The sequence below is a fragment of the Oryza brachyantha genome, chromosome 7, assembly GCF_000231095.2.
Source record: "Oryza brachyantha chromosome 7, ObraRS2, whole genome shotgun sequence".
Classification (NCBI taxonomy): domain Eukaryota; kingdom Viridiplantae; phylum Streptophyta; class Magnoliopsida; order Poales; family Poaceae; genus Oryza; species Oryza brachyantha.
Window position 1 is genome coordinate 8,221,628 of NC_023169.2, and position 60,948 is coordinate 8,282,575.

The 60,948-nt window shown below is 41.2% G+C and overlaps 4 protein-coding genes across 11 annotated transcripts; 3 read left to right on the forward strand and 1 right to left on the reverse strand.

Moving 5' to 3' along the window:
• Positions 1-20,448: 20,448 nt before the first annotated feature.
• On the reverse strand, positions 20,449-25,664 carry LOC102711362. Of its 3 annotated transcripts, none has more exons than XM_006657563.3 (2): positions 24,952-25,664; positions 20,449-20,985 (listed from the first exon to the last, which is right to left on the reverse strand). In XM_006657563.3, exons 1-2 carry the CDS (start codon positions 25,539-25,541, stop codon positions 20,889-20,891), a joined length of 687 nt encoding a protein of 228 aa, XP_006657626.1. In that variant the 5' UTR covers positions 25,542-25,664; the 3' UTR covers positions 20,449-20,888. The 3 variants fall into 3 exon arrangements, with proteins under 3 accessions (XP_006657626.1, XP_015694830.1, XP_015694831.1); XM_015839344.2 differs by having other exon boundaries at positions 20,449-20,988; XM_015839345.2 differs by lacking the exon at positions 20,449-20,985 and adding an exon at positions 24,423-24,812.
• Positions 25,665-30,564: 4,900 nt separating this feature from the next.
• LOC102719408 (F-actin-capping protein subunit alpha) lies at positions 30,565-34,554 on the forward strand. Its single transcript, XM_006658438.3, has 10 exons — positions 30,565-30,711; positions 30,818-30,933; positions 31,279-31,368; positions 32,072-32,136; positions 32,238-32,399; positions 32,817-32,895; positions 33,025-33,102; positions 33,907-33,981; positions 34,060-34,095; positions 34,215-34,554. The coding sequence occupies exons 1-10, from the start codon at positions 30,600-30,602 to the stop codon at positions 34,320-34,322; spliced, it is 921 nt and encodes a 306-aa protein (XP_006658501.1). The 5' UTR covers positions 30,565-30,599; the 3' UTR covers positions 34,323-34,554.
• A 3,291-nt stretch (positions 34,555-37,845) lies between these two features.
• On the forward strand, positions 37,846-48,679 carry LOC102719133 (tRNA N(3)-methylcytidine methyltransferase METTL6). 6 transcript variants are annotated; one of them, XR_001550634.2, is made up of 8 exons: positions 37,846-38,243; positions 38,943-39,049; positions 40,432-40,640; positions 40,723-40,811; positions 40,967-41,069; positions 41,144-41,286; positions 42,640-42,917; positions 43,208-43,690. XR_001550634.2 is itself a non-coding variant. In XM_015838997.2 (7 exons), exons 1-7 carry the CDS (start codon positions 38,010-38,012, stop codon positions 48,297-48,299), a joined length of 921 nt encoding a protein of 306 aa, XP_015694483.1. In that variant the 5' UTR covers positions 37,846-38,009; the 3' UTR covers positions 48,300-48,679. The 6 variants fall into 6 exon arrangements, 5 of the variants coding, with proteins under 5 accessions (XP_015694483.1, XP_015694481.1, XP_015694482.1 ...); XM_015838997.2 differs by lacking the exons at positions 42,640-42,917; positions 43,208-43,690 and adding an exon at positions 48,264-48,679; XM_015838995.2 differs by lacking the exon at positions 43,208-43,690 and having other exon boundaries at positions 42,640-43,201.
• Positions 48,680-59,254: 10,575 nt separating this feature from the next.
• LOC107305504 (uncharacterized protein K02A2.6-like) lies at positions 59,255-59,851 on the forward strand. Its single transcript, XM_015843485.2, has 2 exons — positions 59,255-59,407; positions 59,507-59,851. The coding sequence occupies exons 1-2, from the start codon at positions 59,255-59,257 to the stop codon at positions 59,849-59,851; spliced, it is 498 nt and encodes a 165-aa protein (XP_015698971.2).
• The last annotated feature ends 1,097 nt before the right edge of the window (positions 59,852-60,948 follow it).

Sequence of the window (60,948 nt, forward strand, 5' to 3'; positions counted from 1 at the left end):
TGGGAGAGGACCTGGAGCACACGTCACATTTAATGCGGTGTAGGCTCACGTGCGCCCCTGGCCACCTTCCGTAGAAAAAGAGGCAAAGAGTGGGCAGGTGCGTTTGCCGAATCAGCTATGCTCCTGCGATGTCAGGGCACTAACCCTCGCTCTATTGCCGTCACATTTAATACAACTGGCAAACAGTAGAGAGAAAGAGGGCAACTACCCCGTTCCTTAAAAAAGTCAGCCACCCCATGGATGGGACACTGACCGATAGGACCAGATATGGGAGGCGTGGCCGCCCCATCCACTAGCCCACTGACCGATGGGACCAAGTAGGGTCAGCATGGCTAACACGCCCACCTACCCTCTGACGGACTAGGACTGACGTGATGATGGCAGGTCGCCGCGACGGCGACCTGGCGAGGCGGCAAGCCAGCTACTACAACACAATGATGACCTGCCCACTAGTAGGAGGTAGGACTCAAGCGACTGTGGTGACCCCTTACTACTATAAAAGGAGGCCATTTTCCACTTAGAAACAGATCTGATCTCTTGGAGGCTGATCTCTCTCGACCCAAGACAAACCTTCCCAAAGAAGGCTTGTACTCACTTGCCATATAGTGACCAAGCAACAGGTGTAGGATATTATGCCTCCCGACGGTCCAAACTTGTATAAACCCTACTATGTTTGTTTCCTTCCTAGAGACCTTGACTTAGCACCCCTAGACCGAACCGAAAAGGGGGTTCGGTGAACTCCCACTCGAGGAGCTTGCATTTCGACACAACTGTACATCCAGTCAGTCGAATTTGACCCGACGAAATATGAAAACACGTATTCACGGCCTTTAAAGTGAATTAATTAAATAATTTATTTTGGTTGATTATCTCCTGGCTAAACTAACACGATTTATTGTAATTCGATTTAGGAAAGCGATTTATTGGCTACTCAGGGTGTGACATCGTGCCAGGTGCCACTCATGAATAGGACATGGGGCGGGGCTCGGGCGGCCCAACCCCTAGCGCGGGAAGGGAGCTGCCTTTCTGGCTTTAGGCCCGACTACTCTTGGGGCACGCCACGTGGCTCAAGGGCAGATTCCTTCTCTTCATATGGTATACCCTGAGCCCATATCTACGACATTTGCCTAGATTGTTTTTAACCATCTATAACTATCTAGACATGATTAATGTACTATCTGGACATGATTAACATCTAGAGCAGTGACTAAGGCCTTAGCTAGATCTTAGTCGTTATGTCTAGACGGCGTCTAGACATTTTAGACACGCTTCCAGGCTGGTGCATTAGCCTGCAGTATGCCATGTCACTGGTTCGTTTCACGTGGAACCGTGGAGTCAAGACACGTGGTTACGGTCACGGGAATCCTTGTGTCATGCCCTCACGCCACATGCCGAAGATGATTGCTGAAGCCGATTACCATTTGCCGATTCATCTGGATTCTGGAGTCTTGCACTAGTGCGGTCAGGACTGCTGATATGTTTTTCCTTGTGAGCATGCGAGTACAATGGTGCAAATGCGTCCGTGGGCCATGGGAGTGCGAATATGTCAATGGGTCGTGCCGCCGTTGCTTTGTGCAAGTGCAACATGGGAGGGCAGGAGGCTGGGAGCCGGTGCGATGTGCCGCTGCCGCATGTGAATGTGCAATTCGTCTTTTTTGGTCCAAACCGAAGAAAAGAGAACTGAGATGGTGTTCTGGATGCCGATTTTACACCCAGAAATTACACCAAATTTCGTACAATGGCATGTATACAATCTCGGTCTAGGACCTGCCCTAGTACACACTATAACAAGTTAATAATGATCCATTGTCTTAATAAATAAATAAAATAACAAGGTTTTAATCATCACAGAGAAGAAGAAAAACTAATGTAGCTACATATATAGAAGCATCACTAGTGGCAAAGCCAATGAAAGCCAATAGGAAGCACTTCAACATATCAACTCGCGTAATCTACAAGCGGCTTCTCTTCGAACGTAGCTTTGACTTCTGGAGAAAAGTGGAAAAGTGCAGAACTGAGTACGACCACCATACTCAACAAGCCACATTAGACAAATGCAATAAATAGATGCATTAGGGTGTACAAAGGAAATAAAAGACTAAGGTTTTAATTTTGCGTAAAAAATATTTACAAGGAATTTACTTTAGCAAAATGAAATAATTAATAATTAAATAAACAATATTAAACCAACCACTGATCAGTGCTAAATCACGCCAAACCAGGCCCAACCAACACTAATACTGTGCTAAATCACACAATACCTATGCCACTAATACCATGTTAAACACATAGTACCAGCTTAACCCATCTATCTTGGAAAATTTTAATCATATTCAATTAATTATGAATACAATGAAGCTAATCACGATGGATCTCGTTTGTTCGTCCATAAATACAGGCACGGTTGTTTAAACAATTTTACTCGGACAGGAGGTTTAGAACTTTAATCACAAGATATAGCCACACATACGTACCCGTACATCAGTATATCACAAGCGACATCCCACGAAGAGGCTATGATAGGACCATTCACATAACCCACTCCTAACCATTGACACCACAATGAGGTTGCACCACCCACACCCTCACCTAGGTTGGGCAAGCTACCCCTCGTGCCACGCTAGGTCCTTCACGCCTAACCTCGCCTGGACTCCTAGAAAAGAAGAAAGCTATATGTCAAGCCTAGTCGATGCACACACTGGCTTGCGGTAAGTACTGATAAGTCTCTCAAGGGTTTTCTGTGAACCGGTCCTTAAAACCATACACTCATACCCTAGCATTAGTCACATTTTAGTTGTTTTGGTGGAGAATTGGAGGAGACAAACGCTTGAATAGATAAGGACTAGCTGGGTAGGTTGGGCAAAAAAATACTAGAGGACTTGGATTGGCTTTCATAGGTGTTGGTTTACCATGAGAACCGACACCTATGCCTATTGTTGTAGGGCCTACCTTATAGGTGGTGGCTTGTAGAAAATTGGTACCTATAACGTGTTTATGGGTGCCAGTTTGTACTATAAGCCGACACCTATAGTGTAGGTGCTAGTTTTTTGTCGTACAAGGCAAGACTATAATTATACTCTATCGGCAAACATCTTCTCACTTTTACCGCTTACACATGGACTTATCACATAGTTGCTGCTCCTCCTCTTATGTGCTTCCATCACATTTAAGAATTTAACAACATTCATTTTTGTACTCACTGCTCAAGCATATAGCGTTGTACATCCAACTATGATCCATTGTTCATAATAGAAAAGCCATATGACAACATGAGATAAAATACAACAAAAATACCATGTATAACAGATTTCATGTGAATGTTTTTACCCTTGGCCAATTTTAGGGTAACAATTTGCCCCCCTTAGCCTCCCACCCAAGTTGTGTATGGTGCATGGCGTGGGATGATGGTGTTGAGCTGTAGTGATGGTATATATAGATTTCACAACACCTCATTCGGTTGAAAATGTAAAGTTGTCATAGGTGTAGATAGTTTACCTCTAATGTGTTGTCAAGACAAACAACAATCAGAATTTGTAAATTACCTATGATGGGTGTTGCTCAAAACTGGTCAGGAGTGGAAGGCCTCATCTATGATGAGTTTTTATATTTACCCGCCATATGTGATTTGCTTCTACCATTGATGAACATATATCAAGGCCGTCATAGGCGAATTCTTACCTGTGATAGGTCAAGCCATTGGTTCTCATCTACACTGGGGCATTCTACGACCCGTCAAAAGTTAGGCTACATGTAGCGACTCATCATGGCCTGCCACAGGTAGCTTGCACTACTACAGAACCTAGTAAATTTGATAGGTCATCCGTGATAGAACCTAACAGCCCGTCACACTCGCACTCATCCGTGACGGGCCAAAATAAGGCCCGTTGTAGAGTAATCTATTCGGTTTGGCCCGTCGCCGATGACATATCATATGTGTCGGGCCAAAATTTACGTCCGACATGACTTATCCGTGAAAGGCCAAAATCAGTGCCCGTCACCGATGACACTCATCCGTGAAGGGCCAAAATAAAGACCCGTCATGGATGAGTCATCCATGATGGGCCACAACTATGGCCCATCAAAGATGAAATGAGTCATCTATGGCCCGTCAAAGATGCATGTGACATGACATGAAAATTTTTCCTCCTTACTACTTCAAAATTTTAATCTTTCTTCCTCCCCTCTCTCTCCTCGCATGATATTTCGCCTTCTCCTCACTGTTTCTCTTCCTCTCTCGGCGCCGAGCATGAGCGGGCGACGACGACAACGAGTGGGCGACAACGTGGGTGGTGGCGGCGGCGCCGACCCCGATGGCAACGATGAGTGTGCGGCAAACGGGCCTCGTCCCGCCCGGATCCAGCGGCGGCGGGCCTTGCCCCCATCTCCTCCACCCCCGCCGGCTGCCACCCCCCCCCATCTCCTCCAGCTCCGCCCCGGCGCAGTCGACCCATCTCCCTCCCACGAGGCGCGGCCGGCGCCGTCTCTACCATCCGCCGCCCCAACACCATCTCCCCTGAGCGACGCCGGCCAATCTTTTCATGTTGCAACTTATCTATTGTTTTGGTGCTGGAGTGCCTCACTAATTGTGGCTTAATTTGTTTCTGTTACCTAGTTTTTGGTGTTGCAGGTCCTGTTGGTGTTCTTCAACTTTTGCTGCCTTTCCTTCCGAAATCAAACAGCAAGTTGTTTCAGGTGCTTCGATTTTTGGTGCTCTAGGTCTTGCTGGCGTGGAGGGAACCTGGACCTAGATCTTAGGTTTTTTTTTTTTGTTCTGCAAGTGTTTTCAGGTGTTTGTTAAACTAAAACTGGGTATGCTTGAATGTTGGGTGGTTCTTGAACTTGGACAAGTTGGTAGCTTGGTTCTGCTACACAAGTTTGTGTTGCTTGCTGTGTAACTATTGTTAGATTCTGGAAGCGGAGTATCTGAGATTGGCTCTATAATTAGATTGAATCTGAGATTAACCATTTTTTGAATTCTATCGTATTATCAGTTGAATCTAATATGGTATATGTTATTAGGTTTGAATCTGAGATGGTATGAGAAATTGGATTAAAGTATGGATGGATATATATGTGTCGGGGGTTCTAGGTGTGTGTATATATATATATTGCTTCATTCATTTTTTTGAGGACATAGCTAGCAACATCGTGAGGCTAGAAAATAATTCAAATTATTTTTTTGTTGTGTATTTCAGTATCCGTGAAGGGCCGTAATAAGCGCCCGCCACGGATGACTCATCCGTGACGAGCCATAATTTTAGCCCGTCAAAGATAAGTTTTAGTCATATTTTTTTCAATGTATTTAATCATCCGTGAAGGGTCATAATATGTGCCCATCACAAATGAGTCATCCATGACAGGCTATAAGCATCTCAGTGATGAGTTTTACTTTTGTCCCATTAAAGATGATGCTCGTCAGTGACAGACTTTGGCCCATCAATGATGGACCTTTCTCATCATGACCACTCATCACTGACCAAATCATTATCGTCACAAATATGGATTTAGGCCCGTCACAGATGACCGGTTGTACAGTAGTGTTGTTAAGGTTGAGAGGATTTGTGTTAGACAAGCTTATCATCTGATTGGCCACAATAACAGTTGTTGCATATCTATTTTCAAAAACTCGAGCATTTCTTTGTAGTCAAATGACTCAAAATAATAACATCAAACAATCTTTAAGGCTTCCTCACTAGTCTCCTTCGGGCAATGTCCTGCCACCACAAGTAGAGGTGGACAGAAAGCTCGTGGCTCGGCTCGATTCGGCTTGTTTCATTTTTCTAACAAGCCGAGCTATCATTTTAGCTCGTTAGAGATAATGAGCCAGCTCGAGCTGGCTCGTGAGTTGCTCGCGAGCCTAGCGAGCTAGACCAAGATTCACCAGGGTTCATTGATTTCACCCTGGAATGCATGTGTTCAGTTCTTTATAGGTTCACTATATGATTTGTTGGTTCAAACTTTAATATTTAAATACAATTTCATATGATTTACATGTTTAAAATAAAAACTTGCTTGTATAACCTATTGAAAAATTGTTTAGGTTAACATTTTATGCATGGCTCACGAGCCTAACGAGCCAGCTCGAGCTTTATAACGAGCCGAGCTGGGTTTTTAGCTCGTTACGATAACGAGCCGAGTCGAGCCAGCTCGTTATCTTAACGAGCTGGACCGAGCCGAGCCGAGCTGACTCATTATCCAGCCCTAACCACAAGAAGTTCCCCTCGAAGAGGTGGACATTTAGAAGATCTAGTCCCATTATGTCAAAGATAATCCCCAAACCTGCTTTGCAAAAGAGCATTACATAATGAGATGTCGTGCAAACTTCTTGAATTCCACACATTGGGCAAATATGAAAGTTTGGTGATCACCTCAAAGGAAGTTCCCCTGATATGCAAGGGTAAGAGAGCATGCAAGTTGACTAGTGCATCCAACCAAGGATCATCTGAATCGAGTAGAGGGGATGGAGCATTAGCTCCTTCATCGGCAGCACGAATAAATCGAGTAGGTGGAGCGGATGCAGCATTAGTGTCCCTATATGTGTGGTATTAGAGTCGTGGATGTTTGACTCAAGCCATCGAGGTTCAAATCTGTGTCATAATTAATTTCAACACACATGCAATTTAAAATGATGCGAAATTTCCAAACGTGCCATTATAATTTTACAAAGTTAAAGATATGTCATTGGTATGTTAATGACATATAGGGCCCGTATGAGTCAATGACATGTGGGTCAAGATGGCATATCTTCAATTTTCCAAAATTATTTTACAAAATTATAATAGCATCCTTGTAATTTTCCCTTAAATGATTAGCACATGGTTAATTAATATAACCTAAAAAGACTTTAGAATTATTTATTATTGTTATTTAAAGCAACTTCCATATATTTTTCAAAAATGCATTCGTACGAAAAAACAAAAAGAATTTTGGCTAGGAAGTGTGGCAAACCAACTACCCTAAGTGTTGACGCTGAAAATAACAACAAGGTGTCACACACGTAGGTATTGGGAGTTACTCTAAGATCACTCCAGTTTGCCGGGCGTGCCAGTCAGTTTGATACTCTAACTGACAAGATGTAATATGAAAATATAGTTAAACCCAAAATCGCTATCGGCCGCATAGCCGATATAGTTTCAGGACCCTAGCCGATGAACTAGACGATCGGCTTTACAGGAATTTCATGACAATGGATAATAATTTTCTCAATCAGCTGAATTAGAGGTAGGATAATCGCCAGATAGCTCGATCGACCAGTTAATCTCAGGAGATCGGACCTAACCAAGACAGTCTCGAGATTAACCAGCTGATCGGACTGATCTAGTGCTTATCGCACGTGCAGTCAACGGCCGATAGGAAGCTAAACATGGAATTTGAGGCAAATCAGACTAATATAGCAATTACTAGCATAAAACAATATTAACTAGTCGTACACATATTCATGCTAAACCTAGAAGATCGGACCTAACCAAGACAGTTCAAGTTTAAACGTGACCAAGCATGAAACTAATAGAATATTGCAACATACGAGTGATTAAATATTACACCAACATAATCCGCCAATTTACTCACTAATCATAGCCGATCAGACGAGCTAATATAACCAGATCGAACTAAACTTACATAGATCGGGCTTAACCAAGACAGTATACAGTCGAGCACGATATAATTATAGGAAATACGAAGATCAACAAGTTTAATAAATAAACCGACAAATTACTTAGGGTAATGCTGGCTAAAACTCCAGCGATAAGCCCTCACGAGCACTCGATCCAATCTAATGATACAAACTCGACCAACTAGATTGATGGAACTAAACCGAGACAGAATCCAATCGAACAAGCTCATATTAACAGATCTAATAAAGGAACTCGTGAGGACTTGATCGAGATCTACCACTACTTCAAACTACAAATAGATTAAAGCAATAATAGAACTCAAACCGCTGGTCAGCTAGGCAGGAGATTGTACTTAATCGAGATAGCCATGTTCTAGCGATCGACGGGTTTGACGAATTTGAAACTTACATTGCGAAGTCTGACAAACCTTGCACCGAGAGCTCAAGCAGTCGGGAAGTTTTGGCGATGCGCCGAAGGTGTGTGTTTGATCTGATTGATGATTTACAATGACCCTGGACACACATATTTATACCCTTGGGTTTAACTAACTTGACCGGATAAGTACCCATATCAAATAACTAACCTATTGTATTCGGACTCTAATTAAATATAAAATCCTAAACAAACTCTAAGATAGAAGCTAACTAATTTGCACGGACTCATGATTAAAATACCGAATCTATCTCTAACCTTTTGGCCCAATCAGACTCCACTTCCTGTCCGATTCAGACTCTATGAGTTGCATCTGTGTCATCTTCAATCTTCTTTTTCCAGCCGATTCGTCTTCCTCTTGTTCGATTCGGTCTTTTATCGTGCATTAATCCATAACTGCGATTTGACAAAATCTGGCGTTAACACTAAGTGAGGTTGACAGTTCGATTATTGCAGGGGCGTCCTTGGACCTGTGTGGGCTGGGCAACCAAACAGGACCGCTAAAAACCATGGCCCCAATATTTACAAAGTATACTAAGTATATATAATAGTTTTTGGATTTATATTTTAACTAGAAAAATGTCCATGCATTGCACCGGGTCAAACTAATTTTAATTATCCAAATTTAAATAAATTTTTAAAATAAATTATGTGTCTAGCCAGAAATAGTAAATCATGGCTAATATATAATGATTTGAGAAGCGTACACTAAACCCCGTTATGTCATTTTCAACCAATTTTTCTAAGCCCTAGTTCCTTTATTTCTTATCTAATGTAATAAAATTAAATCTAAACACTGTGTGTAGAGAAAAACACAAATAAATTTGAGATTGGCTAGAAAAGCAAAAATAAATAAGTTTCAGAATGTGTACAAAACACAAAAAAAAATGAGAATGTGTAGAAAAAATAAAAAAGTTTCTACACAAATCATTTGAGATTGGGTAGAAAAAAAAAGAAAAGGTAAAGAAATAAAAAGAATGTGAATGGGTAAAGAAATAAAAATTCTGCCTGGACATCTTTTGTTTAGGTCCTAGGATAATTAAGTGTATTATGGTAGGAAAGGTTGATACATGTGAGTGGTTAAGAAAGCATATACTCTGTTTGGCTCCACCCACGTAAGTTCGAACCAGCTGTCAAGCTTTTTTTTCCATTTTATTTATGTATGTATTCGCGTTAAGCAAGTACACGGTGGACTCGGGCACTCGGCCTGGCACGCGCGATGATGGGCCAACGCAAACCTGGCCCGCTCGGGCGAAGCGCGGCCCATTCCTCCGACGGACTCAGCCTGGCGCACGCGTGAGTTTGCTGCTGCTGATGACGTCATCATGATATGTTGATAACGTCAGCATGTACGGACGAAATTTTCTGATAGAATCGTTACCGTTTTTTATAATAGTATAGATATAGATTAGAAATCAGCCTTGTCTTGTTTGGCCCAAACTTGGCCTGTTGGCTGTTGGAGTCCACGATCGTGACTGCTTCAGGAGACGGAGAGTCTACAATGCGCCCGGACGCAGCTATTCCAAATCCAATTTAACGTAACCCTTCCGCCTTCGTCAGTTCGTCTCCTGGAGTGCAACTATTCCACCACGATCGTGACTTTGCTTCAGGAGACGGAGATCGCCGAAGCCAACGTCACGTAAATTCCATGTCCAACCCGAACCCCTTTTTATTAAGTTAATCTTTCGTGCGTCACTGGGTTGTTAAAGTTAAACCGATACCCTATCTTTGTACACAAATTGATCTAGGGTAATTGTTCCAACTTGCAAGTCATGTCTTCCTCAAATCGGATTAGAAAATATGAATCGAGAAATCTAAAGCGTATGAAAAAAACAAAGAATTGAAGAAATAGCTCATCTCAGAAAGGAACTATGGAGAGGTTTATTATTAGAGAATCACAAGTTTCTTCTCCCTATTAATGATGTAGCTGGGCAAGGCACTGCACAAGATAGAGAAAATGCTAATGATCCTAATCCTAATGATTGATATTTGCTATTAGTTTTTGTTTTATACTAATATTATATTAGACTTTTACTTAGTGTTCTGAACTGGTCCTTATTTTTCGGGGGAGGCCGCTGATTATTGGACCCTCGTATGTCTTAATTTGGCTCACAGATTAGCGCGTGAGTGTAGTGTGGACGTATGCTTTGTATTTTGCACACACGTATCCTTCGTGCAATATAGAAATGCTAAATACATACACGTACTAGTAGCAGTTAAAAAAAGCCTGCTAGTAGGTGTACGGTACCATTCTCCCCTGCCGGGGCTCCGCACCGCGGCCTGCATCCCGTCCAGTCCTCGAGGAATTCCAACCTTTTTGCGGCTTCCATCCCCTGCCGGGCGCAGGCGGGCCACATCAGCTAAGCTATACTACTAGTACTAGCTTTAAGGCCATTTTTAGGCCATATTTAGTTCCTAAAAATAACACATCGAATCTTTATACATCTAAATAAAGCATTAAATATACATATGACGATTAAAACTAATTATACAGTTATAAGGGAAATCGTGAGACGAACCTTTTGAGCCTAATTAGTACGTGATTAGCAATAAGTGCTACGATAACCAACTTGTGCTAATGACGGATTAATTAGACTCAAAAGATTCGTCTCGTGGTTTTTAGGCGGAATTTAAAATTTGTTTTGTAATTAGATTACGTTTAATACTTCAAATGTGTGACCATATTTATCGATGTGATGTTTTTATAAAATGATTTTGCAAATTGAACACAGCCTAGTTCCCAAAAATTTATAGAAGAGGGGTCGTATCGGTACTTACAATCACACATTTAAAATACTACTAATTACAAAACAAATTTTAGATTCCGCATAAAAACCGCAAGACGATTCTTTTGAGTCTAATTAATTCATCATTATCAAATGTTGGTTACCGTAGCACTTATGACTAATCATGTACTAATTAGGCTTAAAAGATTCGTCTCCTGATTTCCCCCAATATAATTAGTTTTAATGTTTATCTATATTTAAATTTATTGAGATGTCTAAAAATTCGTGTGATGTTTTTTGGACATAAACGGGGCCTTACTTGTCCATCTCGCCGCCCGTCCTGTGGGCATGTACACAGGGCCACTGCAGCGTACGTCAGTAGCTAGGTCAGTCCATTCCAGCTCGCATCCGTTGGTGTCGCCTGTCGTCTCGTCCCAACCGACCATGATCGACCGGATAAACGGAACCTGGTCGTTCTTCCCCCCCCCCCGGATTGATTGCACTGTGCAGTGATGCCCCCCAGAATATCTGCCGGAGAAATTAATATACACTTCGGGTTGCGTTGTTGCAAGATTTTTCTTTTACCGGCGTAGTTTCTCCGTATTTCGTAATTAACTGGGAATCGTGGAATAATTAGTTCACTAAGAAGAAAACCGTTGGTCCTTCCTACGGATTGCAACTTCCCCGGCGGAGCTAGGTCCTTTGCGAGTACTCGTTCCTGCCGAGATAAGGAAAGGTCTTAAATATGCTCCGTAGGTAATCGGGGAAGGGGCCCCGTATTTGGGCAGGTGAGGGAGGGGGTGGCTTCTGACGCGTGGAGAGGTATATCAGATTGTTAACTCTTAAATCACATCCTACAGAAGACCCAGAAACTTTGACATATAAACAAATAGTAACCTTAAATTCCTATTGTCTATTCTCTCTCTATCTCTCCAGCTCTCTTTCTAGCACACAACTGACGGCACATCCAAGCATCTCCTCCACTCTCACCAGTGGCCCTCACTAGTTCCCTCTCGGCAGCCGTCCTCTCTAGCCTTCCCTCTCGCCCTAACGTCGGGCGGCCCTTCCTCTCGATGCACGCATGGCGAGTGACAGAGGGAGGTGGCACACGCGTAGCAAGCAAGGGAGGGGGGTTGTGCAGGCAATGACCGGCTTGGCAGCGAGCCGATGACCGATGAGGCGACGCACTGAACTGCAGGTCCCCGGTCAGGTTACGGGTCCTCGGTCGGATCAGATATAGAGATTGATTTGGCTTTGCGTCTCCACTCAGGTCCGGGTTCAGATGGAGAAGTCAAGGATCGGGTTTGGAATGTTCATGTCCAACCCATCCCGTTATCAATATCTGAGCAGACACCCACTATCCCACCACTTGTGTTTGCGTTGCATTTCTTCTCGTTTTGTTTCATCTCCGGTTTGAATTACCCTCGATATTTGATTGTAACGTTCTATTAGATTTGCTAAGATACTATTCTTCTTCTATTTTTCTAACGTGGGATCGTTCCACTTTTGCGGCCTTACCATACCATACCATACCATGCACAATGCACCTAGGAGTAGGGACAAACCGCAGATATGAAACCTGCGTCCGTCCGTGCCGGGCGCCTGCCAGCCAAGCCGCACGCCGGTACGGGGGCTAAAACGGCCAGGGGCAGCCGGGTCGCCCCCTCCAATCGCGCGGCGCCGCACCGTGTGTACGCACGCCCGCACGCACGTACATGGGCCTCCACGCTCGCGAGGGCGCTGTATGGAGCGCACGCGCCGGCACGTGCGCTCCCCCCTCGACCGTCGTATTGGCCGGGCCGGTGCATGCACTGGCGGGCCCTATATATGCGCGCACCTGCCGCCGCTTCCCTCCCCCACCACACAGCACGTCGCCTTTGGGAGGGAGGGGCCGCGACCGCGAGGCCTCAAGGCCCAGAGGAGGATTCCATCCAATCCAGCGAGCGAGCGCGAGGCCGACTTGTTGCGGGTGCGGCATCACCAAGATTCACGTGTGCGCCGCCGGCCTGGTGGCGTGGCATCGTGCATGCATGTCGGTCGGTCCCAGTCGTCCGTGAATCTTGATGATGCTGCATCGGCAAAGAGCCGGCCGTGTTGTTTATTCTTCTATATATTATTACGGCAAGCACTCCTCTACTGACGTACGCACGCAGCACTTCTTCTATATATGGTGCCGGGTACCCTTTTTTTCGCGAGGTATAGTATGTCTATAGTCGTGTGTGTCGTCGTTCAGTTCTCCCCCCGCTACGTGTTTTTACTTATTCGACGCGACTGATTTTTGGACGTAGGTTTAACCATTCATTTTATTTGAAAAATTATATAATTAATAATTATTTTATACGATTTGATTTAGTATAAAAAACTTTAAACGTGACTTACAATTTTACATACTTACGTAACAAAATTGAATAAGATAAACGGTTGAAAGTAAATTCAAAACTTAAAAGTGTCAAATAAAAAGGTATGTTATAAGATTTTTCATTCTCCCTATATTAATATGGATAATGATAGATCTGAAAACCAAAGATGTTAAAATATGAAACGGACGATGTATATTTTTAATTTTTTGATCAAAGCACAGTGGGGGAAGAAGGAAGGAGAAGAAAAGGCTAAAGAAAACAGAAAACAGAGAATTACAAACGATCAATTCATGTTTGGACTACGTGTTGGTGAGACTCCTTGAGCCTATTCAAATATAGACTCAAATCTGCTTTGGAACCTCTTCTTCGTCCTGAAACCGAAGGTTGTGCCTATTGAAAAATTTTGTCGTTTCATTGCTTCCAAATATTCCAACCTGCTCTACCTGTCGAGATCAAGCGATTGTGCTCTGGAGCAGCGAATAACATTGTAATCCATTTTTTTGTTGAACTAAATACTCCCTCTATATTTTTTTATACGATGACGTTGACTTTTAGGTCCACGTTTGACCATTCGTCTTATTCAAAAAAATTATACAATTATTAATTATTTTGTTATAATATGATTTATAATTATAGAAACTTTAAGTATACATTATAATTTTGTATATTTGGATATAAATTTTGAATAAGACGAATGGTCAAACGTAATTCTAAAAATTAACGGTGTCGTACATATTAATATGGAGGGAGTATTTAATTACTAACAATTATAGCCGATTTTCATGCATGCATGTTCATCATGGTCTTCATGTAGATTCGAAGAGGCAACCACTGTTGTTGTGCGGCAGTATATCCCATACTGATGACACCACACGCCCCCAAAACGAAAACGTACTCTCTACGGTTTGTGCTAGCTACGGTGGCGACATTCGGACAAGATTGGTGGAACTGGAACTAGCTAAATATTTTATCGTAGATTATATTATTCCAGACACTGGTTAATCTGCTTGTCTGCCGCACGGCCAATCCGTGTGGGTACGAGTTCAGTTCACGACACAAAATGCGGTTTGGTGCAATAATAGAACACGCACAGGCCTACAAAGGGTGAACTAAATATTTGGAAACGGGATGGGACTACATGAAGCTGGAAGTGCAAATATTAGTATATACATAAATAAGCTAGCAGAAATTGCGTAAAAGTAGCTTGATCCAACTAGAGCGGAAATGTATACTCATTTAAAACACGCGGTAGTGACGAGAGTGAGTCTGTCATGCCATCTACTCCCATTCTAAAATATAATTATAAATTACCGTCTAGTTTATTATTATAAAATATTCAAATTTAAATTGAAAGTCACATCAGTGTCCTGGAAGATGGAATATGGGTGTCGAACGGAGAAGATGCCGTGAAATGATTAATCAGAATATGGATGATTAATCAGAATTATATGGACATTTAACATTTGTATTAATATATGTATATATTAGTGTTACTATTTGTTTTGGAGATATTTAAATGTCTAAGATCATATAAAATAGATGTATTTATATCATTATTAATTTAAGAAATCATGAAAATAATCATGACATATGAAGGCTACAATTTCACGCCAAATAGTACTAGGTTTAGTTTATTTTTATTATAAATCATAAAAAATATTATAATAAAATATAAAATGGTAGTTAACATAGACATAAATATAACTATAATTAGTTGCCAATGATAGAAATGCCAAACATAGTAAAATAAAATGTATTGAGTCTAGATATGTTACCTACTGTGGGGTGGACTTTTCTATTTATATGGATTATACGGATGATTAAACGAAAAATCGGATGATTAATCGCTAAATACAGAAATTTAATATTCATAAACATAAAATGACGACCGTATAATCGATAAGAACGGTTTTACTACTTTTACCGATTAAACGCCCAACTAAACGGCCGAACACTACCACACATATATATTGCCACCGAATTTTCTATGAATAGCTGCAATAATTATGCACGCCACTACTTACTCTGCTTCTTTTATTATAAGTCTCAGAGTGTGACTTATTTTGGCATAAAACTTTCATCTGTCCTTATGAACATACATTACCTTAACATCGAGCGTTGGATGATATATGTATGGTCTAAATTGTCAAACTGTTTAAACAACGGACGAAAACGTAGGGCTTCGTCCTTTAGTATAAATAAGTATAACAACTACAAATCATTCGCTCTAGTATAATAACTTGGTTCGTCCATACTAACCAGCATCATACACAATGAAATGATTCCAGATATCACTAACACGAATACTGTGGGGGCTCGCATGCTTTCGTATTATAACATATTCTAATCCTTCTACTTTGGATTCATATATATATATATATATATATATATACGCGCTAATAAATCTTATAATATAAAACAGATAAAGTATTCTTTCGAAAACCCAAGGGTCATCTCTTAGTTTTTTTTTGGAAAAAAAAGACAAACCAAATATTTGTAAATAAAAAATAATATGTGCATAAAACTTTTATATACATGTTTTTTAGCGATCTACAAGCTCAGGTTGAAAAATAAATTATAATATAATATACTAAAATTAACTCTAAATTTAAGGTTAAATATTTAAATGTTAGTTTATAAATATAAGCAAAAGCGAAATAACGAGGCTACCCATCTTTATTATATTTGGCATTAGTATAGATCACGCGTAAATAGCATATAAACAAAGGGGCTCATCTTTTAGCATTTGCTTATATTTATAAGCCAAAATATGACTTTAATTTAAATAAATTTGATTTTGGGGTTTGTTCTTCCTAGTTTAATATTTAGTCTTTGCTTTTATATCGCTAACAACACGTATATAATAGTTTTATTTACATATTATCTTTTTGTTTGCAAATATACCTTAGCCAAATTATGAGAGTGAAAAACTGCATTACAAAATAGGAGAATACGACCAAGAAACCACTACAAAGCAGTAACGCATCCATCGTGTTCTCAAAGAAATACCTGACTGCAACTTGAACGACAAAGTTCTAAATTAGTGTCTCCGTGAATATCAGGGCATTGCTCAGAGCAAGATCACATATAATTTCATCTGGGTTTAACTCACTGGGAACATATGCCTGTAGTAAATTTGTGCTTCTTTCATAGGGGGCGAACTTTCTCAGGAACGACATATTTGAAATAAAAAATAACAAATAAAACTTTTATATACGTGTTTTTAGCAATATAAAAACCAATATAAAACCTAAAAATCAACTCTAAATTTAAGATTAAAAATTTAAATTTTACTACCTCGGTTTCATAATATAAGATGTTTGATTTTTTTTGCAACATTTGATCATTCGTCTTATTCAAAAATTTAGTACATATATAAAAAATGTTAAGTCATGCTTAAAGTTCTTTTGATAACAAAGTGTTGACGTCAAAATATGAACGTCGACATGTCACACACGAAGGCCTGGGAGTCAATCTTAGACAGCTCCAGTGCAGAACCTAAATTCTTCAAATGCGTGGGCGTGCCAGTCAGTTTGATTCTGCAACTAACATGACGAAGAATAAAACAAACCGATCGGCTATCGAGTCGATAGGTAACTAAATATCTAGCTGATCGGATGTTGGTGTAGCAGCGTTTAGCTGATAGGATGAGCAATCGGCTGTAAAAAACTTGGATCGGCTACAAACTCAAATAGAAATAGATTTGAATTAAATATTAGGCCAATGTAATCCGCAAGTTACTTATTAATCTTAGTCGATCGGACGAGCCCCTATAACCAGATCAAACCAAACATATATAGATCGGACTTAACCAAGACAGTATGCAATCGAGCACGATATAATTATAGAAAACATGAAGATCGATAAGGCTAATAAATAAACTGATGAATTACTTGGAATAATTTAAATCAACAATGAATGCTTTGCTGCGATCGGCTAAATCCAATTTGCATATAATCCTTATAAGCCAATGCAACATAAATAACTACCGATCCACCTAAATCAAGCCGATTGGTATAAAAATAATACAGTAAGACAATCGGTTGCTCTATCGATGTAAATAGGATAGGCATGTAAATCAGCAAAGATCATCGGCTATAAGCGGCAGACAAACAACCAAGATCTATAAAATATCTAGCCCAGATTGCTAAGAATAATCATAGAAGATCAGACCCAACCGAGACAGTTCAAGATTACGCCTAGCAATGTCAGAATAGATACTAAACAGATCTAGATTTGCTATCAAGCCGATGACTGATAACTTATCGGCTGGTACTCCGATAAAATAATGAGCAAAATACATCGATCTAATATAAACCATCTGATAAACGCAATCTACTAGATCGGATCGAATTGAGACAGTACTAGATTGAATATGTCAAATAGCAAATATCAAACCAACGTAGATCGCTCAGAGTGGTCGACCAGATCAACTCAAAACACGAAAGTGATTTAAGTTGAAACTGATACGATAACTAGCAATCGCACAACTAGATTAGAAGATCGGACCGAACTAAGACAGTTCTAATCTAGTCGATACGATTACCTTGGCCTGGCGGAACGTAGGACTTACCCCTTCGACAGAGATCGAAGCGATATAGCCCCGCGTCAGGTGCCAAGTTCTACCGGGGTTGAAACCTCGGTTAGGAGGGTGGTGATGCGCCGAAGGTAATTGATCTATTGATTGGTGTAGATGATTTACAATGACCCCGGGTATATATATTTATACCCTCGGGTTGATGCTAGTCCGTGTCGGACACGACATACGACTCCTAATAGATAAAAAAGAAATAACAAAATCTATTTCTATCTCTAACATGACACGGTTTCTAATAGATAAAAAAACAAACAAGTCCCGATCGAACTCTACCTCCTTTAGAGATAAAGAAAAAAATCTAAACTAACTCTAATTAATACATAAAATTATGTCACCATGCCTTGGTCTTCACGATTCCCTGTTGAATTCGAACTCTTCCGGATAAAATTTCTATCGGCGATTGCACCCTTTCTTATCCAAATCTAATACGGAAATTTACTAAATTTCGCTGTTAACACAAAGTAAGTCACAAGCAAAATAAATGATATTTCTATATTTTTTTTAATAAAATAAATAGTCAAATGTTACCAGCAAAAAGTTAAACATTTTACGTTATAAAATAAACGAAGAGAGTAGCTTATAAGCATGAGGATAAGTGCAAAGATGGGAGGGTCGGTTCTTTGAGTTCCATCAGCTGTGATTGTACTAGCTTGAGCATTGCAGTACCACCATTGTTGGATCTTTATGCTCTGCCTTTAGACAAAGTGGCAGAGGTGAACAATATATGTCATTGGATGAATATCAATCGTTTGTTGTAGGATAGACGGCTCTAGATCGCCTCTACAGTTGCAATCTATAATAGAATAATAATTTTAATATTTACAGTAATTTGCTATAGAGATGAACAGTGCCATCGTAACAGTTTCTCTGCTATTATACCTCACTGTGTGCCACTGTATGCCTCTGCCATTGAGCAATGGAAGAGGATGTGAATCCGCAGTTCCGCACCATTCCTCATCTTCATCTCCAAAATTTCCCAATAATAATAATTTAGAGAACATTGACTAGACAGCAAGACATCAAAAGCTGCTTTGTATATCCATCGGTGCAGCACGCCCACTCCAAGTCCACACAGTTGCGCTCTCGCTCCAAATTTTATTAATTTTTTGAACTTTTACCATGCCACCACAAGTTGGTATGGCAGTATTTTTGTGCCATGCTGATCTTCTTTAGAGATGAAAAACGGTTCGGAATTTTTTTAGATTTCTGACTAGTTTTAAAAAACGGAAATCCTCAGTCAAAATTTTTCAGAAATTATCGAAAATGGATACGATAAGGGCACTTTCTAATTTTTTCTTAGAAACTTTTTGGAATTTTTGCATGCTCATGTGTCGTAAATCCATCATATAAGCCCAAATAGTCCATTCCACCTCGGCAAGTTAACCTTAAGTACTTACCCAATCAAGGCATATATATAAACACTTTCCTTTGCAATTACTAGTATGGTGTGCACTTTACTTTATAATATGATACGTGAACTTTGTAATAATTTATGAGATATGCACTTTAATTTGGTATTGAGACAATCATTAACAAAGTGACATATGAACTTGGTTGTAATGACAAAAAGTGGTATGATTAGTTGCTAATGTTTGGAAATTTTTGATCTTCTGTTTTTTTTAAAAAAAATGGAATTAAAAAAAAATGGAAGCTCGGTTTGAGGGTTTTTATAATGCAATAAATTGTTGTTACCGTATTCACTCCGATTCGTATTCGCTCTATTTTCGTATTAGATAATATTTTATTCCATTTTCGTGTCCGAGGTTTATGATTTTGATTCCGATTAAAAAAGATTTGAAAATGGAAACAGTAGCGAGGTTTCTGTCCGTTTTCGAGCCGTTTTCACCCCTAGTCTTACTGGCATAATGCTTAACATTATCACGCTATTCATACAGGTATAGTAGTATTATTTAGAGTGACTAAAATGTTTAATTCTGAAAATATGTTTTGAGAGAGTTAGTTTTCAAACTAAAAAATAAAAATGTTCAAAAAAAATTTAATAAAAATCTCCCGCAGCTCTCTGTGCCACATGATAGCTTAATTGAGGGCTTCTTGGCTTGGGGAACTCAAGAGCTTTACTTGATTTTTAAAAGGAAACAATTCAATTTCACAGAACTTGCAAGTTGAATGTTGCATACTCTCACCCCTGCCCTGCAACTTGTTTCCGTTGGAAACAAACCTATGTCGACTCACCGTCACTCGTAACTTGCTCTCTTATCACAAATATTTAACCTTAAACCATTTAAAACTGAATATGATAATTTGATACTGATGTAATAAAGTTTAAATCCCACACATCTCAACTACAAATTAATAAAAATCATCACACAAACATTCCGGACCGATTGATAACTACTCCAACCATTTTAAAATACAACTATTTCTAGGATTTGAAGCATCTACTAAAATATAATTATTTCTGACACTATTCATAATATTGTTTCTCATTTATTACTTCTCATTCAAAATTACACCCTCTCCTATGCTCCCACTCGCATCCATTTCTCATTTTCTTTTTATGGGCACCGTAATTTTTTCTCAACCTTTATCGCTACTAAACAATTTAAAAATGTTTGTATTTTAGAGTAGAGCAGAGCAGAGGTAACAGTAATCAAATATAGTGCCAACCCAAGTAGCCAAATTTTATTGGACAGTTCGCTTGGACGTCAACCCATGTCCAAACCCGTCCAAGTAATAAACGTGCCAGTCGGAAACCATAACTTTCTGCCAAATGGATTCACATCATCACATGAACAGCTTGCAACTTCCAAGAATGCATGATCCTCATAAACAGCAAATGATACCAATGCACGGGAAATAATAGGTACATGTAGTTGAAAAGAACAAACTTACAAAGAAAATGAGGCAGCATGAGTTGTCGTTCAGTTGTGAGATGATAACAAAAGACATCTCAAAGAAAGTTAATCTAACGACATCAGTTAAGGTTGGCGTAAACGACTGCCAAGCACCATCCTGGCCTTATGTGTCAGCAAACCAAGCCCGAGTGATATCAAAGGAACTAAAGTCATAATATTGCTTCTTTTTTCTGTGAATGAAAATAAGGCTATTCTTGCAGTGCATTCATGGATCTATCACTCGCGTCATTCTTTGTGGCGCAGTGCATTCATGGTTGAAATGCAGTACTTCAACTCACGATTTAAGCTTCCACCTTCTTCGGTCGCCACTGCACCGATCCCTTCCGGGACTTATGCTTCAAGGCTATGCCCTTCTTCTTGGGAGCATAGTGTTGTTTCCTGCTGAAAATACATCAGTATGAGCTTGAAACACAACATATAAGCCATTCGCATCCATAGCTTCTTATTGAATGAACTAGCATGTAACAATTCAATCAATTTATATCTTATCCCTATTTTTATTAAGATCTCTTCTATTGCAGTTCATTTCCCACATAAAATGGGGGAAAAAGTAGAGCTAGGGATTTACTTCTTAGTTGTTGGCTTCTAGTTTTGGGTATGGAGTGCGACTATCATGACCTCTCTAATGGTTGCATAATTTTCACTAAAAATAACTTATGGTAACAATGAAATCAATTCATGAGTAATGTGCATTGATAAAATCAACCGTGCTTTGTCAAACCATGCCTAACTTGCTAGGCACAAGCATGATGGCCACTCCAGCCTGCACAGCTAAAGACTGCCGGTCTCCATGGCAAAGCTCCTCCCTTGGTGAGGGTTGTATGGCATATATTGTCTTCTACAAATTATCCCCCCAACTGACCTGCATGCTCGAGTAGCTATCATCTTTCTGACCTACACTCACACAGGTATCATCACATATCCTTTGGCCAATGCACTGGTGTCCTCTCGAGTCAGAATTGAGAGAACTTCAGGTTAGTGTGTTCTAATAACTTTTTTGTGCCTCAAGACCGTCAACATGATGTCGGTGTTTTAGGTAAAATTCAGTTATGGCTTTCTGGATGCTTCTGAGTATCATGCAGCGAACATCATGTAGTTATTGATTGCTCCTTTTTTTTCTGATAGTTGTATGTAGCTGAAGCAAAATATACTCCCCCCATCCAGGTTTGATCAGCACCAAAGTAAAAAAGAAGTTTGATCAGCACCTAAGCTGCTAAGCATGCGGACCACAGGTTTGATTGCCTAACGCCAAAACTCAATTGACCACTCCTCACTGCAGCAACTTCAATGGTTGCACCCATATGCGATGTCCTCTGCTTCGATGTTCACGGCAACATGAGAATCGAGCACCTCAGTGTCACCGTCCATGGAGTCCACCATGAAGCGAACAATCTCATAATCTTCCACAACCACATCGGTCTCAAGGCACTCACTCTCAGCCACAGCGTTCACTCGATCACCTCGCCTCCTTTACAACCATCCCGTCTTGATCATCACAAGATTCTAGCACCCATTTCACATCACATACCGGGCCATCGCCCATCTCATGCAGGCGGTCAGGTGGTGGTGGTGAATGGAGTTTAGTGGTAGGGAAGAAAAGAGACAAACACAAGCAGTGGAGAAGAAACAAGAAGCCTTGCACCCGAATAGCCACTAGCCAGTGCGTCAATTGCATGTGAAAGCAATAACTCTGCATGCAAAACGAAAAGTCAACGCTTCCCACACAAAATAAAACTTACGTCAGCATGCTCACCCACTGACAAATTTTATTTTTTTTTGCTTCCCTGCTGATCAAACTTGGATGGGGGGAGTATTCATTACCCTGCCTTCCTCTACATTAGTTTTCATTTCTTCAATTGCTCATAACAATATGGCATCCTAATAAGTTTTCTGGAATATCACAAGTATGATGGATGATTAGTTCACAACTTCGCACAGTTTTAGCTTCTAATAATTTGAAGCTTTTGTTCAGTTTAATCATATGATCGAGGTATGCAAGAAATATTTTGGAACCAAATTGTAAATCTGCTGTCATTGATAGTGGCAATAGTTTGCATTAATCTATATCTTAGTGATGAGTTCATATCCTCATCCAACTTATATTATTATGTCCTTTTGTAGCGCAAATTTGGGTTGGTCAATATTCAGCTCCCTGGATGCGATCTAGGCAAGAGCAATGGCAGTGGGGCCCGATGAGTAGAGGCATGACCACGTGGAGGTTTCAGGTTTGAAGCAAAAAATAAGTTATATACCTAGCTACTAACTGGGACATAGATGGTGAACCTCGTGATGCAGTGTGGAGCAGCTTGGCATACCTCTACAGATGAAAAATGCATTACTATTCACAAATCAACTTTGGCCATTTTTCAGGTATTCTAATACCTCCGTATTATATTCATAAATTCTCTTGCCATTGTTGGATTACTCATGTTGCTTTGCAGTTGAGGTCTAATTTATCAGGTGTGGGATTGTTCATGTTCCTTTTGCCATATAAGTGTTTTCCAGAATTCTGCTCAATTAATTTGTTATCTCTATGTGAACAGCATGCAAGCACATAAATAGATGTGAAGATCTTTTTTTCTTCCATTGCATTCTCCATATTTTTTCAAATCCTCCTACCATAAGGTGAATGTAGTCCAGTCCATAAAACCACTAGTCACTTCGCTAGAATTAGGGCTTAGTATTGGTCACCTCAGGTGATATATGGAGAGGTCATGTTTGTTTTACAATCATGATAAGTTCAGAACTATTTCTGTTACTGTACTGAAACTGCAAATCTAACTTTGTAAGCTAATCATGACATACAATACTAGCTGAAATCATGACACAGAAAGCAACTATGGAATAACAATACTTTGGTTTCTGTTCCACAGTTATCATACTTTGAATTGCATCATCCATAGTCCATAGATCTAGCCAAATTTGAGGTAAGTCTAACTGTATTCAGCCGATACTGACCTTTTCTTTGACCCTACTGGAATCTCCTAAAATGCACATGAACCTACAGTGAGTCAGCTTTTATTGAATTTGGAAATGATAATGTTTTATTTCTGTGGGTTTATTGCCCAAAGTGAAATCCAGTAGGCTCAGGGTATGTGTGATTTTGTTTCTAGACAAAAATTGACCTAATGGTATATGGTTTTCCCTTTATTCTCATGATTGAAACTTTGAATGATGCATGTATGATTTAGCTTTGAGTGAATATTTGTAATTCTGTATTATACTCATAATAAGTGCAACTTTTCAATAATGTCTTTTTCTTGGCCTCATATTTGAAGATCGCAGTCAAAAATACAGTTCTCTTTTAGGATACTAATGGCATGAATTTAGCTGGCAATTTGTTCTTCGGAGAAGCCAATTGGACCTCCAGGATAAAAAAGTTTCATATGGTGTGGCAATAGTTAATAAGAGCTTCTACTAGCTTGGCCTGTGGATGTATTGTAGGCTATTCATTGTGCATATGGATTAGTATTTTCTGTACATGACTGGAAAAAAAAACAATGACATAATTGCTCAAGTTTGCTGTGCTGATTTAATTTACATATATGGAGAGTGTTACCAGATCAAATGAGAAAAATGAGACTTGAAATTTAGAAATTAAGGTTTAGAAGTTTGCGCAGAAAAGGCATAGAGAAGATATCGGTAACATTTAGCTAACTCCAATAGACAGAAGGTTATGTGCCCCATTAGAGAAAATAGTTCAAGTGTGCCCTATTTATTAGAGAAAATAGATCAAGTAAAATTTGAACTTATGCGTAACTCTTCTGTTTATCAATGTCAAAGATACATGAGAAACTAACAAAGATCAACAGAGTTGAGATGATCGAACAGTCATTCAGTGCATGGTTTAGTTTGTAATGCTTTAGTTAGAAGTCCCGAAGCAGCAATGAGGTGACACACAAAGTGCATTTTGCAGTACAAACCTCAAACTAAAAAGCATCAATTTATGATGGTAACACTAATAGGATGTTAATTACATATTTTTAAAGACACGATGTAGTAAGAGGAAATCTTAACATTTCGAAAAATTGTGTTTTCCATTGCAAGGGCATTTGACTAGTGAGCATCTAAAACACCATTTCTAGATCGTCATCCCCTCATTTGATACAGTTACAGCAATATGGAATTTCCCCCAGGAACAAACACAACCATTTGACACTGATAATACCATATCATTCTAGCTTCTTCTACGTTCTACTCCAAGGCTTCAATAAACCCAAAAGAAAGTTAACAGCAACACAGGTTAGAAACTAATCAATTCGAAATGAACAAAACTGTAATTAATTTGATAAGAACTGCACTAGTGCTTCACCAAAGAAAGGTGGATGGAACCGAACGCCTCACCTAGTAGGTTTCTTCTCGGTAGCAAGACGCATCCCGCTCCATGGGAACTTCTCACCCTTCTCTCCGGCTTCATCTTTCGCCCTGGAAGCTCCCGTCCTCTTCTTCCCCAGCCTCCCGGGGTTCCCATACACCACCTTGCCGCGGCCGGCCCTGGAGAAGCCCACGTTCTCATCCTCCATCCAGTGCTTCCCCTTGCCCTCCCCTTCCGCCTCCGCGCCCTCCACCGCCTTCCTCCTCGCGGCGGCGGCGGTGGCCTTGCGCTCCCTCTCGCCGAGGACCACCCCGATGGGGAAGAGGTCGGGCGAGACCGCGAGCGGGGCGCGGAGGGTGACGTAGGCCTTCTTGTAGTCCGGCTTGGCTGCGAGGAAGGGGCCCCGGCGGAGCTTCTTGCCCTCCATGTTGAGGGTGCGGACCTCGGCGACGGAGAAGCCGTACATCGACTCGAGGCAGCGGCGGATGTCGACCTTGGAGGCGGAGGGGACGGTCTTGACGGCGAACTCCTGGACGGAGGAGAGCGGCGCGGGGGGGAGCATGAGCTTGAGGGGGAGATTGGCGAAGTGGATCACGCGGCGGCCAAGCCGGCTCCCCATGGCGGGCTGGCGGCGGCGGCGAGTGATGGGTGGCCGGCGGCGGGAGTAGTAGGGTTTAGGATAGATCCGGCTCCTCTCTAAGCTCGGGGTAGCCGCGGTGTCACCTTTAGCCCATCTCCGCCGTCCGCCCCATCCCGCCATCCGACGGAGGACGTTTCTCCGCATGCTGTGCTGGTACTTCGCCAGCAACCTTTTTTTTTTTTGGTCGGAAATGCAATTTATTTATTTATTTATTAAAGCAAGAGTTTAGTCTTTTTTTTTCATAGAGAGATTCTATTATGATCTTTAAAAAAGGGATTACATTCTTGTTTCAATAGTCCAAGTACAAGTTCTCACAATCACATGTTATTTATTCTGTGCAAGCTCCATGACTCATTGTCAGACCTAGTACATGAGCTACTTCTGATATTGTTTGTTCTCACGACGGTGATGATGATATGCAACTCTCAGACCATGTTTGATTCATTTAGTCCTATGACTAAACTTTAGTCACAGGACTAAAGTTTAGTCCCTACTTTAGTCTGTGCTATTTGATTCAAGGGACTCTTTTGACTAATGACTAATTGAAGTAGGTACTCCTACGAATAGCCGAACAAATCCAGCACGTCATCCTCTCTTCCGGCCATGGCGATGCCGGCGGCTTCTTGCGGTGGTCGGGGCAGCGGTTGGAGGCGGGGTGGTGGTCGGAGGCGCTGTGGAGGCGGTCGGGGCGGCGGTCGGAGGCGGTGTGGCGGCCGGAGGCGGTATGGAGGCAGTCGGCCACATGGAGGCGCTAACGGCTTCTGGTCGAGGCGGAGGACGGAGACGGGGTGACGGCCGGATACGGTGTGGAGGCGCCGACGGTCGGGGCGGTGCGGTCGGTTGGTGGCAGCGGTGATGTGTGACAGCGACCGGGCGGTGGCAGTGCCTTGCATCGGTCCGACAGACAGAGGTGGGGTGGCGGCTAGGCAGGCGGATGGAGCCGACGGCGGTGGATGGGGTGCTCGGCACAGCTACGTGGGCGGATGCGAGATGAGGCGCCTGGTCTATTCATTTAGTGGTCCCCACGGCACCTGTTTAGTCCCTTTAGTCCCAAATAAGCACCTTAATTAGGGACTTATTTTAGCACCTCAAATAGAGACTTATTAGTCCCTCCTGTTTGGGATTTTAGAGACTAAAAGGACTAATAGGGACTAATAAGTACGGACTAAACATGAACCAAACAGTGTCTTATTTAGGCATGCCACAAGCTTCGTCGTATTGTTTGGCTCAAGGATTATTGGTATATTCGTCTGTCTTATAGCTAAGAGAAAGGCTTTTCAAACATGCCTGTGTTTAAACTAGAACAACTAAGTTGTAGTGATGCAACGTGACCAACCTTTTATGTGCCACTAGCAACAGTAATCCTCTATGTTATAAAAGTTAGTCGATATAGAGTAATCACGGATCCATTACAGATTGACGTAGCACCTAGCCATTACGGATCCATGGTCTTGCCCTAATCTTTCCCATGTGTGCCCATGCTTATGTGGTAGTCATCATGGTTACATTGTAGCTCTTCCCCCACTCTATATTAAAAGGTTGTCGGTTATAGATTTCAACTCTAACTCCATCCCTACCACTTAATACAACTCCAAGTCCAACTATAATCTAAATCAGACTAGTATATTCAACACTTATTCTCGCAAATGCCACCTAGAAGTAGTTGAATCAATATGATAATCCACTAGTCCTACAGACTTGAGTTGTTTTCCTTTGTAGCTTCAGCACGAGATAATAAGGGTGGTAGATATAACTTTCATCAGATTAAACATTGCAAACCTAAAATTTGAGTACTAGGTATAGATTTGTGGATTTTTTTGTGGACTCTGCTTTATGCAAAATTGTTAAACCTTCTTTAAAACTTGCATGTTTATGTGGTGACTTGTTGAGTACCTTAGTACTCACCCTTGCTTAAACACCCTCAGAGTTAGTAGATGATGTGGAAGATCCTTACGCTTACATTTAGGCAATGTAAATGTCGATCTTGACCCATGATGAAATCTTCACTTGAAACTTGCCCCCTGAATTGATATGACTATCAAGCTGATGTTGACACTCTAAACCATTAAATAATAGTCCAAGGTGTCGGGTCAATACTTACAGTATTTTCTCTTCTTCGGTTCTTCAATCGATAGATATAATTATTATTTCATGAGATGATACCTTTTGCATTAGACGTGCCAAGTTTTCAAACTCCTGAGAAAAAGATATATCTTTGATCGGAGTCAATAACCCCTTGAAAAGCTAACCCAACCAACTGGCCATCAATCACAGTTAAACTATAACATTGGTTTCGTATGTCCCAATATCTCTGGATATACTCAGAGACTAACTTATTTGCACTTTGTCTTACTGATGTTAAATCTGTAAACCTCATCTCATGTATTCCAATAAAAAATATTTAAGAAATTTCTTCTCTATATCGGCCTAGCTTCTAGTGGAATTCCGATTCGGATTATGATAATGGAACAAATCTAACTGTTGGCACCTCTTTCAGCCGATGCATCTCCACATTGAGCTAGGAATCGACTAATGTGCTCTACCATTGAAGTATCCTGCCCAAAGAATTTGAACAAATCGGGTACACTGTATTAGTATGGCAATGGAACTTGATCGAACCAATTAAGATATGGATGTCGATATACGAAAGTTTATTCCTTGCATTTTAAGCCAAATCGCTCTCTCATCGTCTCGTGCATTGTTTATCAGATACTCTTCTATGAATTTGAGTCATATGTTGATCCCTTTGCAGGCAAATTCCATTCAGGCGCCTCTCTCCTCTGATGATGGCTCCAACCAGGAACTATGGTAGATTGACGTTTATTGACTACATAATAGGATGTGCGATGATATCTAGGGAAATTTCGTCAAACATCAAATTCTTTTCAACCTCAAAAGGCCATAAGTAACATTGGGCATCTTTGTTTTGATTTGACGGGGAGGTGACTGGGTAGGGAGTTAGATTGAACCCCTCACATGTTCATTACCAACAATTTCATCCATTGTATTCTTGACCAAATTATGAAGTGTTCACTGGTACCCCGGACCAATTGATCAATGCATGATAAATGACTTTGTTAATGGTTTCTTGATACATCTTCTGAGGGGATTCTAGTTGGTGCTTGCTTGATAGAATGTTGATGATTTTGGAAGTTGGGCCTTTTGAATCGGCCAAATGTTTGTAAGCACAACTTTTGATAATCTTTGACATTTTGCTTAACCATATGTTTTTCCCTTTGTAAGAAATCTTCGAGCTTCATTAGAATCACATTGATATCATCAATATTTTCTCACCATAGAAGACATGTTAATGCGATTGAGTTGATCAAGATAAACTAATCCATCCCAGTAGATGTGCCAAATCTGTATTGGTGCGAAAAAATGCACCACTATTGTGCGACAATCACGGTGACACACGCAAGCTGTGAGGTTTGCTTATCTCCAATGTAGGTTTCCTAGCAAATTGGGTAAGGAGTGTGCTAGTCAATTTGACCATTTAATCGACAAGGAGGATATAAAGAATTAAATCAAACAAACGATGGGCCGGTGATTCGATGGGACTTGTTGAGACCAACTGATTAACCTATGAGCACTATAATAAGATAATTGGCCATTTTATTGATAAATACAATGAGTACGTGGACCGACAAAGGTCATCGACTACAACCAGCTAAGCAGGTGATCGATTTGAAAGGCTAATGGGTTAGATCTATCGGCATGAACTTATCGGCGCAATCTTCGATAAAATGATAAGAAAGATAAAATCAACTTAATATGAACTATTTGATAAATGCAATCTGATAGATCAGACCCTAACTAAGACAGTACGAAATTAAAGATATCAACAATAAATATCAAGTCAACATAAATCACTTAAAGTAGTTGACCAAATCAATTCAACATACCAGAGTAACTTAAAACAAACCCAATGCAATCACTAGCAATAGTATAGGTTTTAATAAGAATATTTAAGCTAACATGAAAGTCCCAATCTAGCCAATACAATTACCAAGTGACTAACTTGAATAATTAAAGATACCAAAACAACTTAATGATACGATGACTAGCAATAATACAAGTTCGATTGGAATATTAGACTTAATCAAACAAGTCCTGGTCTAGTCGATATGATTATCGGGTGACGAGAACTTACTCATGTACCAGAGATCGAACCTAACCGATGCAGCCCAACTGAGAGCTCGCTCTGTCCAGAACTGCAACTAAGGGTGGCGATGAAACATTATACTCATATATAGAGATAGGTTACACGGGCTTTGGGTGTACATATTTATACGATTCAAAATTCAAAAATTGATCATCGTAGCAACTAAAGGATTTTTTTAAACATTTCCTTAGGCCCTTTTGTCTGTACTTAGGCTTATTGGCTTAAGATTTTAAACCGAATTTTCAGCTTATATGATTTATAAGCCAATGGCTTAAAAGCTTTAAAATTAATAGTTGGTTGCTGCCTCTATTTCAAATAACCCAAAAAAGCTACCCAATATTAATAGAGTAAGAGTGACTTATGGTTTTGAAAATGCCTAATAAAAATTTGTCTATGTTAAACAATTTAGAAATACTTATATTTCAGAACTGAGGTAGCATAAGATTTTTGGGAGTTAAGTTAGCCCTTAATATTTGCTGCTCAAATACTAATCGGCCGTTAAAACCGAGCTTTTCGTTAACAACAACTCAAAAGCTGACGTCTCGTCCGTCCGATTGGTACGGGGATCATCGTCCACCAGTCACCGCACCAGATCGATCAGACCTCTCCCGTTCGCTCGCGTCCCTCTCCTTCCCCATTCTCTCGTCCCAGATCTGGACGTCGCCCGCACCACCGCTCGTCCATTCGCCGGCGGCCGGCGCACTGCCCCGGAGATCGTAGGAGCACTGCACCAGCCCGACCCCACCGTTCGCCACATTGCTGGCCTCCTGCTCGTCCCACAGGGGCGCCCCCTCGCTTCTGCCCCCCCCCCCTGCCCTCTCCCGCGCCATCGACGTCGCCGCCCCGCCCCGCCGCGTCACCCGGGGGCCCGAATGTCGGAAGGCGCCGGCGCCGGCGAGGAGCTCAGCGACAGGCAGAAGAGGGAGATCGCCGTCTGGTTCCTCTCCAACGCCCCCGCCGGCGAGATCAACTACGTCGCCAAAGGCAACCACCCGCCCCCTCCTCTCCTGATCCTCCGTTCGCGATCTAGCTCTGCCCCCCTCCCCCCCCGTTGTGGTAGTTTGATTCCCCATTCGACGTGGGTGCGCAGATGTGCGAGCGCTGCTTGGGGACGATGCGGTCTACGAGGCCGCCGCAGCGGAGGCCTTCCCGGAGTACAACAAGGCACACCTCGTGTCCCTCGAGCTCCCTGACCGCAGCGGTGATGTGAGCACTCAGCATCTCCTTGCCTGGTTCTGCCTTTGCGTGTTCTCGCCTGCTCGAAATGGAGTGTTATAAGGATTTTTTTTATTAAAAAAGGAGTGTTATATCCACGATGGGATTGTGCTTGTTTTAATTCGTAAATCTGCAATTAAAACCTAACAAATCTCGCTTTTAGGTAATTAAGTATCTGGACTGCATAAATTCAATACGGTTGGGGACTGCAGAGCTGTAATTTGTGGCATAACCTATTAGTGTTTCCCATTTTATAAGCACAAAGAACAATACGATGCCTTAACTCTCGATGGTGCTATCTGGCCAAACGTTTCAATTATGTGCCCATGCCTGCAGATAATTATCACACCATATGGGGAGCTTGACAAGAACAATTATCTGGATCCTAGGACTGCCCAAGTTGCTACAGTGGATCATATTAAACAGGTACTGCTGCAGACTTTCATGTGCTTATCCTGGCTTTAGTTCTTTTGTTAACTATTCATATTAATGTATAATTTTATAAAATATAAGAGTACTAAACAATGGATGGTCATCTCAAAGTCTGAAGCAGTTGCATGCCTGCAATTTATATGGATGGTATTAAGCTTGATGATTTGAAAATTCTGATTCATTTGATGAATACTAACTAAGAAATGGGTCTCATTCACTGGATGTTGATACTGAGCTATCTATATAGTTCACATATATTAGTATTGTAACTGGACTCTGCATGTTGAAGTTTGAACCCACAAGTTTCTAATTTTCTTATTTACAGCATTAACTGAGGAATAAATGATGACCATAATTATGAATTTTCTGGACATTTATTGAGATACTTTTTTATGTAATGGCATAGATGTAGGGAAAAGAGCTTTTCATCATATCTCAAATAGTATGTTCAGCAGCAGCAATATTAAGCATCAGTAGCTAGCGTCACAGGTTTGTGCCCTATCCATTTTTAATTAACTAGTCTTACCACTTGGCAATGGTTGCCATTCTCTAACAACAATTCTCTAACACCAGAATTGATTGAGATGTTTGGTGAAGTGTTGGTTTTGGATAATATTCGCTGTAGTTCCCTTTTATTTTAGTCTTGATGTGCCTGCATTAATTTAAGTCGCCATTTTTATCACTTCTATGTTAAAAGCATTGCACAAAATTGAGGCCAGCTGCTGATGAGGAGCTTCCTTCAGCATACATTGAAGAGTACAGGTACCTCATTTATGTTACCTTTTCCCCCAAATCCAGAATTCTTCAAATTCCTCATTTACATTGCTAGTCAATTTATGTTCCGTATTTTTTGTTGTGTACAGGAATGCTTTGGATATTGAATTATCCAAATATGTTGGTGAAGCTTATCCAAAAGGGATATGTGCCGTTTATTGTAGCAGTGGAAAAGATATAGAGGGACCAGGAGCTGATTTTGGTTTGGTAGTGATTATTTCTGCTGCTAGACGTAGTCCACAAAATTTTTGGTATGTTGTCTGAGTCTGCAACTTCTCTGTTAAAGATGCTTGCTTAATTTTCTCTAATCTTTAACCTGTTTCTTTTGGTTCCCTTTTTTTTATGTCCTCTATGCATTTCAGATCCTTATTGCAGTTTGTAGAACATTTTAGCATTCATATGAGAAACTATTTCGTATTCACCTTTTGGATCATACATTTGGACATTTGTGAGTGTTTAATATTTCATTTTCCATATGAACTAATCATGGGTTCATGGATATGCTCTTTTATCATCGTTGCACAATATTATGGTATGTTTAGAATTGTGCTCTGGCTGAATCCTTGCTTCATGTAATCCATGTATAGAGTGGCTTAATTCCTCTCCTCATAGTTTGATATTTTATTATTTATTTACTGATGGAAATAACTTTATATTGTGTCATCCAGCAATGGCAGTTGGCGCTCAATTTGGACTCTGGAATTCAATGATGGGTCACAGTTTGTTGAAATTAAAGGGAAAATACAGGTTAGGTTTTACTTAACTAGCAATAAAGCATGGTATTAATGTTATTGTAATTTTGAAGTCAATATCTTATTGTATGAATAAATTTGAAGTCAATAGCTTATTGTATGAATACATGTGCATATATACCAGGTAGGCGCTCATTATTTTGAAGAGGGAAATGTACAGCTGGATACGAACATTGATTGCAAGGACTCCACCATATTGCAGGTTAGTTCATACAATAATTTTTCAGTCTAACATGTTCGGATGGGTTGATGGTATCTGCTTCTTCTGACCTTGTCACAGTAATCATACAATGTTTCATCATTTATTATTTTGCTAGTTTATTTGAGCTAATTTAATTCTACAGTTCAATATATTTTCTAGAAAAATTGCTCCTGTCTTGTTAATAATTTTCTAGTAAGTTTTAGAGAATTATGTGTCTACATGCGTACCCAGAATGCATATAATGTATGTGGTCTGCATTAATGGATGAAGTTTTTACGTTACAGATATATTTTCTCAGAACTTCAAATTTTCCATCTACACTATGCTTGATCATGTTAGTGCCTGATACTTTTGATTGTTGTGGATACTCCATTTTCAAAGTTACAAACTGTTAAAACAAGAGGTTGAAAGTTTATTTATCCGTTTTTCTTTCCTGGGGTAAACAGAAAGTATCAATTCAACTTACGATTTCCATTTCCTTGTTGGATTTCCCAAAGACCTGTTGTTTTTCTTTAAAGCTTAGTTATATTTGAGTATAATTTTTAATCTAAAAAATGGCATGATTAGATTTGCCCCTATTTCTTTTTCGTTTTTGGTTGTGGAGTTTTTCCATGTACCTGTGGGTTATTCTTGTATCTGGAGCACTTGTTTACGTTAAGTTGTAAATTTTTGTGTAGAGCTGCATTGAGTATGCTTAAGTCCTTTTTGCTTTCTTCCTTTGTTTTTCTTTGTTTTTAATGTTCATCAGGCTGAAAAATGAGAAACCCCTAACTGTTCTTTTCATGTGCATAACTCCTGTTTCAGTCTCCTGAGGATTCTGCCGTTTCAATAATTAACATCATTCGGCACCATGAGTCTGAATATTTGTCATCACTTGAGGTTGAAATCTGTCTCTACTGTTTATTTAAAGCTTATTTGTTGGCATAATGAATAATGCTATTCTTTTTATGTGAATAGGAATCATACCTGAATTTGTCTGATGCAACCTTCAAGGTACACCAAGGAGGCAGTAAAAAAATTACAATTCTCAACGACAGTCATAACGCTAGTGAATTTTGCTTCTACCTTTATTTATTCTCTGCTTCACCTGTGTTATTTATTTTTGTGCACAGGATCTTCGAAGAAAACTTCCGGTTACTCGTACTCTTTTCCCATGGCACAACACTCTGGCCCTCAGCCTTACAAGAGACCTCGCCAAAGAACTGGCTATAGGGAAATGAAGCTTGTGGAGTCCAGGTCATTAGATAGCTTGATATGGAATCTTTTATCTCCATGCTATGTGTTGTTCTGTAGCCAGCAATTCTCTTTTGATTTATGGGCTTCCACAAATCCGTGTAAATCAAGAACATGAACTTTTTTGTGGAGAAGTTGCATTTCAAGAATATATGATATCCTCGTTCATATGTTGATCGTCTGATATGTTAACTTGTCTCATGAGCTATAGCAAACCGGAGTTTTTTTATCGCAGAAAGTTGACGCTTCACGCGACATCGATGCCTCAGGGGTGCTATGATCTTGTAACTACCAGAATTTTGATCGAACGTCTGTATTGCTGCCTACTATAATTTAGAACAAACCGGAGAATCAATATTTTAAGCACCTTTTTAACTGCGCTGCATTGGACTACTGAACTCTTCTTGTGTATATAGTGCTTAGCGTGATCATGTTTTTAAGTATATACTTAAGCACATACCATTGAAGGTGCCCTAACATGAGTCCAACACATCCTTAGAGCATCCCCAACAGCTCATCTAAATTTGATCATCTATATCTTTATTCGGATGATCATCTAAAACACTTTCATCCTTTATATCGCTTTGTACTTCGATAGATCTGTTATCTGCTAATATGGATGACATCCAAAAATAGGTGATGAAATAGATATTTTGCTGGAGCTCAATTTTTACTCTTCATCCTTTATTTCAATATGGAGAATGGGATGGATGAGCTGTTGGAGATGCTCTTTGGATACACTCGACAGTCGGAGTTTCTACGTCTTCCTTCAACTCAAATATGTTTTTTTAGAGAGAAGATGCATCCCCATCTACCTTCACTCTACGTGCGTTAATGTAATATCCTGGGTTCCCTGAGCCAAAGAAATCAAAACCAAAAAAAAAGAAATCGTAATGTTAAGTCAAGAGTTAATTAAACAAAGGATATCATTATAATTTTAGAACTATTTGAAATATGCCACTTCATACCCATTCGGTGCATTTAAAAAAAATCTAGACCATATTGCCCCTATGCTGTTCACTACCACTTTATAGGTGCAAAGGGCAATTTGGTCCAAATTTTTTTTCTAATGGCATATCTTAAATAGTTCAAAAATTATAATGGTATTCTTATAATTAGTTGAATTGTAATGACATATTTCAAAACTGACAAATTTATAATGGTATAGATTTAATTAACCCATTATTATATGATATTCATTTATTATAAAAGAGTGAGACTAATCATGGTGAATCTCAGTTGATTGCCCATAACCGTGGACGTGATTGTTCAAAAAGACTGAGCTTTACTACGATTAGTCTCTTTTTTTTCATAATAAATGAATATGGCTAATTTGCTAGTGTAGATGGGAGAAGATAGTATTGTTTTGTTTAGCACAATATTAGTGGCGCTGGTAATGTGTGGTTTAGGACGGTATTAGTGTTGATTGGGCCTAGTGGAGTATGGTGTAACACTGGCCAGTGATTGATTCAATTTTGCCTAATAACTATTAATGCTTTTTCATTGCTAAATAAAAGGTTTCGAAAACATGGTTTATGCAAAAGTTATCCATGAGTTTTTTCTTTGTACTCCGTATGCATCTATTACTGTATTAGTCGACATGATTGGTTGAGTACGGTAGGTGGTACTCAAACTTGCACTTTCCCCTTTTCCCCAGAAGATGACTACAAGTTGGAGGAAGTTGGTTCGGCATGTTAAGGTTTTTCTTCGCTCAAGGAGGGGTCTGTTGTTGTTGCCCAAGTTCAGTTCATTTAGTTCAGTTCCGTTGCATTTTTGTAAGAGTATTACCACCTTTTTCGTCGGTTGATTCGTCATCATGAACCTTTTCATTGTCAGAGTCTTCCCTATCCATAACATCAACAATTCTATGGTGTCTCTCCCCCTCATCTGCTATTCCTGCTGGCTCACTATCTTTTTCATATGAACTTTCATTCTTCACTTTCTTCATTAGATGCCTCCTACTTATCCCCTGTTTGTTCATCATCCCTGGTCCTACTTGGGCCTTACTACTACTACTACGATAACACTATGGTATTGTTCTCCATGACATACGCTGAAACAAGAATAGAAGGCATCTATCCTTATTGCAGTGTATTCTCGACGTCCCATCTCCAAGTCCTAGTCGAGTTCATAGACATCAACATTCAAAAATAACCTTTGACTATCGGACTAACTATAACATAGATGGTATTGCCTGGATTCGGGGTCAAATGAAAACCCCTCGTTAACCAATTCTATGCTGATATGAAGCTCATATCAGCTGGTATATCAATGCTCTTAAGAGTTGACCTAAACTGAGATAGTACCACCCCATATGGACCATAGAAAAATTTTCCTTCAGCATGTTATAACTGAAATTACACTGTATTTGACATATTTGTCAAGGAAATAAGCGAGCCCAGTTGAAACATATTTTCAACTATTTTTGGAGGCACTCTATCTATTGTTTGCTGCATAATAAATAATATCCTTCGAATTATAATCTCGATCCTCTATAATTGTCCATCTAATAAATGTCATGCCTAATGGATAATTAAATCAATAGGAACTAATTTAACTAATGCCACGGTAACACCGAATGGAATATGTACGGATTTATCTCATTAAACGCTACTATTACTACCTTATATGTTCTATTAATAGTAAATTTTAACTAATTCTAACCAACATTTTACGTACTAAGGCTACGAATAAAGCAACAATACAATGTACAATGTTTGAATGACTTATCGTCGTACGACCACAGAAACCGGTAGGGCTTTGCCACTTTTTCCCCTCATGGAACCCTAACGTTTTCTGGAATTTGATAGGTCGAGAATGAACGGGGGGGGGGGGGGGGGGGGGAGAGGGCACATCAAGCCTTATATAGGATGTGGTATAAATCATTCACCTACTGGGTGAGAAGGAGTCCGCTTGCAAAAAGGCCACCTTGGCACCCTCTCGGCTTCCCTGATTATTCTGTGGGGCAATATTGCTTGGCCTTAAAACGTCTAGCTATAGACTATAGAACGACAAAGGGACCATTTGTAAAATAGCCAGGCTTGGGGGCTCATTTTGTAGACGATCCCCTGCTAGAGGATAAAATGACTAGCTATTGTGCAACAAGTGGGTTGCTTGCAAACTTCTTAGCCTTTGTCCAATGATTGCTGCCCTCTCCCTCTCGTTGTTCGCCACATATGATACCACGCCAAGCTCACGGGCGCTGAGAGACTAGATTTGCTATTTTTAAAACAAAAATCTACTCCATCTAATTTTTATTTGACACCGTTAACTTTTAAATATACGTTGGACTATTCATCTTATGAAAACATCATATAATTATTAATTATTTTTTATAATTTGATTTACGTATTAACTGACTTATAATTTTACACATTTGGATAAAAAAATGAATAATACAATGGTAAAATCAACGACGCTGAATAAAAAGAAAACCATTTTTTAAAATAAAATTTAAAATAAAAAAATCGCCAGTCGCCGCCTCCGCTTTCCCGTTCCTCTGGATTCAGGATTCCCAAATTCCCGAGCCGCCGCCGCCATCACCGCAGTATCGCTTCCTGCCGGTATCCCCTTCTCTTCTCTTCCCGGTGCCATCTCCCCGCCCCGCCTCTTCGCCGCCTTCGTCTGAGGAGGCCGGCGTATCCACTGGAGTACACAAGAGAGCCTTGCCTGCCATGGAAGGGGGAGGCGGCCAGCGAGGGAGCTCCAAGCACGCGGCGGGGGAGGCGGAGGAGTACCATTGCCACGACTTCCAGTGGGAGGACCTCCGGGCGGAGGTGGAAGCCAACCCTGCCTTCTCCTACCATCTCTCCCCCTTTGCCCCAACCGCCGGCACCTCGCAGCCGCCGCCGTCCTCGGATGCCTGGAGGAGCTTCCACCGTCGCCACACATCCGGCAAGTTTTTCAAGGTTCCAATCTCCGACCTTCTCAATGTTACCGTGAGCCGATGTCTTATCATCATTATTGTTTTTTGATTGCACATGTGCTTAGGAATTAGGTTTTCGATTATGCGATATATATGTTCTTCATCGATGAGGCCTTCACACTTGTTGGAGAGCTGCGTTGTTGTGCCATGAGTTAGACAGGCAAGAAATCGAGGGACTCACATTGCCTCTTTGTTCCACTGTTTCTCAAGTCAAGAAATCAGAACAAAACTTCCCATGATGATGCAACCCTTGCATTGATTGATAGATGGTCTGTAACATACTCTATAACTTTGTCGCCATATCTTCCCATTAGAGACGGGAGTTTCGAATTACATGATGCTCTGTTCATTCCCTAGGTCATTTCACGGTTTCAGGGCCTCAGGGGCAGTGTCATCACGGCTGTTATGAGTCTTGGGTCTTCAGTCCTAGACTATTATTTCATTATACAGGGGTGCTGTTTACAGCAAATTGTTAGGTGATCTTTTTGTCCACGGTTTCCAGTTTTCTACTATTGTGCTTTGGTACAATGATATGAAGAAAATATCATCTGCACTCTTTCTATTACTGGGTAAGGATAATTTGAATTGATGTAGTAAGACATTATAACTAGAATTTTAAGAGAACAAGGTAATTATACTTACTTTCACAAATCAGGCTAACCTGATCATCTCACTTTGCTAGGAAAGGAGGTATTTGCTAAAGGAATTTCCAGAACTCAACAGCAAAGGTAGTGAAAATGTTTTAGAGGTGGGATGTGGGAATGGAAGCACTGTTGTTCCCATTCTACGGTAATATCCTCAAAACATTGTTCTATTTTAATAAGAAATATTTATTTACTGTTATAGAATAACTAAGCATTCCTCTGGTGATCATAGTAAATAATTTAGATAAAATACATGCATTTTTAACACACCGAAGAGTGACCAAACAGCTAAGAACAAGTTTTATAGTAGAGGTGATTGTTACCTCTAATTCAATACACATCATCTACTTATCAATTAAAAGTTAACATATACAATGCACTACCTCTAATACACTAGCCCCAATATACTATATATTTATTTTATTCTTTTGTAACCCATCAACTCCGCTCTTTATTTATAAGTTTTTGGAATTTGTATAGAGGTTTCCCCTTGCATGAGAGGTGGCTCATCCCATCTATCCTTCTCTCCGTCACCTCATCATCTAATCTCAATGATATCTTGGGGCTTGTGTCAAATGGTCTATAATACTTGTTCTAAGACAAAACTGCCAGTATGCCTGTCAAACCTATTCTCTTGATATTATTATTTTATTCAGTAAATCTTTAGGTAAATTTCCTGCTTGCTTCTTAGAGTTTTTGCATTTCCAACTTCTAACTTAATCATGTGCATGTTTCTCATTGAAGAAAATCTCCAATCCAGCACAAAGTAAAAGAAATAGACTTCATTCCCCACTAATCCAGCATAACATCAAAGCGAATCAAGTTATCTCCATGAGAAGGTTATAATCACATGAGGCTATTGGCATGCAGCTGATGTAGTCTTTGACTCTAATCTTTTTTCTACTTTATCTGACTGTTCTGCAGTTAAACAGTTATGCTTTATAGCTGAGAGTTTGGAATTTTCATCTTGATGTATGATAAAAGATACTTAGGCATATGGAAATTTGGAAACTTTTCCTTTCAATTTCTTCTTCTGAAGGTCCGTCCATCATACAGCATCATGGAGTGTAGAATTTTTTTTCCTTTGTTGCCTTTTAGTTTGTAACATCGGATGATTACACTGTTATTATCTCATATTTATCAATAGCTAGAAAAAACTTGTTAATTTCTGTTTTTTCCCTGAAAAGCCTCTATTTTTGGTTTGCCACTCACACAACTTTCTGCTATGTGTCATTGTGTTTCAGTAATCGGTACAACTGATGACTCTCTTAAGAAATTTTATGGCAAACTGGATAATGCAATATTGGTATAAACGGCTTCTGTACTGTGTTCAAGTGATCTATAGTGGATCAATTTAGATGTACTGATGATTGATGAATCTGTACCTCATGATCTTTATATAGATTAAAAAAGATTAAATTTAATAAAACCACAGGTATTAGGGATCAAATTCACAAAATCACTTGTGATGACATCATCACTATTAACTTTTTATGATGACATCGTCACTGTGTATTCTTTCTGCAGCTCTAGTCCAGGCATTACTGTCTATGCTTGTGATTGTAGCAAAGAAACTCTGGAGAAGACAAATGAGATTGTGTGTAACACAAGAGGAGTTGATGTCAAGGATAGGTTCCACCCTTTTTTGCTGGATGTTTCAACGGAAACTTTTCCAGATTGGTTGTTCTGCAAATCCTGTCGTAGTTCACGTGCGAATGGTGTTGACCTCTTACTAAGTTAATTATTTTCTTTCAAATATTGATTTATCTAAATTTTCTCTTTACATAATGTTGGTTTCATGGTACCCTTCCATTGCAGGTTTGAATAATTGCAATATGATAGAAAAACTCCCTGCCTTTCTCACAGATGATCAACGTTGTGTTGGCGGCATAGATTTTATCACTATGGTTCGTGTCACTATCATCACCCTCTTTTTTGTCAAAACACTTCAATTAGCATTAGCATGTTGTCATATTATGAGTTCTGAATATATTTTGTAGGAAAGCCACCTCTTCACTATTTATGTTCTTCTTTACATTGGTTTTGTACATTTGCCTTTCAGATATTCACACTATCAGCCATACCTCTTGACATTATGCCAGCTATACTAGAACGTTGTGTATCTGTTCTAAAACCAGGTGGTCTTGTTTTGTTTAGAGATTATGGTAATGCCCTGAACATACTATTGTATTATATATCATTGATAAGCAATCTTGCTCACAGCTCTTTATTGTATTAGGACTCTATGACATGACGATGCTTCGTTTTTTACCTCACCAAAGAGTGGGATTCCGGGAATACATGCGCTCGGATGGCACCTTTTCATACTACTTCACATTAGATGTTGTGAGAGAACTCTTTCGTGCTTCTGGACTATTAGAGGTAACTCTTCTTTGTTTTGACATGTTCTCTCAATTTTCATTGTACTTTCAATTTCCACCTTTCTTTGCCCATCCATGTGCCCCTCATGTAAGTTTGAAAGCTTTTATGAATTAAGTATGGGAAGAATAACCAATATGGTCCTTGAAGTTTGCTCTTGGGACAATTTAGTCCTAGACCTTCCCTATTGCCCAAAGAAGCCCTTTAAAATCTGTTATCTAGACTAATATAGTTGTTGGGCCACCAAAATCACCATGTCAGCATGCCATGTCATCTTCTATCCTTGTACCGAAAAGAACTGGGAAGCTCGTGCCATGGAGTGGTTCATATTGAGCTTGGCTCAGATCAGCTTGACTTGTAGTCATAATGAGCGGAGCTGGGCTAAACTTTAGTTCATGAGCTGTTGTTTAGCTCGCTACTACAAAAGATCACCATCGTAAAACAACAAATTTAAAATTATAAAGGTGATATAAATGACATAAAACTCACTAATGAAGCTAACTAGCTCCGCGAGCCAGCTCACGAGCTAGGTTTTTATCTTATCAAGGTTAACAAGCCAAGCGGAGCTAGCTAGTTGTCTACTCCTTGGAAAGGAAGAAAACTAAAAACAAGATGAAAAACATAAGCGCCAATAATTCCAACAATTTTTAGTGTGTCCAGTCAAGACTTACAATAGATTTTGTTTCTTTTCCTTTTCTATAGTACTCCCTATATATTTGAATGTATGACACTTTGATTTTTGGATATAAAGTTTAACCATTTATCTTATTCAGTTTTTTTTGGAAAAATAATTTTGTTGACTTGTTTTATTTCTATAAATACTTTAGGCATGCTATATATTTTGAATATTTGCACTAATTTTTTGAATAACTTGAATGGTCAAACGTTGAGTCTAAAAGTCAAAACGTCATGCATTAAATCATGGAGGGAGTATATTTAAAGGTTAATTGGACATTTCACCATAAATTTTGCATGAGAGGATCACATGGCAGACAATATGGTGATTTCACGACCAAGTTGATCCTAAAGCAAAACTTGGGACCATATGGACCATTCTCTCTTAATTATGTATTTGTTCGATTATTTATTTCCTTCATTTCCTTATTGGAACTTCTGTGTATATGTACTTAGTGCATCATAATTGGTCGTTATCAGTATTAAATTACCTTGTGCAAAACCAACTTATTATTATATCTGTTTCACTAAAAAAATATCCTGCTTCATATGATTAAGATCATGAAATATCTTTTTATTTCATTATGCTTCATTGTGTTTGAATTGTCTTGGTTCTTTGGTTCAGTTTCTTGTGCATACAATTAACGAAACTCTGGCTTGCATTTACGCATCCATGTGCAGTTGGATCTCGAGTATTGTTGTGTCTCATCAGTGAATAGAAAGAACAGCAAGAAGATGCAACGGGTATGGGTCCATGGCAAATTTCAAAAACCCACTGCTGTTTAGTTATGAGATAACTACCGTCAGTGGATGTACTAATGTGAAGGAGACCTTACATTGTAGGGTTTTCTATCCTGTCACTTGTTTCCTGTGGGCCCTGGGCAAAGAAATCATGGCCTAGGAATTTAAATTTAAAATAAACTTGAATTCAAATTGATGCAGAGTATCAGTTGCGACAGGTAAACCTACTGTTTCTACACATTAAAATTACTGAAAATACTGTACTCCGCCATGAACGCATTATCTGAATGGAGAAATAGTAAACCTTCATAGCAAGCCAACATGACCTTTCATTACTTTTTAGGTTATGCCCGAGAAATAGTTAAGTGGAAACAGAACCATATGATATAGTCTGTAAAGCTTTGTCAATTTGGGGATGTGAGCCGTGTATATAGAACATTTACAATTAGACAACTTCACGCGGAACCATGTAGGTCTAACCAATGCTTGTGTATGGTGTAACTTGCAGAAACAGAAGTATATCAACTATAATCGAGAACATGACAAGGTGTTTATCGTCCGATCAATCCCATGTGTTAGAAAAATAATTTCTTTTAAAACCGCTAGCTGGAGTACACTGCACCTTGAACTGAGCTTGGAAAACGATAGAAATGTTTCAGTTCCCGTAGAAGCACCTTTGGCACCACGGAGGTTTGAAAGGGCATGACATGTACTTGCCTTGTATACGCTGTTAACTATAGAAAACCATGACATGAAGAAACCATTGTGGGACCCGACTCTAACAAATGGCTTAGAGTGGTGAGATTTGAAATAGAATTTGTGCATGATAATCTACTAGTTGGTGTAGGTGCCATTGAGTAAAATGGGGCTATACTAAAGAGATATATGGATAGAAATGTTCACAATCAATAAGCCATGATTAGTGGTGAAATGGTTTGAACAAATTCAAGGCATTGTTTATGATAAAACTCTCAATCATAATGCTAGTCTATTCGGATCATTTAAGCAATTGCTCCATATTTTGATTATGAAATATGGTACATGGATGTCAAAATAGCTTTCCTTGGTATTGGTTATGATAAAACTCTTAGTCATAATGCAAGCCTATTTGGATCATTTTAGCGATTGCTCCATATTTTGATTATGAAAAATGGTAGATGGATGTCAAAATAGCTTTCCTTGGTACTGATTGTGATAAAACTCAGTCATAATGCTAAAGCCTATTCGGATCATTTTAGCAATTGCTACACATTTTGATTATGAAATATGATAGATAGATGTCAAAATAGCTTTCCTTAATAGAAAACTAAGTGAGGACGTGTACAAGACAAAACCCAAGAGTTTTATCAATTTACAATTAACTGGAAAGATATGCAAATCGCAGAAATTCACTTATGGGTTGAGGTAGGCTTATCGGAGTTGGAATTTTCACTGTAATTGAAGTAGTAGAATGGTTTGGTTCCACATAAAAGAACAACTGAACAAGAGTGTTGCCCTTAAAAAAGGCAAGTGGGAGCACTTGTATTTCTAATCTTACATGTGGATGATATATTTTTGATTGGAAATGATATTTTAATGTTTGAATCCATTCAGACATTATTGATTTTTATTGAAAGACCCACGGAAGATGATACACATTTGCATATGAAGATCAATAATAAATCAATGATACATCAAAGTGGCTAACTAAGTATATACATTAACACGATATTGAAAAGATTCAATATGCAAGACATCAGGAGTCACAATTTTATCTGTTTTTTTATTATTTTTGCTCCTTTGGTTCCCTCGTGGAAAGACCCTCATACCATATGATAGCTTGTTGATGCTTTCGTTTCAAAGCCACCCTCGTGGTTCCACGAAATACTAAACGAAGAAGGCAAAATTCTGCCTTTAGGAGTAGCAATTTGAACATAGAAAGTATAGGGATTTACTGAAGAAGCAACAACCCCTTTGAACCTCCTCCATAGGGCCTCTGAAGAGGACATCACTACTTTAGATACATAGGACACTCCTCAAGTTGTTCTGCAAGCTCCAATCACTAGAGCACGTGTGTGACAATTGAATTTATGGGTGAGCTCGTTACTAAGTACTTTATGTGATTTTGATAATAAATTACTACCCAGTGATTTTATTATGATTAATTGAGAAGTACTTAGGGAGGAGCTAGGAGAAGGACAAGACTGGCAAGGGCATTGATGTCAAGATAGAGGCCCAATTCATATCGTGTTCAGGTCAACTTTGAGATTTAGGAGCAGGTCGCACTAAATTGGTTGCCTAGGTCACACCCCCACTCTGTTTTAATGTTCTATATATGTATGGAAAGCTAATGGGATCATCTTACAAATCGATCTAGTCTCATGCCAAAATTTCTTCAAACTCAACGGGAATCGTCCAAACAATAGAGCATTCAAAATATATCGGGGTGAATCACCGTCTTTTAGGTTGTTGGGCCTTGTATCCTATTAGAGTCCAATAGGGATGCATCCCAGGGTCCTTGGCTGATCATAGGTCCTTTATATTCCGTAGCAGAAGTTATGGTTTGTTTTGCTTAGATTGTCAAAGTTATGGTTTGTTTTGCTTAGATTGTCAGAAGCCCAACTTGTGAGATTCATCTATTTTTCGCAATGTATTCAGATTGCTTCTTCTATTGTCTTGTGTTCTCGAATCTCTTGCATAAGATAGCCTTATTGGTGAGGAGTGAAAGCACATCAACACTTTGTTTCACGGGGTTACCCCAGCCCGTCGGCAACACCATTCGATCAGATCACATTACCAAGTGACCTGGCAACAAGAACTATTGCACGAAAAACATGTGCTTCGAGGTGGCTGACTTTGAGACCACCTACCATGCCATCATTGGAAGACATGCATCAACAGACTTCATGGTTGTCCTGCTTTACACTTATCTTATGACAAAATATCAAGTCCCCATGGTGTTATTGCCTTGCGGAGTGACGTTAAGCAACCTTTTTCCTGCGATGATGAAAGTTGTTAGATGGCACGGTCAAGAGGCACGAGTTGGCTAGAAACAAATCAGAGCCATGTCCTCGCTCCTGTCCGACGAACAACGTTCTAGCAAAGAAGACAACTAAATCAGGGTCGGGAGAGTAAATGAAGATACCGTCTTACCCGTCCAATGCTGCACTAATCAGCACCGAGTTAGATCATAAATAAGAACTTGTGCTCGTCACCTTCCTCTAGGCAATGCTTAGAAACCTTATGATATATTTGGTGTCTTTAGGGAGGTGATTGAGTATTCTCTTAACATCAAGCTTGACTTCAAGCCATTCAAGAAATAATTGCGAAGATTCGCCCTAGATAGAAGGACACGATCAAGGAAGAGCTGACCAAACTCTTGGCTGCCAGACTTTCATCAAAGAGGTCAAGTACCTAGGTTGGTTGGCAAACCTAGTCCGGGTCAAGAAGAAGAGTATGCAATGCGTACATGTGTAGATTATATGGACCTAAATAAAGCATGCCCTAAATATTAGTTTAGTTGACCACATATCGATCAGGTTGTTGATTCAACTGCTAGGTGCAAACTACTTAGCTTCCTCGACTGTCACTCAGGGCGTACTTTTACATCACAATGTCGTTCGAGTTGAAGAATGGAAGAGCAACTTACCAATGCATCATTCAAGGGTGCCTTCATTGAGTTGAAGAATGGAAGGGCAACTTACCAATGCATCACTCAAGGGTGCCTTCGTTCTCAAATCGGGTGCAACGTGGGATGTCAATTTCTTCAAGTTGTTAAAGAAGAGCAATACGTTCCAATGGACATCCGAGGCACATCAGGCCCTTGGAGACCCCAAGAAGTACTTGACTACACTAATGTTGGCTTTCCCTTATCCTAATAAACAACTCCCTCTATACGTATCGACCATTGCTCAAGTCATAAGCCTAGTTATAGTAGTCGGGAGGCAGGAGGAAGTGCTAGTTCAGAAGGTGGCCAGTTTACTTTTTTCAGCAAGGTGACTAACAATTCAAAGCTATGGTATCCACAGGCTAGTGGGGTATTTTCAAGCCCATCCAGTTGCTGTCATAACTACTCCCTCCGTCCCTAAATATTTGACACTGTTAACTTTTTAATACACGTTTGACTATTCGTCTTATTCAAAAAAATTACATAATTATTAATTATTTTTATATCATTTCATTTATGGTTAAATATACTTTTATGCATATATATAGCTTTACATATTTTACAAAGAGTCAACGGCATCAAATATTTAGAGATGGAGGTAGTGTTATCCACTAGAGGAGGATGTCCTGCACAATAATAAGGACGTCCACATGGGATTCAAGCATCTCAACTTCTCTTGAGCGTGAGCCTCCCTATCGGCTAGTTGAATGTGTTGTGTGTAGAATTGTCGTTGGCAGCTAGAGTTTACTGGTGCTAGGATCCAAACAAGAGAAATACAAAGTTACATGGGATTCAAGGAGCTGGAGTTCCCATTTTACAAGAATTTTTTCTTCTTATGTTGACCTGCTCGATACGAATGGAGATGAGTTTATTTGATATTCCTACCACTCTTCTTCAGAAGGATACATAACAAAAAATGATTTAAACAAATAACTACATCTGGCTAATCCCTACTTATTATAAAAAGGAGTAATGATTCTGCCACCAATTATTTGTACGTCGTCACTCACGGGCCACACTCTACAATTATATATATATAGTAGAGATGTACAATAAAAATTATTATTATCTGTAGCAATGCATGGGCATTTTTTTCTAGTCAATGTTCATTTACATAAAAGATAGAATCAACTAAAGAAGCTAGATGAAGATCTAAAGGAAGACACTTCAGTATCATGCGAAACAAAAATTTTACAGCCTACATAAAAACCTCTTGTCATGAGATACCGAAGAAAAACTCGTGTAAGACCTGGCCGTTCAATGTAACAAACCTAATGGTAATGCCAGTGATATATGCCCTTTCAGTCAATCATAAAGATAAAGATGATGGTATCACATTTTGCATTTAGAATGAAATACTATTTTGTTTCTTGAAATAGATAACTTATTGTATGGCGCTGATTAGGACTTTCAAGATTGTGTCACCTCATGGTTTACCCCTAATTAGGTGCTTGTGGGATTTGGGTAGTCAAGCTCCCAAAAGACCAAGTAATTAGCCCTTGAGGCATATTTAAACTCAGATAAGTTTGTATCTGTGCTTATTCTTTATGTTAATTAGTTTAGTTTCCTACGTTTGGTTCAATATTGCTTAGAAGAAAGTGTGGACTTAGTCGTTTTTCTAGGACTAACTGAATACATGTATAGGTTATGTGATTGAGATATATGATACTGATTATTTGGATCGAGTCTCTTGGGTACGCTTGTTGGTCGTCACCATTGAGTGGTTTTGAGAGACATGACATAAAGGATTGCTAAACTATTATCATAATTATCTATTTCGCACGTACTTCTCAATACCTTTGGTTATTATATTTGAAAGCATGTGACTATTATACATGTATGGATCACACTCGTTTGAGTATATCTGATGGTTATATCAAATACTAGATGATATAATACTCGGGGCATTTATGTGCAGAAACAGAGTGGATGCGCTCGACTAGGGAATGACTAAGGTGGGCCTGCATGGGGATAGCCTATGGGAGAGGGCCAGGGAGGAAAAGTCCTGCGTGATGCAATTTTATAAGAAGTTTTTATGTTCTTGATTTAAAATTTTTAAACTTTAAATACTGAAAATTTAGGATATATGTCACGCACCATGACCGGAACATCTTCGGTGATGTGAAAATCGGCGACAGCAGTGAGGTGCGTGTGCATGTAGCGCTAGAGTACATACCTGGATGAGGTAGAGCAAGCATGTGGTCTCTCGAGGTTCCACGCTGCTCACAGTTTCACTCGGAGGCAACTCAATGGTAAAACATATGCAACATGTTTTTATATGCCGTCAACACCGTCCTTAATTGCTAGGGATGGGGTCCATAGGCACGTGCTGATAAGCACGGACACATACCAAACAAAATCAGACTACAATTTTTTTAAAAAATAATCCCGATCCAATAATTAATCTCATGATTTAGGCTCTCGCGGCAACGGCGCGGCCGCGTCATTGGCGTGAAGCAGCCCAACCAGCTCGGCGTGGGACGCGCGGAACGCCTCCATCTGCAGACGCGGCAGCGCCAGCCCGACCTCGAGGCCGCCGTCCCCGTCGCTACACCCCCCGAGGGTCGATCGCTTTATATATATATATATATATATATATATATATATATATATATATATATATATATATATATATATAAACTAATATGTGAACCCATAGAATAACTTATTTTGTGCCTCCCGCCTGCCTGCGTGACCTCCTCTCCCGTGGGCCTAAGCGGCCTGCGCTCCCACCGTTGTCCAGCGCATGCGAGAAGAAACACAATCCGTCCAGCGCACGTACTAATACAAGATAGAGACGACGAGACTAAAGTCATTTATGCTCTCTTGCTCAAGTGGTAATCGGCAATGAGTCTGAAGGCAGCTCACGCATGTTCGATCCTCACCATATCTATGGTATAATACACATCGATACATGGACAATAAAAAGATAATATATTAAAGTGAACTTAGCTAATTCGGTTACGTTAATTTCGATCGATCCACCCTATCTAGCCTATCTATCTTACTTGACGGAGCCACCCTTTTTGTTGCATGAAGAAGGGTGTGGAATTCTCCGCTTGGTGATGATCACTTTTGTGGGATACCTATACCGGGGGTATCCAGAGACTATACAAATACGTACAGTCAATGGGGTACCGAATAGGAAGGAGAATATATCTGTACGGTGTTGGCTAGGAGTCCGGTATGTACCGGATTACATGCTGTGTACTTCGGACCTGAGCTGTAACCAAATTAGGATAGATCTTAGTCTTACTAGATTAGGACTCTGTCATATTGTCATATCTGTAACCCTTCCCCCACTATATAAGGGGTACGGGGTGCCCCCTTGAGGGCAACGGAATTCCATCTGAGGAATATAATCGCCAAGCAGGAGTAAGGTATTATCTCGCTACGTCGAGAGCCTAAACCTAGGTAAATTGCTTCCTTCTTCATCTTAACCATCGAATTCCGAGCTTGGTAGCCACCCTATAAGTTTATTGCCGACACTGAACGTCGACAGTTGGCATGCCAGGTAGGGGGTGCGCTATCTTTCTTTTTCGATCTAAAGCTCTTTTCAGCGAAGTTCGATGGACTTTAACTCGGACATCATGAAGAGGAAGTTCCCGCTGGGCTCGACCTTCAAGTTCGGCGGCATCAGGCTTCAGACCGACCAGTTCGGTGCGTTGTCATACACCGACTCAAGCTCCTCCGACTCCGATGAGGAAGTCTGTCGGTTCGAGCCTAACAAAGAGGCATCGGGACATACTTAGATCCAATCTGGGTCACACGACACCGAGATGCTTTCTCCTAGTTCGGACTGACAGGCAAACCAGGGTGCAACTCCGATGGAGGTGGAAATCAATCCCGAGGCCATGCTGACTCCTTTGGTCAACGCCTCCGAGTCCCGGAGCAGTACCGGAAGCTTCGTGCCGCCCCGAGAAATCTTCGCCGCTAGCAAGCCGGCGTCGCCTTCTTGTGCAGCTAGATGGCAAGAGGAGGAGGCGGCCTGACTAGCAGAAGAGTGCCGACTCGAGGAGGAGAAGGAACGCCCAGGAGCGAGAAGAAAAGGAACGACAAGCCACGTGTAAGATCATAGTCATGATCAATATTTTGCGATGAACAATTGGCTTGTAAATTGATATATTTGGTTTGGAAATGTTATGGTGTTGGTGTGAGTGTGTGTGACTAATGTGGGTCAGGTTGCGATATCTGTGCCCGAAAACAGTTTGTTTGTCTCTGTGTGCAGTTGACTTGAGGTCAACTGTGGTCAATGGTGAGGGCCATGACTAGGTTCAGGGAGGAACTGAGGTCTGGATGGCGAGGACCATGACTAGGTTCAGGGAGGAACTGAGGTCTGGATGGTCAGGATGCCATGTGACATGGTTGGACTAGAGTCGTGATTCTCGGAGGTCAATATCAGTCAACGGCGGTGTGATCGTGACTAAGCTCGGGGAGGAGCTGAGGTCCGGACGATCGAGGATGCCGGGTGATGATGTTGAATACGAGCTGACACATGATGGAGGAACACCGTGTGAGATGGAATCGTAACAGGCTTAACATGATGTGCGTGTGAGCGCCGGAAAAAATGGTAGAAATTGCGAAGAAAATTGGAAGGAAACGATGTAGGTAGAAGGAAAAAAAAAAGGGATGCTACAGTAGCGACCGCATACTGTTCATGTTTGGTCACTGTAGCACACGGGTACTGTAGCGCAGAGGCTTGATTTTGGGAAGTTGGATTCTAATTGGAGATAGTTTTCGAGGATGAGTCCTATTAGTATAAGGAGTCCTACTCTTATTTGGTGATAGACTTTTCGGTATAAATAGAGACCGAGGGGTATGCCCCCGGTGTGCTTTTTGTGAGATTTAGTTGTTGATTCTAGATCGACAATTTAGAGAGGAGTGCTATTGGTGCACTTTGTAAATACCAGTTGAAGCAAGAAAGTTCAGATCATTCAATCTACAATTTCTACTTTTATCTACTGGTATTTCTCTGGATCTTGACGATCTGATCAGCGACACAGGAGCGGCGCGATCAAGTTAATCTCAAGAGCGGTGCGACCAGATTGGCGGCACAGGAGCTGTGTAACTAAAGATAATCTCAGGAGCGACGTAACCAGAGGTAATCTTTTATTTCCGCTAAAAGATTTTTGGGTTTTAGTTCTACCTACCATTCACCCCCTCTGGTAGGTCTGTTTAACTCTATTTCGATCCTACAAGTGGTAGTAGAGCCTAGTTTGCTTTTTTGATCTTAATCGATCTTGATCTTTTATAACATGTCTATCGATATGTGTGTTTTGATGTCATGTGCTTTAGTATGTACATAAAAAAAGAGATTAGAAGAAATAGAAGAATGTTTAGAATATCAAGTTGATTTTCTAACAAAACACTGCTTACGTTTATCAAATTCTTGTGAAGATTTAACTGCTCAAAATAAATCCTTGATTGATTTGAATGATGAACTTAAAACTTCTCTTGCTAGCATGACATCTGAAATTAACGCTCTTAAGTGTAATGCCTCTACGTCATGTGATTCTTGTGTTGCTTTACATGATGAGCTTGCTAGTACTAAAGTTGAAATTTATAATATTAAGTCCTTAAATAAAACTGAATGTGATTCTTGCACTAAGATAATTGCTGAAAAAGAAAAGATTAATTTGGCATATGTTTCATGTGTTGATCAGTTAGAAAAGGCTAAAGCTGAAATTAATAAATTTAAAGCTGGCTCTTATAATATGTGTTCTTTGATCGCTACTGCAAATGATGATCCAACTTCTTGTAATCATGATAAACTACGTATAAATGGTATTCCTTCTACTATTAAAAAAACAAAACCTGTGATTTCTAAACCATCTACTTCTACTCGTGAAAATTACACTTGTTCTTTTTGTGGAAAAGATGGACACTTGGTTGCCTTTTGTTTTAGACTTGCTCATAAACAAAAAAAGTAACGAGAAATTGCTTTTGCAAAATCAAATTGGCAAAAATCGAGTTTTTCTTCTCGGACAATAGTCAGACCGACGTTGTAACAGCAGTCAGATTGACTACCGGTTAGACTGAAGGTACACTCACAGTCAGATCGACTTCAGGCAGTTTCTTCCAACGGAGAATGTGTTGAATTTTCTACTGGTTTTGCTTATGTTGGATTTGGTCGTGTGTCTCAGTACCGGGTTCCTAAGTTTTTATTGTCTAACCTTAGGCTTCGACATCTGCTTTTGTAGTAGGCTTTTCAATTACGTATTTTCTTGAAGAATTTAGAGTTATTTGTCCTTTTTGTCATCAATTGAGGGGGAGTTTTTTTTTGTTGTGTTTATGTTTTGTTTTCTTCTTTTGATTTCGTTTTTGCATACATGGTGAAATTTTCGCATGGTGTGATATAAAAAAACAAAAAAATAAATAAAAACGAAAGTATTGTTCAGTATATTCTTGTGCTTGCTAGCAATACTTGTTAGGTTTGTGGCTACTAGTTTAGCTTGTATGTGTTTTTGTTTTGATATGAGTCATTGCTTTTACATTTAAGTGATACGATACATGACATATAATTCTTTTACTTGAATTAAATAAATATGCAATGTTGATACTAGCACTAATTTGGATTATTGGCGTTCATATATATGCTTGATGGTTTTTACATTCCTCAAATGCTCTTTTAATGTCTCAAGTGGTGAAAAAAAAGAAAAAAAGAAAAAAAAGAAAAAAAAGAATACCGAATCCTTGGACAGTCTTGACGACAAGGACGTATTCGATGTGAGAAAAATAATGGGTGTCGAATCCTTGGAAACCGTTTTTACGACAAGTACGTACCCGAAATATGTTTGCCTTGAGAATGAGCACGTCATTTTGAGAAAGAGTGTTTTAATCTTCTTGTCTATATATGATTGTCATTCTTTTTTATTAGGCTAGTAGACATGTTGAATTATAAATCATTGAAATCATCAATCTTTAATGTTGATTTGATCTTAATTGTAATAGATATGATTCATGCTTAAACTTGAATGCATGCTTGTTAGCTAGCTAGTCATTTATCTACCTTGTTATTAAAATACATGCTATTGAATTACTTTTGGTATATTGCAAACGCTCTAAAAAAAAAGGTTCAATTAAAATTTTGACAAGGTTTTTGAATATTGCATTGCATATACATGTTTCATATTTTCCTTTTGAAATTCTTGATGAATCATTGTCAAAGGGGGAGAAATATACAAAATGTATCTTGAAAGGGGGAGAAATAGTCGATTTTTAATATAGTCGATTTTATGCCTTTTGACATATTTTGTTTTTTATTTTTCAAAAACAAATTTGCATTTTGGAGTTGCATTTTAGAGTTATTGCCAATGTGTTCATCAAGAGGGAGATTGTAAGATCATAGTCATGATCAATATTTTGTGACGAACAATTGTCTTGTAAATTGATATATTTGGTTTGGAAACAATTATGGTGTTGGTGTGAGTGTGTGTGACTAATGTGGATCAGGTTATGATATCTGTGTCCGGAAACGGTTTGTTTGTCTCATGTGTGCAGGTGACTTGAGATCAACTGTGGTCAATGGCGAGGGCCATGACTAGGTTCAGGGAGAAACTGAGGTCTGGATGGCGAGGACCATGACTAGGTTCAGGGAGGAACTGGGGTCTGGATGGTCAGGATGCCATGTGACATGGTTGGACTAGAGTCGTGATTCTCGGAGGTCAATATCAGTCAACGGCGGTGTGATCGTGACTAAGCTCAGGGAGGAGATGAGGTCTGGACGATCGAGGATGCTGGGTAACGATTTGAATACGAGGTGACACATGGTGGAGGAACACCGTGTGGGATGGAATCGTAACGGGCTTAACATGTTGTGCGTGTGAGCGCCATAAAAATATGGTAGAAATTGCGAAGAAAATTAGAAGGAAACCGATGCAGGCACAAGGAAAAAAAAGGGACGCTACAGTCCCCGGGAGGTTACTATCGCGGAGTCGGATAACCGTAGCCACCGCGTACTATTCATGTTCAGCCACTGTAGCACACGGGTACTGTAGTGCAGAGGCTTGATTTTGGGAAGTTGGATTCTAATTGGAGATAGTTTTCGAGGATGAGTCCTATTAGTATAAGGAGTCCTACTCCTATTTGGTGATGGACTTGTCGATATATATAGAGACCGAGGGGTATGCCCCCAGTATGCTTTTTGTGAGATTTAGTGTTGATTTTAGATCGACAATTTAGTAAGGAGTGCTGTTGGTGCACTTTGTAAATAACAGTTGAAGCAATAAAGTTCAGATAATTCAATCTATATATTCTGCTTTCATCTACTGGTATTTCTCTGGATCTCAACGATCTGATCAGCGGCACAGGAGCGGCGCGATCAAGTTAATCTCAGGAGCAGTGCAACCAGATTGGCGGCATAGGAGCAGTGTAACTAAAGGTAATCTCAGGAGCGGCGTAAGCAGAGGTAATCTTTTATTTCCGCTAAAAGATTTTTGGCTTTTGGTTCAACCTACCATTCACCCCCTTCTGGTAGGTCTGTTCAACTCTGTTTCGATCCTACACAACGAACTCATGCCGCGCTATGGATCCAATCTTGCAAGATGCAGCGTGATCTCCTCCAGACCCAGGTCGACAGACACGACGTCTTCAAGACGCCACAGCAGAATGTCCGTGCAGCCACCGACCTACTCGGCGACATCATCCAGCAGCTCCCACAGCCAGACCTTCCTATGGTGGAAACCATAAACAAAGTCAAGGCCATGGTGACAACTGCTGCGATCCAGCACTCTCTCCAACGCACGACAGGTACCCCAATCGCACGTTCGGAGGCTCAGTCGTCCAGATCTCTTAGGTCTCGGGCGAACGTCTCCTGACAGCCAACTGGTTCAAGGCCGCATAGCGAAAGCAGAGCGCGCCGACACTCCCCTGACTCGGTGTGGAGGAGAGACTCCGTCAAGAGGCAACACCGTATCGACGACGAGATTCGTCGACTAGATCGGCAGCGCCAAGAGCTTAGGGTTGAGAAGCGGTGCCTTAATCAAGAAAATTCCGCCGACCTCCGCCACAAGCTCGAACATCAACGCCACACCCGCCGGGAGGACCGTCGACACGACTGGGACAACCGAAGTCATAGCCAGGCGTCTAAGCATCGGTCACCCGATAGCTCAGATACTGACATGATAGATGGTGTCCCGGTGTTCACCAAGAACTTAAGTCAGTTGATTTGGCCGACTGGTTTCAAGCCCACTGGCATCAAGAAATACGACGGCTCCACTGACCCGAAAGCATGGCTCATGGTATACACCATGGCCATCCGGGCAGTAGGCGGCGACACGAAAGCCATGGCCAACTACCTACCATTAGCCTTGGACGATTCAGCTGGACATTGGCTGTCGGGGCTCCCTAAACGGTCCATTGACTCATGGGCAGAGCTTCACGACCGGTTCATCGCGAACTTCCAGGGCACGTACGAAAGGCCAAGGACGAAGTATGACTTGTACCAAGTCCAACAGAGGAGAGGCGAATCCCTGGGGGCCTTCATCAAACGGTTCTCAGAGGTCCGCAACTCCATCCCTGATATAAAAGATGACATGGTCATCGCCACATTCCAAAAAGGGGTGCGTGATGAACCATTCATCGCGAAATTTACTACGAAGGAGCCGACCACCGTCAAAGATCTTTTCGACATGCTACGCAGCGGCCGCCGATGCGGTGTCCGCCTCGCGGGAAGACAAGCACGAAGAGAAAAGGGCAGCCGTCGGGCAAAGGAAAGGAAAAGGAGCACAAGAAGGACTCGGACTCACGAAAACGTAAGCCCGAGGAGCTGGTCGCCGTCGCTGACCGACTGCCCATCCAGCGCCCCAAGATGTCTGATTATGACAAAGTCATGAATAGCAAGTGCCCCTACCATCTCAAGTCCTCTAGCTAGCCAAGGATTGCTTTGTGATGCGTCACTACGCAGAACAGTTAGCCAAAGGCCAGTCGGGGGCCACCAGGCCGAGCAAGACAAAACCCGCCGACAAGAAAGACGACGCCGACTTCCAGGATCCGCAGGCCAAGCTAAACCACATCTTTGGTGGCCCGCTCGCGTACGAGTCCAAGCGGAAGCAGAAGCTCGCATCAAGGGAGATAAACACCACGACAGTGGACGTCCCCTAGTACATACGGTGGTCAGAGGTCCCAATCACTTTCGACCACTCAGATCATCCTGACTGAGTGGGTCACCCGGGGCGGTACCCGTTGGTGCTAGCCCCAGTCGTCAAGAGTGTCAAGCTGAAGTGCGTTCTCACCGACGGAGGGAGCGCCCTCAACATCCTCTTCGCCAAGACGCTTGATGACATGAAGATCCTGAGGTCGGAGCTACGCCCAGCAATGCGCCCTTCCACGGGGTCATTCCTTGGCTATCGGCAACACCACTCGGGCAGATCACTCTTCTGGTGACCTTTGGAGCAAAAGACAATTACCGGACGAAGAGCATCTACTTTTAGGTCGCTGACTTTGAAACGGCGTACCATGCCATCCTCGGTAGACCCGCGCTAGCCAAGTTCATGGCGGTCCCGCACTATACCTACCTTATGGTCAAGATGCCTGGACCACATGGTGTCATCACCATGCGCAGCGACATCAAGCAGGCCTTTAGCTGCGAGGCGGAAAGCTGCGAGATTGCACAACAGGCCGAAGAGCAAGCCGGCTGGGAGCAGATATGAGAAGCTTCGACTCACAAGACGGAGGACGACGATCTACCATCTAAAAAGACAGCGAAGATCACCTCCAACGAGAAGAAGCAGATCGCCCTCGACCGCGCCGACCCGTCTAAATTTACATTCATAGGAACTCAGTTAGATTCGAAATAGGAACTCGCGCTTGTCACTTTCCTTCGAAATAAAAAAGATATTTTTGCTTGGAAACCGTCTGATATGCCGGGAGACCCTAGGGAAGTGATCGAGCACTCCTTGAATGTAACAGACGACGCTAGGCCAGTTAAGCAACGCCTTTGCCGCTTCGCACAAGACAGGAAAGACGTGATTAAGGAGGAGTTAACTAAACTGCTCGCTGCTGGCTTCATCAAAGAGGTCAAGTACCTCGACTTGTTGGCTAACCCCGTCTTGGTCAAAAAGAAAAATAACAAATGGCGAATGTGTGTGGATAACACGGACCTTAACAAGGCATGCCCTAAGGATCCGTTTGGTCTGTCGCGCATCGACCAAGTCATAGACTCGACGGCTGGCTGTGCATTGCTCAGCTTCCTCGATTGCTACTCAAGCTACCATCAGATTAGTCTCAAACAGACAGATTAGATGAAGATCTCCTTCATCACACCATTCGGCGTGTATTGCTACATCACAATGCCGTTTGGTCTGAAAAATGCAGGGGCAACCTACCAACGGACTATCCAGGGTTGCCTCCACGACCAGATCGGGCGAAACGTGGAGGTATACATCAACGAGGTGGTCGTGAAGTAAAGGAAGAAGGATGACCTACTAGACGACTTAGAGGAAACGTTCAATAACCTTCGACGCTACAGGATGAAATTAAACCCTAAAAAATGTGTGTTTGGCGTCCCCTCCGGTATGCTCCTTCGATTCGTCGTATCCCGACGAGGCATCGAGCCAAACCCAGGAAAAGTCTAGGCCATACAAAACATGAAGCCTCTAAGCGAGCTCCGACATGTCCAGAAGTTGGCCGGATGCATGGCGGCCCTCAGCCGATTCGTCTCACGACTCGGTCTTCGAGGGATGCCCTTTTTCAAACTACTGAAGAAGACCAACCACTTCACATGGACCCCGAAGGCACAATAATCCTTTGAGGACTTCAAGAAATACTTGACCTCTCCCCCCGTGCTGGCTTCGCCCAGCCCAAACGAGCCGCTCCTACTACGTCTCGACCACAGAACAGGTCGTCAGCACGGTCCTCGTGGTCGAGCGGGAAGAAGATGGACATGCTCAGCTGGTGCAGCGACCGGTCTACTTCGTAAGCGAAGTACTTGGAGAGTCCAAGCTAAAATACCCCCAGGTCCAGAAACTTCTCTACGGCGTCCTGATAACGGTAAAGAAGCTCGTTCATTACTTCCAAGCCCATCAGGTTTTAGTCGTCACGTCCTACCCCCTCGGCGACATCGTACACAACAAGGAAGTGCAAGGCCGCATCGCGAAGTGGGCACTGGAGATGATGCCATATGACATCACCTTCAAGCCGTGCAACGCGATAAAGTCACAAGCACTCGCCGACTTCGTGGCCGAGTAGACTGACGTGCAACTAGAAACCACGCCAGAAGAGCTGCCCCACTGGACATTGTACTTTGACGGATCTTTACTCTTGTCGGAAGCCGGGACTAGAGTAGTGCTTATATCGCCCAACGGCGAGAAATTCAAGTACGTGCTCTAGATCCACTTTCCGGCATCGCACAACGTCGCCGAGTACGAAGCACTCCTTCACGTGCTACGGTTGGCTATATCCCTTGGGATTAGGCGGCTGCTTGATCGAGGGGATTCCCAGCTAGTCGTCAACCAGGTCATGAACGAGTGGACCTGTGCTGACGAAAACATGCAAGCCTACTGATAGGAGGTGCGCAAACTCGAAAACAAGTTCGAGGGACTCGAGCTGGTTCATGTCTTGCGGCACAACAACGAAGCCGTCGACGAATTAGCTAATCTTGGCTCAAAACGGCTACAGGTGCCAACCGACATATTCATCGAACACCTCACAAAGCCCACAGTCGAGAAAAAAAATAAACCCAAACCAACCCCGAGTGAAGCAGAAGACGCAGGAGACAACGGCCAACCACCAAACTTCGACGATCGCACGGTCACAGTCATCACTGACAACTGGAGAACTCCATTCATCAAGTTCCTCATGGAGGAAGTCCTCCCGACTGATAAGGCAGAAGCCGAACGCATTAACCGACGAAGCTACTTCTATATCATGTGAGACGGAGAGCTCCTTCGGCGAAGCGCGTCGGGCATCCTCATGCGCTGCGTGCTCCCTGACAAGGGCAAACGAATACTCCAGTCGGTCCACTCGGGCCTCTGTTGGAAGCACGCCTCGGCCAAGACGATAGTTGGAAAGGCCCACAGGCAAGGGTTCTTCTGGCCAACCGCCGTAACAGACGCGCAAGAGTTGGTTAGAAAGTGTGAAGGGTGCCAATTCGTCGCAAGGCAGACACACGTGCCGGCACAGGAACTGCAAACTATCCCGATCTCCTGGCCATTCATCGTCTAGGGACTCAACATTGTCGGGCCCTCCAAGCGGGCACCAGGAGGGTTCACCCACCTGTTTGTCACCATCGACAAATTCACTAAGTGGATAGAAGCAAAACTGGTCGCCATAATCGACTCAGTGCATGCGAAATTCTTCATACAGAACATCATCTACCGCTTTGGCATTCTGAACCGTATCATTACGGACAACGGTAGGCAGTTCATCTCTGGAGTCTTCCAAGATTTTTGCGAGGAGCGTGGGATTAAGATCTGCTACGCCTCCGTAGCACACCCGAAGAGCAACGCGCAGGTTGAAAGAGCTAACGGCATGATCCTTCAAGGAATCAAAACCAGGGTCTTCGACTGACTACATCCCTATGCCGGACGATGGGTGCAAGAGCTGCTGCTAGTACTCTGGGCACTCCGCACCTCCGTCAGTCGGGCTACGGGACAATCGCCCTTCTTCCTTGTGTACGGAGCAGAGGCAGTCCTGCCCACCGAAATCGACCACGAATCGTTTCGCATACGCAACTACGAGTCCACGGCAGATACGTGCAGGGAAGATGACCTCAACAGACTAGAAGAAGCCAGGGACATCGCAACTATCCAGTCGGCGCACTATCTGCAGGGACTCTGCCGATACCACAACAGGAATGTTCGCGGTCGGGCGTTCCTAGTCGGCTACCTGGTCTTACGGAAAGTACAGACCAGGAAAGATCAACACAAGCTCTCCCCGATCTGGGAAGGGCCTTACGTCATAGCCGAGGTCACTCGGCCCGGCTCGTACCGACTAAGGATGGAAGACGGAAGGCTGCTAGAGAATTCATGGAACATCGAACAGCTACGTCCCTTCCACACATAGTCGATTTCTTGTAATTTTTGTTTTTACCCTTTGACTACCCTCGCCGAGTGCCTACCACTCGGGAGTCCAATCGGGGGCTACAATGTACTCTACCTTTGGGATCTTTGCAATAAAATCTTCTACCAATGAGCTCTCTAACTGTCGGTCAATCAAAGTCTGGATGCGGTGGTACATCTGCTTGGCCACACCTCGCTCCCCACCAAACCGAATGGCACCACGCTAAGCTCCGCGCTGGCTAAATCCGCTCGGGGGCTGCTGGGACAGGCACACGTCGAAAGGATAACTCTTCACATGACAACGAGACACACCACAGCAAAAGACTCTGAAGCAAATAGATCAAATAAAATCACATCATCATAAGTTTGCCTAGAACATGGTTAACTAGTACAAGTTCTCCTACTTCTTTATAGGCCAAGGTCATCCACGATCGACTCAGCAGCCTTCTCCGACTCGTTGACGTACTTCATAGCCGTCTCCTCGTCGTAGTCGGTAGCGAACCTGTCGCAGACGGCGTCAACCTCCACCCGGGGATACAGCGACTTCACGATGGCCAGAGCGTGGCCAGATGCCAGCTTCGTCGTCTTCTGCAAATCGGCGCCATG

Bases quoted from the DNA above. Each gene is read 5' to 3' on its own strand.
- LOC107305504 (XM_015843485.2), top strand. From the start codon at position 59,255: ATGCGCTGCGTGCTCCCTGACAAGGGCAAACGAATACTCCAGTCGGTC. The intron at 59,408-59,506 runs GTTAGAAAGTGT...TTCATCGTCTAG, and splicing joins TAACAGACGCGCAAGAGTTG to GGACTCAACATTGTCGGGCC.
- LOC102719133 (XM_015838995.2), top strand. From the start codon at position 38,010: ATGGAAGGGGGAGGCGGCCAGCGAGGGAGCTCCAAGCACGCGGCGGGG. The intron at 38,244-38,942 runs GTTCCAATCTCC...TCACTTTGCTAG, and splicing joins CATCCGGCAAGTTTTTCAAG to GAAAGGAGGTATTTGCTAAA. The intron at 41,287-42,639 runs GTAACTCTTCTT...ATCCATGTGCAG, and splicing joins GTGCTTCTGGACTATTAGAG to TTGGATCTCGAGTATTGTTG.
- LOC102711362 (XM_015839344.2), bottom strand. From the start codon at position 25,541: ATGGGGAGCCGGCTTGGCCGCCGCGTGATCCACTTCGCCAATCTCCCC. The intron at 20,989-24,951 runs GTGAGGCGTTCG...ATGTATTTTCAG, and splicing joins ACCGAGAAGAAACCTACTAG to CAGGAAACAACACTATGCTC.
- LOC102719408 (XM_006658438.3), top strand. From the start codon at position 30,600: ATGTCGGAAGGCGCCGGCGCCGGCGAGGAGCTCAGCGACAGGCAGAAG. The intron at 32,400-32,816 runs GTATGTTGTCTG...TGTGTCATCCAG, and splicing joins CGTAGTCCACAAAATTTTTG to CAATGGCAGTTGGCGCTCAA. The intron at 32,896-33,024 runs GTTAGGTTTTAC...CATATATACCAG, and splicing joins AAATTAAAGGGAAAATACAG to GTAGGCGCTCATTATTTTGA.